Genomic DNA, 70,589 nt, shown 5'->3' with positions numbered 1-70,589 from the left:
CCCCTCGTTCATCCTGCGCTGATTGACATGTATCCCCTCACCCCTGGGGCCCTCAGTCATGCCCCCAGCCGGGCCTCTGGCTATGAAATGCCAGCAAAGCAGGAGGCCCTCTGTGGATCTCCCACTGGGGAACCTCGTGAGGTTCCTCCCAGCCAAGCCAGGCCTCGTGAGCAGCTGCCTCAGCGTGGACAGTCCCTCGCTGAGCGGGCTTTCCTGCAAAGTGGCCTTGTTGGCAGACGCTCCTCCTTAGGAGTCAGGTTCTGGCACCCAGACCCCTCAGGGCCCTTTCACTGCCCTCACTTATAAAGCTGAGGAGGGCTTGAGACCTCAAGGGGATTCCTCAGCCCAGCCTTCTGGCCCCACTCGCACCGAGCAGCCACAGAGCCCTGACCCTAGACTGCTCCAACCCCCTGGCCTGTACTCAAAGTGGTGCCCTGAGGTGCCCGCTGGGGTCCGAGCCTGTGGAAGGCAAGGAGGCCAACAGGCACGGCAGGTGTGGGGCCTCTGTGCCAGGGGCACGGAGCGTGAGATGTGTCCCTGCTGGAGGGTCTGTGGTGAAGGTTCCATCTGAGGCCTGAAGCCGCAAGCGCCCTGCTCTCCTGTGGATGAGGTTGACTAGCAGCAGAAGGAAAATGGACCTCGAGGGGGAAAAAAAGACTCACAGAAACCGACCACCAACATGTGGACATACGTAGCAGGAGACACACACCAGGGTTCACAGATGTGGAAGCCAACACTCTGAGGGCCACAGAGGGAAGCCCAGATGGACACCGAGACGCCTGGGGACACGCAGAGGGGCACCCCACCACCAAATGCACAAGCGTCCATCAGCCAGAGTCGTGCCCCATTTACTGAGCACCACTGCGCACCACATAGGGAAGTAACAGCACGAGTAACACAAGGTTCCTGTTCCAAGAAACTCAGCATCCACTTGAGAAGAAATAGCCCCCCAAAGGCACCAGGGAAAGGCAAGAGGAAGGAGGTTCTCTGCGTCGCTACTTGGCTGGATCTGCCAGTGTCCGTTTCTGTCTGCTGCAGTGAGGAGAGGGTCAGGCCTAAGGACCGAAAACAAGTCAGGTTCTGCGGCTGGCACTTTCCTCAGCTCCCTGCATTTTCCACAGCTCTGAGACCACGCTTGTGGTGGCCTCAAGCCAGACAAGGTTTGGGGGACACAAGAACCTCTGCTGCCTTCCCCTAGTCCCTGCCCATTTCCCATAGTCCTGGGCAGCCCGGACTGCCACAGAGACAGACAAAACTGGAAAAGGAGCCCAGTGTTTGCTGCTCTTTCTTCCGGAGCATCTTCAGAGCGCCATAGGCAGATGGGGTGCATGCATGGGCAGTGAGGTGACAGGCTGGGAAGGGGGGCTGTCACTCAAAAGGTCGCCCCTTCACATGTCTGAGGCTGACATAGGGTGTGCCTGGGGGCTGCAAGGCACAAGAGGAGTCCTTTCCTCAAGTGACACTTCAGCCAGGACCTGAAAGAGGTGTGTGGAAAAGAGCTGTGCCTCCAGCCAGGGAGCCTGGCCAGGGGCTCTGAGAACACACGTGGCTGGCTCATCAGAACCAACAGGGCTGCTCTTTAAGAGCAGACTTTGGGAACCTTTGTCTCCACACTGGGGAGGGATCTAGAAATCTACATGTTCACAAGCCCCTCAGGTGTTTCTGTTGCTGTCTGGTGTGGGAGCCACTGAACTGAACAAGAAACATTTTGTCCCTTCTTTCCAACACAGACACACTACTACTACTACTATAGAAAAGGAAGGTGAGTGACCTGACCTGCCTTTCCGGAAACCTCTAAGAGAAGGCAGCTAGAGCAGGAAGAAAGAGGCAGGTACAAAACATGAAGTGTATTCAGCAATATGCTGATTACGGTTTCCAGCTCTGCCCCGGAAATTCCAGTAATTCCCCAGAGGAAGCCACCCCACTCAGAGATGTTAGTTAGCAGGAGGGATCGGCTGAGAGCGCACTGAGGTCCCTGCCCCATGCTGACTGAGTTTACCCCAGATTCTGTTGGTAGGGATTTCTTTGCTCCGAGCCTGAAACCCTCCCACAGAGCTACGGCATGCTTCCCACCCCACAGAACCACCACAGTGGACTCCATCTAGTGAATCCTGTCCATTCTACAGGACCAAAGAGCCTCTCTTCCAGGAAGCCTTCCTACAAGCGTTGGTCAGACAAGTCCCACCTGGGAACCCATACGGCAGTCCATGCCAGGCTCCACTGCCGGGCTGGAATTGCTCAAGGCCTATGCTGCCACTTACGTCCACAAGAGCTCTGCACCCAGTAGGAGCTCTAGAAACATTCATTGAATAAACTGGCCTTTCGCATTTGTTCACCTTGAACTGGTAACTTACAGGCTAGAGTCTAGTACTAGCAGAACAGACCAAAAGTACAAAGAATCCCAGAGATCTATTAGCTTTACAGTGCGGGAAAATCCATTCTCCAGCTCCATACCCCACCACCACCAGAGCCGAGGGCCAGGCCAAGCCTGAGGGCATCCCCTCTCCATGTGCAAGCAGAACATTGGAGGAGGAGAGCCTCTCCATTCTTCCAAGACTCCCCTGCAGGTGTCCGCCTATTAATCTCACACCATGGAGCCCTATGCCTCAATGGGCACTGTCTTCCTACTGGGTGGAGGTAGGGGACAAGACCTGTGCCCCACTGTCTAGGGTTGAGCCCACAGTCCTGTCCCTGGGGAGTGGAAGCACTTCTCCCAACCACATGTCCTGGCTTAGACAACTGACTTTATGACCACCCTGCTCAAACCTCGCATTTGTCTGATGACACAGCAGGAGCCACAGAGGAATAAACTGCCTGGATAAATGAACAATGAAAGCCAGGGCCCCAGACATTTTAGAATGTTAGCTACTGCACTTTGGAAAGGGAACCCAAGCAGAGAGACCTTCTGAAGCCAAGTACTGCATCCAGTCTTTGATAACTGCTGGCTGAACAAATGAGTGAGCAGGAAGAGGCATCAGCTCTGGAAGAAAGCCAACCCTCTGTTTCTGCTGTGAAAACAAGAAAGTAATTAATTGTGCTTCATAATTAGTTCTGCCCGGCACCAAGTGAAGCCTTCTCTGGCTCTCTGAGGCCCAACCACATGTGAGGAACAACCCAACATCATGGATCCCCACGGAGGCCCCTCTGCCCAAGAAGACAAGAGAAATTCAAAGACTCATCATTTCTTCCTCCTCCTCCCAGTTCTGGTCTCCATGTCCTCTGGAGAAGGCTGGTGGTGGACCCATGAGGGATAGGGACCCTTTCCTTATTCCTCCAGCTTGGCCCAAATAGTTTATCCTTCTGGGGCTTTCCAAAGCGTGCACTATGGAGTCTGTACCTCTAGTCCCTAAGCTCATGGACTCCCCCAGCCCTGTGTCTCCACATCCATATCAGTCCTCGGTTTGAAAGATTCTGGGCTATCCCCACTCCACACCCTCAACACTCCACACCTACTAAACGTTAAAGTCTTTATGATGCGGGATCATCAAGCATGAAGCTCAACAAAGAATTCTTGAGACATTTCACAGTGCAAAAAGGTGCTTTTAGTAAAGCACAGGGACAGGACCCACGGGCAGAAAGAACTGCACTTGTGAGTGTAAGGAGTGTCTGATATATACTTTGTAGTTAGTGGGGGTTAGGGCCAAGTCTCTTTTGTGTATGTTGAAAGTAAGCTTTACAGAACCTTGGAGGTCTGGCTATTATCAAGATAATTTTAAACTTTCTTATCTAGTAAAACATGAATCATGAGACCCTTGAAGAAGGTCATGTTCTACGTGTCTCAGATGTGCATCAGTGGGTCCCATGTTGTATGTGATTCTTAGTCATCTTCTTCCTGCCTTTGTTTCCCTCAACATTTCCATCTGAAGGAATGAAAAGGCCCTTCCTTAGAAATGTGGATTCTTTCCCTACCTAGAAAAATATAAATATATGAAATGTGCAAATATTACACATTAAATAGTGCAGAAAATTTTTACAGACATCCTCAAAAGAACCACAGACCCAAGTTTAAAAGCCCATGACCTCAAGATGAAATAAAGACGCTCTCACGGAGCTAATTAAAGAGCTCCCACAGTTAAAACCTCTTCAGCTTGGTTGTGATCTCAGGGTCCTGGGATCAAGCCCCACGTCAGGCTCTCTGCTCAGCAGGGAGCCTGCTTCCCTCTCTCTCTCTGCCTGCCTCTCTGCCTACTTATGATCTGTCTGTCAAATAAAGAAATAAAATATTAAAAAAAAAAAAGAATAGAACCTTGCAGATCATGAGGTGCATGACTTCTTGTTGTTGTTGTTGTTGTTGTTTAAAAAAAAAAAAAAAGAGCTCCCACATGGGCAGAGCTCAAGCCTGCCTGTGTTAGAGGGAGTGGGCACTCTGTGTCACACATGGTTCTGAGCCCACTCCAGACCTCCTGAAATGCAGTCCCAGGGGGTGTGATTTCACACTTTTAACAGGCTCCAGGAGCGCTGCTCACCCGGGAGGGCCCTTCTCCCGCCTTCCTTCCTTCCTTCCCTGGCACACAAGGCCCTCAGCTCGCTGCATCTCCTGCTCTGCCCACCTCTCCCCTGCAGGACGCAGCTCTGCCTTTCCTGCACCACCTATTGTATGTAGGTTGGTCTCCGGCCAGAGCTTTGTCTGCCTCTGCCCTTAACTACCAGTACCCAGAAAATGTCAGGGTTCCAAGAGAGATTTCATTTGAACAAAGGGTCCCAAAGCATGAATCTGAAAACCACTGTGTTTATACAGTCTTAGTCCCTTGGGGGGACTCCTCTTGGTGCCAGGTAGGAAGGAGCTTTCTAAGTGATATTGCTAGAGGAAGCTTCTACCGAAGCACAATGGAATGAACCACAACAGTACACGAATTAGTGCACGTAGTAGCGCCAGATGTGTTACTGCACTGAACTTGGAGGGAGAAAGGAAAGAAGGGAACACCACACATCCCTCAGCATAGCACACTGGACTAAATGTTTTCCCATGTACTTTCTCACTTAAGCATCTTAAAAATCCAGCAATATAGAAAAACTCAGCTTATAAAGGAAAAAAGAAAAAAAAAAAAGGGCTGGCTACCTTGAGCTTCCAATTCCTCTCAGGGAGTCTAACCCAGACCCAGGAACTCTTGTCCCTAAAGGGCCTTGAAGTCTTAGAGTTTCTCTGCCTCGAACTTCTTCTCAGAGTCTACAGATTTTATAAGAATTTTTTAAATTTACTACTTTCATTTTAGTTTTAATCTTAAAAAGCTAGATTAAGTTATAATCTTAAAAAGCTAAGATCAAAAAATCTTAAAAAGACTTTAAAGACTTAGAAGTCTTAAAAATTTAGTAATCATCTTAAAAAATATTTGACCTTAAAACACCCTTTTCATAGTGTCAATGAAGGACAGTTTAATCATACAACACATGAGCTACAGTTCCTCAAACTGGGGATTCCCTGATGTATTCCACAGAGTTCTGAGAGTCGGTGTCCCCGATCAAGTTCACTACAATATACTGAATTTGTGAACCTGCCTCAGCACAAACAACTCGGTGACTGCCGGGCTTTTCCCGAGTGAGGACCTGCCTTTTGAGCCAAGAGTTGAGTTAGGTATATGCGTTAGGGAGTAGACATTCCAAAGTAAGTCAGTTTTTACACTCAAACACTGATTGTGGGAGCCACCCTTGAGAATATTCATTCTTACGTCAAATATTTATTGAGAATCTACTGAGTGCTCACACTCTTCTGGGCATCACAGGCATACAGCCATGGACAAAACAGACCCAAACCCCAAGCCTCATGGAACACATCCTGATGTGGAGAGTGAAAAACAAGATACAGAAGGAAAATATGCTATACAGCATTAACCGATAAAGGGGACAAAATAAACAAGGAATGGGATATAAATTGTGTATGTGTTTGAATATGAAGGGAGGAAGGTATGGCTCAAGGTTGAAACTTTAAGTGGAATCATTGGGGAGCCTTCATTCCTGAGAATGGAGGGAGTCCTTGTGAGCATCCAGTCCTGGCGGGAAGCACTGCAGACAGATGATAAAGTCAGTGCCGAGGCCTGGCGCGCGTGCGTGTGTGTGTGTGTGTGTGTGTGTGTGTGTGTGTGTAGGTTGGTGGAGAGGGAGATGGGGGAGACCACACGGCGGGAGGGGAGGTGTGGGGATGTGTGTGTGTGTGAGTAGGCTGGTGGGGAGGGAGATGGGGGAGACCACACAGGTTTGATTCTTGAATGAGAACAAAAGCCACTGAGTCTGAATTTGTAGGACCAATGGGATCACGTGGGCGGCTGTGTTGAAAACAGGTTGTGAAACAGAGTTCAGTAGGAGTCTTGAAATAAACCAGTGGGGAAATGGTGATGGCCGGACCAGGGTGGGGCCTGATTCTAAATACCCGGGGAGCATGGAGTTGATGGTCTGAATGAGGCATACAGGAGGAAAAGCAGTCAGGACAGGCACTGAGGAGCTGTTACTAACCGAGAGGTCAGGTATGTAAGCTTGCTCCAGAATTCTTTAGAGAAAAAAATGGAAGGTGTGGTCTCAATTTCTAAAGGAATGTTAATAAGGATTTTTTTTTTAAAGTTTTCCCTCCCTTTCCCAAAAGCTCACTGCACTTAATCTATCAATTAACTCACACTCAGATGCAGAACAGTGGGTTTTGATGAACTAAAAAAGTTTTTAATTAGGCTAAGTTGTTTCAGTTAGCATAACTGTTTTTGCGTTAATTGCTGGCGATTGAGTTTTAAGACATAACAAATGCAGACACTGTCTGGAAAAATACGCGGGCTCACTTCTGTACCAAGTCCAGAACATTACAAGAAGAGGCACAGAGCTTTGGCTCCCAAAGAGAGAAGGGCTCTCTCTTCCCAGCCTCATGCTCACAAAATTTCCATTAGGTTCAGGCTCAGGCTATGGCTTGGGACAGGGACATGGAAGGCTACACTAGGACCATCATAGCTAGATTCTGGAAGAGTTGGAAATAGAATGCACTTTATGTCCAGCACGGCCCCGCGGCCCCCCCAACCTGTAAGTTCGTGGCTCCGTGAAATCCCCCAAGGAAACTGAAATCCCACTGCACACTTGCCCCTCCACCCTGTCCCACTTATCTAATTGCCTCACTGGATACACGTCCTTATAAATTCACATTTCCAAGGGAAAGTCCTTTTGAGGGAGCAATGAGTCCAGCATTTCACATGGTAAGAAAGTTCCCAACAATAGAATAGTAGGGAAAACACCAAAAGGAACCACAACCCCGTGTGAGGGCTCCCCCACAGCTCGTCTTGACTACACTGTCCCTGCCCCGAACACACGCATTACAGAGTGCGGGCTCCCACAGAGTAGACGGACATTTGCTCACTCAAACGGACCCCTTTCTCTTTGAAATCCAATTGCACATGACGAGGACTGCGGCCTCTCAAGCCAGTGTCCAGGGCTGTAGTTCTGCAATCTCCTCTCTAGCCAGCGTGGAGTGGCCTCAGATTTAAAAATCAGGCCAGAACTGGCTCTCCCATTGGCCTTTTCCACTTAACACAAATGCCAGCCACCCCCCTGGGCCCAACACAGGTCCATCTATCGGCTTAAAGCTCTGCTGACAGAGGGCTGCTTCTTTCTTTTTAAATGAGGACATGAAGTTTCTCCAATGGTGAAGGCTTCTCAGCTTTGTTTATACAAATTGGCCAAGGTGACTGTACCCGTAGGTAGTGTCAGAGCCTGAACCACACATGGACATGAGAATTCAGGCCAAGGATAGTAACATTCCTCTCAAACAGCTCGAATGGCAAACTTCAAGGAGTGAGGGGGAAGACAAACACTCAGCTGTTTCATTGGTAGATGTACTGAACACTGAACCCATTCTGTTCAACCAGCTTCCAGAAAATGATATAACCCTCAAGGACAGTAGCAACAGGACTGAGTGACTTAAGTGACAACTCATCTCTCCCCTCTCCAAGCAAAGGCCCTCTCTTATGGCTCAGTCAGGAGGTACAGATTAATAGTTTTTGCTGGTGGGGCGCCTGGGTGGCTCAGTGGGTTAAAGCCTCTGCTTTCGGCTCAGATCGTGATCCCAGGGTCCTGGTATCGAGCCCCGCATCGGGCTCTCTGCTCGGCGGGGAGCCTGCTTCCTCCTCTCTCTCTGCCTGCCTCTCTGCCTACTTGTGATCTCTGTGTGTCAAATAAATAAATAAAAATCTTTAAAAAAAAATAGTTTTTGCTGGTGATAGAAGTTTAAGTGCAACTATATCCAGAGATAATTTGGATTTATTTCTAGGGCACTCAGCTCTCTCATGAATAGATTCCATTAGCTAAAACAATCACTACTGTTACCCTAAATTTATACTGTTTTAGGGAAAAGTAAATAAAGGTCTAAAAGTGATTTAAAGTATTTACTTAACAAAATCATTTTGCAAGTTGTTGTCACAAAGATCATTTGACATCTGACATCTCTAGTACCATCTCAGGCAATTCTCTATTTTTACGACTTGGCAATGAATTCCTTTTCTGGAGCTTCCAGCTACGTTCTGTATTTTACAATTATGAGTTGTTAAGCAATATTAAGGTCCTGGACTCCTGCACAAGTCAGGCGCAGATGACCTCTCTGGACATACCTCCTCATTGTATCTGAATGCCCTGAAGTCCAACCTAGGTTTTAAAGGAACTACGGTGTTCTTACACACATTCCATAGAAACCGGTTTGAATCTGACCCTTCCCCATCACTGATTTTGGAGAGAGTGATGAACAGGAGTAACTTCTCTGAGAGACAGCGCAATTCATCCAGCTCTCGTTGAACTAGCCCATAGCCCGATATACACAAATAAATAATTAAGAAAAAGGCCTCACAGAGCATCGAGCCAGAAAGACTCTGGCTTTAAATACATATTGAGCTTGAACAAAAGAAGGGTGTGTGTGTGTACGCAAAACTCATGTGTTGAGAACCTCTTCATTCAGGCGACAGTCCTTCACCTGCTTGTGCCCAGAATTGAGCACATATGGCACAAACAGAACCCGTGAGCCCTACTACCTGCCCACATTCCCCACTCAGGTAATCAACCCTTGATTACTATAAACTGAATAGTTTTCTCTCAGGAGAAACCACACACTGGCCCTAGGGGGGAACAGAGAAGAGAAAGGGAAGGCTCCCAGAAGTAATATCCAGGACTGAACTCACGACAGATTATTTGCCAATAAAAAGTGAAGACAGTTTTAGTTCTAATCCCTTTATGATCCAAAGCAGGCAGATCCCACTATGTATGAAATATTTATCTTTACTATTAATGAGCTCATAACAATGTCTGAGGTAGTAGTGACTGACTATGCGGGTACTCGCTGTAAAAGGAAGTAAATGAGAATAAGCCAAGACCACCCCCAGCCCCAGTGTGAGAATGCTAGACTATAGACCAGGTCAAGAGCTATAAGAAGTTTGAGGTGAAAGGAATCCCTACAAAATGAACACTCAGTTTATTCAAAATCTAGTTTCTTCTAGAATGAAGGCTTTAAAAGGCATCAGGCAGAAGAGAAATAAGCTTCAGTAAAAGGCTTTCTTCCCCCAAGAAGTTCATTCAAAAATTCAAGACTCATCCAAAGTCTATGTTGAATACCTACTACATGCAGTACTGTGGCAGGCATCATTGGGGAGGAGAGAAAAATGAAGGGAATCCCACGGAGATCCACTACTTCTACTGTTCCTCCTACCCAAGACAAAGGGAACGTTCTGGAGACCACCCCACCCCTACGCCACACTGTCTGAGAGGAAGCTGAGATACTAGACAAAGTCCTAACTCTGAAAACACAGTTGTTCAAATTCACAGATGCTTGAATATTTTCCCAACAAATAAATATATGTCTTCTGAATGTTCTGTACAAAAACATAACAGAAGTAAACTGCTAAGTCAGACGAGACAGGTGGAGCTCCTCCAGCATCAGGAGTTCAACGATCGTCAGGGCTACTTGCAAGGCCAAGTACAAGCACGCCTTAACATAGCAGGCTTCTGCCAACGCAACCCCTCCCAGAGGCTCAGAAAAGCAAGGTCTTCTGTCCTCAGAACATCGTGGCTGGCAGCCCTAAGAACCCACAGCAGCATGCTTCCGACCCCTCAGCAGCTCGTTTCCTCCTCCTCCACTGCTCCTGCCGCCCATCCCCCACCCCAGCTTTTCCTAGAAGTGGTTCCAGCGGCTGGGGGAATGCAGTCTCTTTAACACATTGCACCACTTTCTCAGAGAAAGAAAAAGAGCAGAAAAAGCAAATCTAGAGAGACAAAGTAGGTAAGTGGCTACTCGGGACTGGGGTTGGATTAGACAGTGATGCTAAATGTACATGTAACTTCTTTCCAGAGTGATGGAAACGGTCTAAAATTGGATTGCAGTGATGGCTGCACCATTCTGTAAATATATTAAGCATCACCGAATTGGACACTTAAAACTGGTGAGATTTATGAAATATAAATTTTACCCCGATACAGCTGTTAACTGAAAAAAAAAAAAAAAAGTATTAACCGCGTTTAACATTAAGTCATAAGCATATCGATTCAAAGGTGGGGGAAAAAAAGCTTTGCTGAAAATGCAGAAACATGAGCAAATGGATTCCAAGTTTGTTCAGAATTTCTTTAATTGTGGGGGTCAGATCAGGCAGCCACTGAGGATAAAATGCAGTCCCCAGGAGTAATTGCAATGCTGTTTGAAAAGTGGGCATGATAAGAGCTATTTTTTTATTAGGGCAAGTGGTCAAAAGTCACCAAAATTGTCATCATTCCTCGATTGTCTCTTTTTTACCAGTCTCTTGCCCTTCAAAGACAGGATACCTGGCCTCCACGTCAGCCCACGTGATGCTGCCGTTGGCCAGATCGCAGACTACACTGGGCAGTTCGGAGACCTGAGGAAATGAAAGAGAATTCCAAGAATCAACAAACTTGATTAGACTGTCAAAAAAAGATTAACCCTGAACTCAGGAGACCTTACAGAGAGCCAGATCGGTGTCTAATGACAAGATTCCTCTGCAAACTGTTTCCCACTCAGTGTTTCCCGTCACCCCTACTAAAGCCTCCTCACTTACTTCTACTCACTTCTCTCCCAGGCCTGGGTTCATGCTTTTCTTCCCACCCAGAATATCTACCAGCTCCCCTGGATCACTCAATTCTCCCACAAAGCCTTTCCTAATTATTCTAAGTAGCTGCCACCTGAAGCTACTTCGTGAGCATTAACTTTAAGAAGAGAAGCTAGTCAAGGAGCGAGTGAGGGAGAATGACAAACCGCAGCGCCCCGACCAAGAGGGCCAGCTGTTCCCACATCACAACTAAACATTGGCTCAGCAGCAGTTCCTAAACTTTAGCGTGCATCAGAATCATCCAGGAGTCATGTCATGCCCACTCTCTATCAGTTTCCAACATCCCACCCAACCTGTTTCTGATTCGGTAGGTCTGGGCTGAAGAGTTTGCTTATTTAACAAAATTCCAGGTGATGTGAATGCTGCTGGTCCAGGGACCATACTCTGAGAACCACTATCAGGTGAGAATGTAGTTCCAGAGTAGCTAGATCTGGCTTTGTAAAAAGACAAACCAGAAATCCTTAACTTCCAAATTAGACTATAAACACCTCTGGAAAAAATGCAGTCTTTTACTTCTGTTTTCCTATTATTAACTCTCTATAGCAAGCTAAGTACATAACAGGCACGCTAAATAAAACCTCTGCTCAAAATTAATTAGTCAGGCAGTTGTCAATTAGTGGGTGTTCTTTCCTTCCCCTTCTGAACTCTTCCCATCTCCATTATCCCTTCCCATTAAGTAAAATTACTGAAACATTATTGGCTATTTTGAATGGATTCACAGGAAAAGTTTATACATACATAGGTATCCTTACATATGTATACGTTTGTATAGAAATATAAAGGTAAAACTGTCAAAGCCCCCAAAGCCTGCCCATAAAACTATGGCAGCAACCACTTGGGATCACACTTCTCTTGCCCAAATAAACAACTACATAAAAGCAAACTGCTGGAGAATGAGCCCAGAGTGAGCCAAATGGTTATAAAACATTAGATAACTGTTAATGGGTATTTTCATAATTAAACCAAGGGGATCTGAGAATCTTTGCTCTGATAGAAGCCTATGATTAAAATTGAAAGGAAAAAAAAGGGGTGGGGAGCATAGACACAACAAAATCCAGGTTAAATCAGAAGGAACCAGGATACATTTCTAAGACTAAAAATGCCAAAGACAAGGCCAGCAACCTCTGCTCTAATCTGCCGCATGGAGTCTCGGTCCCGCAGAGTTGCCGTGTGGGGGGTCTTGTTCACTGTATCGAAGTCAATGGTGATGCCGAAAGCCACGCCAATCTCATCAGTCCTGGCGTAGCGTCTTCCAATCGACCCAGAGGAGTCGTCTACTTTGTGAGAGACGCCGTTTCTGGTCAGGGCTTCCGCTATCCAAAATAAATTAAGTAAATTAAAAAAAAAAAATGAACAAAGGCTCAATGTCATCTACATATTGTCATACAAGATCAGGAGCTTATAAAAGAGACTAAGACGAGAGAACAATAAGTAACAGTTGCAAAAGAAAGAAAAATCACCAAAATTTATACTAAGTGCCTCGTGATAGCTCCTACCTGTACCTCACACGGCTGCAGAACGAGTATCACAATAAGAGCCAAGGCCAGGAGGTCCTGTCCAGACTCCCCCACCTCTACGTGCATGACCCCAAGCAACTCAATGAACTCTTCCCACTTCCCAACTCTGAAGTCAGTGGGCCCCACCACAGGACCACTAGGTGCCCGTTCAGTGCCGTGGGTCCAGTGGGTGCAGATCCACTAGGATGGTTAACCCCCAACAAGGATTCCCCCAATGAAGGGAGCAGTGCCAGGGTCTAGAGCAGAAGCAAGGATATTTTAAATCTGACCCTTGGGTCCTACCCTAATTCAAATGCTAGGAGGAAACATTCTGAACAAGCACACACCCTCTTGTAGAGAAGTAAGGGCAGAAGCTAAAATCACTTAGATTTATTTACTCTTTATTCAGTACGTATTTTTATTGAAAAAAATATATATATTTTCTAAAATTCAGTCTACCTAATAATGTTCCCCTAGAGATTACCCAACTGGATTTGCTTACATAATTCCTTGACAAATGGCATGAACTCCTGGTTTTGGCTCAGTGGCAGGACCGAACATTTGAATGGAGCTACTACAGCAGGGAAACTGAAGAACTGCATGTTTTAAAAAAGAAAGAAATCCAAAGACATTAGTTTATAAACATCTAAACATTAATGTTCAAATTTCATTATCAAAATACCAGAAAACATGATTTGAAAAGCAGTGTGACAAAGACAAACCATGGTAATCGGACCCAGAAGGATCTGGTTTTCAGCTCTAAATCTGAACTGCCTTAGTGAACTCTGGATCTCAGTCTCTCCACCTAAACACGGGTACCTCCCATCCGCTCTTACCTCACATGTCTGTACAAAGCTGAATGACGTGAAAGCATTGAGAAAGCTACCATATGAGATGGTCATTTCTGGTATCACATAAAAGCCTTACTTCTTTCCGTGGAGACCCCTAGAGAAGCTCCTGCCAAATCATCAAATAGTAAGTGGCAATGCCGAAAACCAAAATCCAACCCTGTCCTTTAAGAAATTCAGCATCGCTGATGGGCCTATGAGCCTTAGTAACCAGGTAAGGCAGAAAAATTTAAGTAGTTTGCAAATGTATATCCAAGAGAAATAGGGTGAAACCAAAAGAGATGCTTTGTATACCTCTACTGAAAAGTACAAACCTCTTAAACTGCTCCTCAAGTAGGCTTCAGAGTTACTGAGAAATAAAGACAGCGAAGATATTCTGTGAAAAGCAAACTAGTCTACTGCTTTCAGTTGGAAATAAGAACTGAACCCAGTTTTTAAATAAAATTTGTATAAAAGGTCCACAGGAAAGCAAGAATATGGAACTTGGAATGAACAGGTCCCATAAAAATCACTGACATGGATTCCAACTGAGTCCCTCAAAAGCCTCATTAGCCTTAAATGCCAAGCAGTGGTGAGTATCCCCACTGTAACCCCGTAGACGCCGCGGCTACCCGAACCACAGAACACTCAGAATTCCACTCCTCTCTATCTGGTGAGAGAGAAGTGAGGAACTGCCTTTATAGAAAAATAATTTTTTCAATCTCACTGGCAATGTTTTTATACCAAATTCATAGGAAAACGGATTAAGGAGCTATGTGATAAAAATTTAGAAACATTTCTGGCTTCTCAGAGCCTAATCAAATTTCTATTCAGAAGGTAATCTCTATGTAATTCATAAAACACTGTCACTAATTTGTTCTTGCTTAGCCCTTATAAAATTTCGATTAAAGTTCTGGTTATATCAATATTGTTAGATTCAGGGGCGCCTGGGTGGCTCAGTGGGTTGGGCCGCTGCCTTCGGCTCGGGTCATGATCTCGGGGTCCTGGGATCGAGCCCCGCATCGGGCTCTCTGCTCAGCAGGGAGCCTGCTTCCTCCTCTCTCTCTGCCTGCCTCTCTGCCTGCTTGTGATCTCTCTCTGTCAAATAAATAAATAAAATCTTTAAAAAAAAAAATATTGTTAGATTCAGAGAAACAGCTAAAATATTTTTTAAAGACCTTTTTATTAGAAAAATAAATAGAAAAGGCTTGAAGCAAACTTGGTATCTAAAAAAACACTCTGAGTGTGCCACCAGTCCTCAAGAATAACCATTTATTTATTTACACTTCTGGTGTACAGACCAGCTTCTTACAATCCACTGAATGAATGAAAAGCTATTCCTTAAATGTCAGGAAATGAAGATGCAATTACGGCAGAGAATAAGACAGTAGGTTTATTAGCTACATTATGACATAAGAGTATGTCAGACTTTTTAAAACACTGGCACCAAGAACTCATGAGTCTATTTTCAAGATTAAATGTCCTACAAAGAACTACAGAGTTGATGTCTCACATCATGTACACACAGCCCAGAATGGTCATGCAGATAAGAATGTTTCATTCACTTTATTTGGCATATACAACCTCTCCAACTCTAGCCAGTCTTCAAACTGATTTTCCTGGAAATCTGTGCCCATAAATGACAAGAGTGTAATTTCTGCAGGCAGTGGCAAGGTGAGAAACGTGGAATAAGGCAGAACAAAGAGATAAAGTGGAAGGCATGGAGCAGTGATTCAGAAGCATCAGGGCCAAAGACAGTGTGTGGGAGTTAATGAAGACTTCTTAGAAATATTTACCTTTAACAGAACTTGAATGCTAGGAAAGGCTATCCCCCAAATACCACTGCCCAATTTACTATTTGTCGATCTCTCCACTGGCATCACTTGGGGTTCTTATAAGAAAATATAGATCCCTGGGTCTCAGACCTATGAATCAGTACCTCTGGACGAGAACCTTAACCCCCAAAGTCCCTGACTTTTGTGCAGTTTGAGAAAGTACCCTTTAACCCTTCACCCTTCTAATGCATAGATACAGTTATTTGGTTTGTCCAAATTCTCTTCACCCTTCTAACCTTTAACCCTTCTAATGCATAGATACAGTTATTTGGTTTGTCCAAATTCTCTGAGCCATCCCCTTCTTCCCAATTTTCTGAAAACATGAGTATATCCAGAAAGTGCCAGTATCTTCCATTGACACAATACAGATAGTTCCCCTATCATAATATGCTCTGTCTCAGAATAATGAGCTGCAGGCAATTGAAACAACTTCAATGACCTACATATTCCAAAGCTCAATGAGCTAACAGAAGAAAGTTTTCGCTTTGTAAACAGTTAAGCAAAGATGAATGAATGTTAATGCCGCTAGTACATTCGGTAACTAATCATTCATTCCAGAGTCATCTTAATAATGTACTTCAGTAAACTTCATGCCCTGACTCTGTGAGAGAATAGCATATTATCCAAGACAACTTACCGTCCTCTGCTCATCTCCCTCACGTACATGGAATGTATGTTCAAATACTGTATACATGATCCTGCCCAGGCCAAAGGAGGGTTCAATTACATTCGGAACAACTTCTTCCACTGCAAAAGAGACAGAAATCCAGTAACATTCTCTCCAACCCTGCATAATGCATTGCGGGTCCTCTCCCAACAATTCGTACCAGCACTAAGAAGCTCTCTTTTCTAGAGGGACTTGATTCATCCTATACATCAGGACAAATAAGTCAGAACATTCCTTAGAACTATTTGCTGATAGGAAATATGATGCCTTTAACATTTTTCACCAAATTCTTTGTTTATACAGCATAAAACTGAAATAAGGTACCAGAGTGTTCCTTCTGTAGTACGCCACAGCATACTATGTACACCAAGTACACCACACTTGCTAAGCTTTGAGCAACAGCAGCTACTCCATCATCTAGAAAGCATGAAAACTCTCCAGCTTTTGTAAGACTTTGCTAGAATGAGAAATCTACCACCACAGTTGGCAAAATTAACAGAAACAATTCCTACACACAATCACATGCTTTGTGGATTACTTTTTATCTTGCTATCTTGATGAGAACTCTTTAAGAAAGTCAAGTTATTGCCATCATACTCCCAAGGTTCTGGGGTCAGGAAGCCCTCAGAGAAGAGTTTGCTTGGTGATCTGCACTCAGTCAAAGACATTTACCAGAGGCCTCACATGGGGAGGCTATATCTGTGGTACACAGAGGAAATGGATTCATTAATACTTATTATTCAGAAAGGAAGGACTGCTAAGCACTGGGTCTAAGGTACCTGACCTTAACCTTGGATATTTTGTTTCAAGGGAAATGAGAGAAGTAGAACCAAAAATACACATATGTGGAAGAAAAGACAGGCTGTTTCTTTTGTCTGTGATAAAAAGTAAGAATAACATATGACCAAGGCATCTCCTGCCCATCCTTCTGGGTCACCCAAGCTATGATGAAGTACAGTTCTGAACCAGAGTAACTAAAAAGCCCCAGAGCAAGAAGGATCCCCTGTTTACTCTGATCACTGCTCAGACTGTTTTCACAGCTCACTGAAGCCTGGCCATAAGGCAGGCCAAAAACAAATGGAAAAGTAGGCATGCTGTCTCCAACAGCAGTAGCTTCTCAAATACCCACCTACTACTCTCAGTTTCCAGAAGCTTCCACTCAGCCACAGTTAACCATAAGCATCCTTTGTATATTCTCCAAAACACTCATATCCCAATTCATGTAATTTGTTCTATAAATAATAATTACCTCCTTATCTTTTAAAAAAGCATGAGAGATCAATTATCTAAATGACTTTTTAAAAGGTTAATTTGCCACAAAAGAGTGAAGCGGTGAGTTCTCTCCTTTGCTTAAAAAAACAAAAGGGTATTTCCTTAAAATGTGAGCAGATGAAAAGACGGTTTTAATTGAAGAGATATTCTTCATATGCACCTCAGTTCAAAGGAAATACAAAGGTGGCATTATATTTTTTAGTATTAACACAATTTACTAACACAATGCCTTTTTTAAAAAGGCAAAAGATAATGCCCTAAACATATTTAGGGTTGTGGCATTAAATACTTATTTTTCTTCTCCAAATTTTCTGTAAAATGGTTATGTCATAAAACTTAAACTTTAAGGAGTAATGATTTTTGTGTTTGTTTCTTAATTATTTTTTACAAACTTACCATGTAGTGTTTTCTGGAATCTCTTCACGCTGACCATGTCTTTTGTCAACTGAAATGTTTTCCCCTCAGTTTCAATAGTGAATTCCCTACAAAGAGAACACATCATTTATTAGGGAAAACATGCATTCCTATGCCTTAATTTAAAGGAGTCTTACCAATTGCTAAACTCTTTTCATTTTAAGTGTAATATAGGTTGGTCAACTTTCCAGATAAAATGGCTGAAGTCAAATTTAAATTATTTCATAAGGAACACCAAATTATTATTTTAACAATGGAACCAAATAGTATTCTGGGAAGCACCCAAAAACGTGACTAGTCTTATAAAATTCCACAAGTGCCTCAATGATTAATTCCTTTGCTTTTGAGATCAAAATAAAGCCAAAACCACTTTTTAAAAAAAATTAGAATAATTACAATAAATTTGTCAGAGATAGGCCTGCTGGCAAAAAGAACACTGTTCTCATTATTGTCCCAAGAAATGCAAAAATGACCAGCTTGTCATCTTATAGAAGGTAATTTTAAAACTCCCACGCTAATCCCAAAATAAACTTTGACACTTACGTTGAAGATCAGCTTAAAGAAGTTTTTTTTTTTTTAAGATTTTATTTATTTATTTGACAGAGATCACAAGCAGGCAGAGAGGCAGGTAGAGAGAGGGAGGGAAGCAGGCTCCCCGCTGCACAGGGAGCCCGATGTGGAGCTCGATCCCAGGACCCTGAGATCATGACCTGAGCCGAAGGCAGGGGCTTAACCCACTGAGCCACCCAGGCACTCCATAGCTTAAAGAAGTTTAATGATCCTGTCCAATACATCAATATAAAACATTATCCCTCCAGAAATCAGTGACTGCATTATGTTCGTATCCTGAGATATGCCCATTCCACTTCTGGTTAGAAGAATTCACCTTTATCAAGTGTTTCATGACGTATTTTAGTTTATTAGGTATTTCCTCCCATTATGATCAGTTTGGATTTGTCTAGGCTCTCAAGCAGCTCAGTGGCAGGAAAAGAGAGCCCTCATGTGGTTGTCTTTAAGCCGTGTAGTTGGCACACTTTGTACTGCATTTTGCTAGTTTCTAGCACTAATAATCTCATGCAGCATGAGTGGTTTTCATGAATTTCCTCCATTTTTACTGTTCTGTCTAAAGTTTGTAAGTGCATTAAAATTCCATTACATAAACATTATCAGATATATTCTGTGAGTACAGTCTAGGTGTAGAGTAGGTAACAGTCATTAAAAAAAGCTGAAATTAGCAAAAAGCCATTATTTGAGAATAATTAATAAAGGGAACTGTCATGTTTATGACAAATGATATCTAACTAGTGCTCTTACTTGTCCATTTTAATGGCATTTGATGTGTTTTAGCATAAATAGATGTTAATTCTGGGAAGCCAGTATGTTTTAAAATTTTCCTAATGAAATGGACGATCATATATCTTCAACTTGTTCATCTTACAAAACTTCCTTTGACAATGTTCTCATGCAACCACCATCTCCCCAACGCTCCATTTCAATCCCCTCCACTCCCAGTCAACCAGTGATGTGCTTTCTACCACTATAAACTCGAATCATCTTTCCAGTTTTACATATATATCTTTTGTGTCAGACTTCTTTCACTTTGCCTATTATCTAGGGCCGGATATGAACTATTTCATGGTTTGCATGCCATACGCAGTCTTTTGTATTCTTTGCTCTGTTACTTTTTTATTTTTTTAAAAGAGTTGATTTGCAAGAGAGAGAGAGAGCACAAGCAGAGGAAAGTGGCAGAGGGAGAGGAAGAAGCAGACTCCCTGCTGAGAAGGGAGCCTGATGTGGGTGGGGCTCAATCCCAGGACCCCTGGAATCATGACCTGAACCAAAAGCAGATGCTTAACTCACTGACCCACCCAGGCGCCCCTTCTTTGCCTTTTTAAACAACACTTAGAAAATAATGCAAAACTCAGTGGGAGAGCTGTACAAAAAAAAAATATATATATATATATGTATATGTATATATATATATATATATATATATATATATATATAAAAGATTTTACAAATTCACTTAAAAAACTGTACTCTTCAGTTATTAGGTATTCAATAAATGGCAATTAAACCATTTAATAATGTTTGTATCTTCAAACTCCCATTTTGTTTTTGCTTGTCTGCTTACTCTAACAATTACTGAGAGAAGGGTATAGAAATCTCTGACTGTAATTGTGGATTTGTCTATTTTTCCTTCCAGTTCCGTCAAGTTTGCTTTACATATTTTCAGGTTGTTTTTAGTTGCATACAGTTAGAATATGCCTTGATGAACTGATCCCTTTAACATTATGAAATGTAACTATCCCTGGCAATTTCTCTTGTTCTGAAGTTGACTTTGTCTGATACTAATACAGCCACTCCTGACTTAATGATTAATATTTGTACGGGAAATACCTTTTGATTCTTTTATGTTTAAGCTTAATTGTGTATTACAATTACAAGTTTCCTGTAATTAGCATTTAATTGGGTCTTGATTTTTTCTAACTAGTCTGACAATCAATGGCTATTGTTTAGATAATTACATTTAATATAATTATTGGTACTGCTGAGTTTAAATCTAACATCTCAAGAGTTACTTTCTATTTGTCCCATCTTTTCTTTGTTCATTTTTCCCCTTCTCCTGCCTTCTTCTGGAGTATTTTTTATTATTCTATTTTATCTCCCATAAAAATTGGTTCATTATTTATATCCATTTGGTTTTTGCGTGTTTTTCCAGGTAATTGCTCTAGAGTTTACCATATGCACTTTTTCAAATTTATCAGTCTACCCTCAAAGAGTATTATGCCACTTCACATATAATGTATGCACCTTACAACAGTATATTCCCAATTCTTTGTTCTCATCCTTTGAGCTGCTGATGGCATACATTTTACTTCTATGTTATAAATTTCACAACATATTGTTATTGTTTTTGCTTAATTTTTTTAAAAGATTTTATTTATTTATTTGACAGAGAGAGAGACACAAGTAGGCAGAGAGTTAGGCAAAGAGAGAGGGGGAAGCAGGCTCCCCGCCAAGTAGAAAGCCTGATGCAGGGCTCGATCCTAGGACCCTGAGATCATGACCTGAGCCAAAGGCAGATGCTTAACCCACTGAATCACCAGCACCCATGCTTAATTTTTTAAATATTTTTTAAGACTTTATTCATTTCAGAGAGAGAGTGTGTGCATGCACAAGTCGGGGGAGGGACTGAGGGCGAGGGAAAAGCAGGTTCCCCACTGAGCAGAGAGCCCAACCCCAGGACCCTGAGATTATGACCTGAGCCGAAGGCAGACGCTTAACCAACTGGGCCACCCATATGCCTCTGTTTTTGCTTTAAACAGTTCATTACGTTTTAAAGAAATTAAGAGATGTCATTTTAAAGAAATTAAAGAAAATGTCATTTATATTCACCTACATACTTAACATTTATAGACCTCCTCAATACAGGTCATGTGTTCATGCTTTTTCATGTCGAGAACTTTTTTTTTTAAGTAGGCTCCACACCCAGCATGGAATGCAATGTGGGGCTTGAACTCACGACCCTGAGATCGTGACCTGAGCTGAGATCAGGAGTCAGACACTTAACTGACGGAGCTACTCAGGCACCCCATTTAGAAATTTTTCATTGTTTGTCAGACACAGTAAATTTTACGTTGTTTAGTATTGGATTTTGTCGTATTCCTTTACAGATCTGTCTCTATTGTTTTTATATTTATGCTTAAAACAATTATAGAGACCTTTCCAAAGTTCAAAAAAAGAAGGACTGAGAGAATGTCATTTCTAATTTTTCCTCAGTCACTTCCTTAGACAAATCTCCCCCTCTGAGAAAGTTACGGGGTGGGGGGGAGAGATCATTTCAAATCTATTTCCAGGCTATAATGCCAAAATCTCAGCAAACACAGTTCTTGAAATACTAGAGATAATACTTACCTGCAGAAAATTTCTAGAGAAACTGATCTCACCCTTTCAGAACCTGCAGAGAGGACATAGCTAAGTAACACCCACATAAAAGTACACATCTTGGGGCGCCAGGCTGGTTCAGTGGTTGAGCCTCTGCCTTCAGCTCAGGTCATGATCTCAGAGTCCTGGTATCAAACCCTGCATCCAGCTCTCTGCTCAACAGGAAGCCCGCTTCTCCCTTTCTCTCTGCCTTTCTGCCTACTTGTGATCTCTGTCAAATAAATAAATAAATAAAATCTTTAAAAAAAAAAAAAGTACACATCTTAAATCTCACCCTTTTTCATTCAGTAGTTTCTCCATTTCTGTAATGTAACACTCATCACAAACAGCCAGGTACTCCAGCACTAGCTTTGCGTCCTTCTTATATGCCTTGCCAATTGCTCCCTTATTGGGTTCAAACTGAACAACACTGACTGTTTTGTAGGAAGTAGTCAAGGAACCAAAAAGCACAGTGAACTGCCATAGTATTTTGGAAAACGATCTTGAGGACAATCCATCATCGAATTGAAACAACTAGTTCTCTATTGGCATCCTAGATCCCGTTTATAAGGACTTCAAGTGTAAGATGAAATAACTACTCACAGAACCATTCAGACAAACCTCACTAAAAGTAAGTAAACACTGTCAACAGAGACTTCTGCAAAGTTACAGTGAGATGAAAGGGATATTATCTAAACAGCAACATAACATAACACAGCATAATTACCTCTGCTGACCGTTTACTGATTTCTGAAATGTCCCAAACACAACAGGATCTACCTGCTGTCACTGGCCTAGCCCTAAGATGAGTTCACGACCTCAAATGCCTGGTAAAGAATGGAAATTTCTTTGCTGATTCACAGACTAAGTGAGCTAAATTATTATTTCATCTACCATAAAATGGCACTCATCTTTTAGTAGAAAAAGTATTCCCTAGGTGCCCTTTATTTAAAGGTGCAGGTGTAGAGAAACGCATTGTGGAGATAGCTGGGAATAACTGGCCCACACCCGGGAAGACACTCAGAGCACTCTTCTGAATATGCTTCTTTCAAAGCATCAATCACACCAAAGTGGGTGTGTCAGATTACAAAAAAGAGACTAGGAAAGGAGCAACGACATGGGTAGAATAGTAGGTTTAAATAAGTGCTACCACAATATCCAAAGCATCTCAGTTTATCCGCAGAATGTGCAGACTTGGATTTATCCATTTTCAGTAAGTTTACACTTTAGACCTGAGTTGCTGAAGCAACCAGCAAGGATATGGGCTCTTTCAGAGGTTTCTCAGCTACAAGTGGGACTTTGGTGGCTCGAGCATGACAAGAAAGGTCATAACAGGAACGATCTGCACATCCGACAATCTCAATCCAGCCCTAAGAAGACATAATAAATAAAAACATTTATTACGCTGGGTTCATTCACAGATGCATGCAGATTGTAAGTAACTTTCACTTACCCAAAGATAATTTATTATAGCATCTCCACTCAACTTTTATAAATGTTTGAAATGGGAATAGTTCTATACATCAGGCAGCTAACAACGCTCTAAAATATAATTCACACATGTACGCAAAGTGGTCTTCTTATTTTCTGGACAGATTTATTTTGCCATATTGTGAATGTGGGATAAACTAATATATTCTAGGATTTAACTACGAAAATAAAATGTGAACCTAGACAAAGTCAGTAGACATGTTTCAAATTTGAGACCATGATTCAAAATGAATCTAGCAGAAACCTCTACTGTCTTTGGATGAAGTGTCTATTGATCTCACAACCTGACATCAAATGGCTGTGCTAAACACACAGCTCAGCTGGCCATGAATGTGGCCATTTGTGTTCAATTCAGTTTCTTACACAACAAAAGAAATCTCAGTAAAGAGCAGGTAGCATTTAAGTCACAGAATAAAACTTAACAGCAACGCCACCACAGAGATGTTAAAGGCTTATTTTAGTAGATATCTAGTTAGTCCTCATGAATATTTATATTCTGCCTTTGATCCAAAGAGTATGAAAAATTGCAACCATCACAACTACTAAGCTTTCCAAGCATGTGACCACATGGGGGTGCATGGACTAAAGACAGCAAAGATAAACCTCACAAGCTCAGAAACCCCAACACATAACAACAAAACAGAAATTAAAAGAATGAAACCTAAAATCATGTAACTTGATCATCTGACATTCAATGAAGATGTCAACATATTCATGTATTAAAAGGTAAAATCACTGAAACACATCTGAGGACAGCAAGCAATAAGCCTGGGATAGTGGTTACCTCTGAGAAAAGAAAAGAAAGGGACGGAGCATTAGCTGTCTCAGTTAACATTTCTTTCATTAAAAATATAAAATATGAAGCACATAAAAAGGAAGTGTTCAAGTCTCTTCTTGAATGCAGGGACTGTCTTATTTCTATTTATCAGACTGTTCTACTGATGGAGTACTTCAGATGAGGGAAGGAAGCTCTTTACCTGTTTTATTTCCCTGATTTAAGTGAGTGAGAAACAATTTTCCTTTGCTCTCTCAGGCTGCAATGGAACAACTTGAATAGGGTTTTGGCATTTCCTTTGCTTTATAAAACATGCTCAGCAAACGGCACCAGTTGTCTACAATTTGATAGAACTGTTAACAATTACAACACTTTATAAAGCAACTAGTTTAACAAAAATCACTACTGTGAAGACTTAAAACAATAAAAGGTCTTTAAAGGAGTTCTCCCCTCTCCTTGAAAGTTCCTATTACCTTCAAGCTTCTGGTTTTGTTTAGTTTCCCAATGACCTTATGTAAAATGTTGTAGCCTAATTCCATGCTGGGCCCACATTTTTCTTTTTTCAATTTTCTTCTTTAATTAAAAAAAAGAAATGTAGGTACAATTGACATGAAACATTATGTTAGTTCCAGGTATGCAATACGATGACTCAGTATTTGTAGATAATGTAAAATGAGCACCATAATAAGTCCGGTTAACATCCGGCAACCACACATGGTTCCAGAACCTATAGGACCTACTCTCTTAGCAGCTTTTAAATACCCAATGTAGCATGATTAACTACTATCACCATGATGTTCATCACATCTGGAAGACTGAGGTCCACATTTCTGATTCTCAATACTTAACTACAGCTCACAGTGGCACTCAAAAAAGCATGAGCAAAAGTGTCGTAAGGTCTATTAAAGCAATGTAGCACAATGGTTAAGAGCACGGGCCCAGAGTGAGACGGCCCTAGTTCATACCGCACCTCTACCACTCGCTGTGAGACTCAAATTGCTTAACCTCTCAGCACTTCGGTCTCCTCAGAAACGGGACCTACGATGAGGATTACACAAGATACTACATATGAAGCATTCAGACTGGAAAGCACAGCCCTTACCAATTAAACATGCCGAATGAACAAATGAAAGAAATAAAATGTAATCCAGGCCACATTCAGAATCTCAAGTGAGATAGCAAGAATCTGTGTCTACTTTAACAAAATTAGAGTCAGAGAAAACTAAGAAAGGGAACTGGTATGGAACAAAGAGAAAAGAAATAATCTTTTCTCACACAACACAGGAACTATTTTCTTTATTTATCTATTTATCTGATGTGCAAATAGGAAGAAATTCCAGAAAATTTAAAACATGTAAAGAAATTTATATTCATCTATAACCCAAAAATAACTACTCCCATCATTTTGGCATACATATGTCCAACAAGTCTGTGAGGAAAATCTAGTAACAAGAAAAACCTAACAGATTACAGAAATTTTTTCCTAAATCCACAAAGGAAAATGAATATATTTAAAACAACATCAGTAATAGCCACTACAAATATCTGCATACCACTATGAACATATACATGCGTGTATGTTTGTAATGCATGTAATATCATTTAGAACAGTGGCTAAAAAACCCATGGGACTAAGAATGGTTTTTACATTTTTAAAGGGATGTAAAAAAGAAAGAGACGACAAGAAGAAATAAAAGTCTGCAATGCCTAAAGTATTTTTACTACATTTACTATGGAAAACATTTGCTGATCCCTGATGCAGACACATGAACAACTTTTGAGGACGTGTATATAGCTGAAGTTTCACTTTCTACATAATATTCTTCAGAATTACTTTTTGCTTTTTATTTTACAGAAATGAGTCATTTTTTAAAGTGACTAATTTTTATTTCTAATTTTTAAAAATGAATCTATTAAAGTCATTTTGAAAACTAAAGAGTGAAACCAAGGGCACATGGGAACAAATGACAAGTCTCTCTAGCACCAACAAGAAAGGCCAGGAGGCTCTCAGGCCCCTTGTTCTGGATGCCACCTTGTTCCCACAGCCACCAGGGCAGAAAGCATCTTCTATATCCAATGGCTTTTTTTTTTTTTAAACTTTTTTTTAAATGTTTATTTATGTTTAGTCATCTCTACACCCACTGTGGGGCTCAAACTCACGACCCTGAGATCAAGAGTCACATGCTCCTCTGAGCCAGCCAGGCATCCCTCCTAAACCCAAATGTCTGTCAATCCTAAGCTCCAGTAAGAATGTTCATGTTCGGGAGCTGCAGGTGGTAAGGTACAGTGAAGCGGTAGCCAGGATGTCTCTGAATTATTATTAAATACATAGAATTTGAGAAAAGGTAGTTCCTAAACAAGAGATCCTAACTACTAGTCTATCACCAAAACCTAACAAATAGCTCTCTAAACAAAGAGCACCATGTCTTTCTTTACTCCGCCCTCTCACCATTTCCAACGTTTGCTAGGGTCCTTCCTTGTCAAGGAGGAGGCCACCCCATCTTAGCTGCACCTGGGGATACTACCCATAACACTACCCATCCCAGGAATGTACACACCAGCACTGCTCCATCACTGACCTTCCCTGTCTCTCTCACTCTCAGTCTCTGGAAAAGCCATCTAAGTCTACAAAGGGCTCTTGGGACACAAAAGTAACCCCTTCCTTATAAGAGGACAGAGCACAACTGCTTTTTTCCATTTTGCTTTGGAAAAGACCTCTTTTCTCTTTGTTCCACTCTGATATAGAACACACAAAATGCAATTTTGAAATCCATGCCTCCTATGTTAACAGTGTGAAGATCACATGCTAACGACCCTTCCACATCCTTACATAGGATGTTTTAGACTCGGCATCCCAACAGTCACAGGCATAGTGGGCCATCTCGTTCTCCATGTGCTGGCGGAAGCGGAGTTTATCTGGAGATACTCCAACCTTCGTGAGGTAGAGGTAGATGCGGCCAATGAAGTAGCCTAATACTGAGTTGTTAATCACACCCTAAAAATCAATGAATAAACAAGTAAGTGAATAAATAAGCAAGCAAACATGCAAACAAGCACAGAGGAAGGCAAAAAACACACATCCTTTTGAAGGCCAATGTACCACTTTCGATTTATTCATACTCTACTGAAAAATATTTGACACACAGGGTAAGCTAATTTATCTAGCTCTCAGAACAATCTCAAAGAATCTAATTGTGGCTATTTTTAAAGGGGTTAATGTCAAGTTAACAAGCTGATTATAACAGAGTTATTCAAAATCTTTCTGCCATACTCACTGGATCAGCAAAATTTCAGCCCAATACTTCAGTACTACAGTACTAGAAATGCCATTCATAATAATGACCCTACAGAGGGGCAGATATACTTCCTCTGAATTAACAAAAGTAATAAGACATGTTGAAGGGATTTTAATGTATCCTTATCCACTGAAGTGTGTGCACCCCAGAGCACACACCAGTACCAGAAGGATCTTAGAAATCATCTAGCCCCATCTACTACCCACTGCAGAGCCCTTCTCTGCCAAATGGCTGGCAAGTTATCACCCAGCCTCAACTGAAATATTTTCAGGGGCAGGAAGTTCATTGTTCCCTGGAGCAATTCATTTCACTATCAGGCAGCAGAGACTATTAGATAAAGTTTCCACTCACTCACTTTTCTAGACAAATGATTAGAGAAATTCTATTCTATGCAAGACTTTAGCCCAACTGTTATGTGTAAGATTAAAATCCAGAGGACTAGCTTTCCGTGAGTCAAAATGTCTCCCCCAAATGGTACATATTGATAAAAGTTGGGACTGACAGGGCACAGTTCAGACCAGGATCTTTTTTCCAAGTGCTCTGCTAAATTTTTTTGATGTTAGCCCCCTGGCCTACAAATTGGCATGTTCAGGTAATTTCCTCCCACTATAATAATAGTTATATTAATATAATAATAATAATAATAATAATAATGGGATAAATACTGTATAAAAAGCAAATACTATATAAAAAACAAAATGACTGCTAAAATAAATATTTTGTCATCCAGTACACAGAATTTCCTAAGTGCTGCAGACCCTAAGCTGGAATAACCTAAATGAAGTTACCTATGGAATCTTACCTGTTCAACAGCATCTCCTAGGCGCATTTTTCGAGCAGACTGTCCGCTGACTTGGGCTTTTGCTGAATATAAATAAAGGTGGAGGTCTGCCACATTCTGAAACTTGGGATGGTCCTTTTCACTGGGATCTACAAAGTGTTCAATTTCTGCCATTGTGAATTCTCTGGAAGAAAAAATGTAAGGGATAAAAGTTGCATACTTAACTATAAAAATTAACGAGGCCCTTATTTTCAACTTTACTCTGCAATGATACAGGCCCTCAGGCGACAGGAATCTCTTATCAGTAAACCAGAAAACTGTTTCCTAAGAGAATGGCAAGGAAAAAAAAAAGAGGTTGGATTAAGTTTATCTGGGTGGCTATTATTCTTAAACATATTAATGAAAACTTTACAACTCACCTGAATAGTAATTTAAATAAATAAATACAATCAAACTTCTCTCAAATATTAACTTCTGTCTAATGACAAAGATTCTTTGCTTGCCCTAATTTTAGTCAGTTTTCTGAACCTCTTCGTAGGCCCATCTGTATACTTCTTTGTAAAATCCAGTTTTAGCAAGAACCCTGATAAGTCAGTTTAACTAGAACCCTCCACCCCAACCCTTGCTATGTGATCACCTCTGCTCTCTTTTTTGGGTTTGTCATCCACTACCATCCCCCAGTTGGTGTCTGTTTACCCTGGCCTATCTCCAGCAAGATCCCATTAGGTTGGCTTACCCAGAATCCCCCTTGCCTTGCCCCTGATGGTTCCTTTTAGTGGTTTTCTAGCCACTGATGCCCTTCACCCCACGCCTTGGCTATAAATCCTCTCTTGCCCCTGCTCTATTCAAAACTGAGCCCTATTCTATACTGAGGTCTCTTTTCCCCTACTGCAACAGTCTTGAATAAAATCTGTTTCTATTACCTTAACTACTATCCGTGTTTCCTTCCATAGTAGCCATAACAACAAGATTATTTTCATTGGAAAATAAATTTTAAAGAACAGACTGATAGTTTTTAAAATTAGGAAAACTTAAGGGAATGTCAGACAGAAAAAAGAAATGAGATACTGAATAGCGACTTCCAAATAAAGTGGTTTTCCTTAGACCACTAGCAAGTCTTTATAAATATATACTAAATGAAGTTCCCAGTATTTCCTTTTCAAAGCACGGGAAATTTAAAGTGAAGTGAAATTATTCTTCAGCTTTTATAGTAGTTTGGTTTCTTTCTTTTTATTGCTCTGAGCAAGTAAATGACTGATAATGGCACCATACAGCTGGCTTCTTCAGAGTAACAGCTTCTTGAATAAAGTGTTATTCAAGGCAGAGGACATAAGACACGAACTGAACAGGCTAGCATCAAGCTAACTGCATAATGATGAAATAAATATGCATTTAGTAATGGTTTCCCAAAGAGACCTCACTGAATGGCAATTAAGTAGCTATTGGGGGAAAAGTGTTTTAAGTTAATTTTATGAGTCAAAATCAAGTCTCTCTTCTTTAAACACCTCCCACACACACATTTACTAGTGCACTTCCATGATTATCTCAGATGTTTCAGAAGTAATGAAAAATTGCTTAAATGGGCCCTAAAAATACATGAAATACACTGCAAAAGAGCTCGGACTTTGAACTTTATTTTTTAATAGTATTTCTTCCTTGGTCCTAAGGTACCTGTATCTTTTCTTTCAACCACTATCAAACATCCTCCATGTGCACAGAAATAGGACAGAGACAAGAAGCACAATGTCTGTCCTCACATACCTTACAGCTTGGCAGACAACAAGAGAACATCTAAGATGCAGAGCGTGTCAAAATGTCCTGCCCAAAACCCCAAATAAGCTGCTGCCCAAGTCTTTCCGTCTGTTCTGTCAAATAACCCCGGCCCACAGACGGGAGACGGAAATCAACTCTAACAGTGATCCCACCAATGGTCTCTTGTCTTTGAGTTCAGAGACCGTACCTGGACCGTGGAGAACTCTAATAACCTACAGTCTAGGAGACAGAACCAGCCGATCACAATAAAAATATTTTTTTTAAAAACTACAGATGAGGGGCGCCTGGGTGGCTCAGTGGATTAAGCCACTGCCTTCGGCTCAGGTCATGATCTCAGAGTCCTGGGATCGAGCCCCGCATCGGGCTCTCTGCTCCGCAGGGAGCCTGCTTCCCCCTCTCTCTCTGCCTGCTGCTCTGCCTACTTGTGATCTCTCTCTCTCTCTCTCTGTGTCAAATAAATAAATAAAATATTTAAAAAATAATAATAATAAAAAAAAATAAAAACTACAGATGAACCGTCTAATACTCTCAACCTAAACAGAAGAAATCACAGCCATGCAAAGACTGATTACCTGATAACCCCATGCCATCAAGAAGACATCACAGCACTAAACAAATCCTAGCCCATTCCAAGGAACAAAAGCCATGCGGATACTGGCTTATGGAAGAATGAGTGGACTTCTAGTCGGGACCTTACAGATGCATATAACAAAAACCAGCCAGAATCCAGACAGGGTGCTTTAAAGTGAAAGTGACCAAAATAAAAATGGCCAAGGAACCCCCACGGACCTTTCACCAGCTCACTCCTAATCACTCCTCAGCTCTGAGCTACTTTTTCGATTTACCACTCTCCATTCCACAGGCCCCAGGTTTTGCCTTACTTTGTGGTCCTTTTATAACTTCCAAGAGCTACTCGACATTATATAAATCCTCTCCAAAACACTGACTTTACACAAAGTCAGTCTTACCGGGCTTCCTCAGTATTTTGAAACCATGCTTGAAGACACTACTGGAACAGATGGAAAGCCAAAAAACAAAAGGAAAAAGAGAGACAGAAAAACCAAGACGCCAGGAAGTAAAACAGACTCAAGCCTACAAGTTTTCACTGTTACTATATCTGGCTAAAGTTTCTGACCACCTCTTCTTTCCGCATGGAGGCCCAAAGGGAAATTGTTTTGTGCAAGCCCCTTCCTCGCGCGCAGTCCCCACTTTCTCGACAAGAAGGCTGAGCCAATCATAGGCCTGAAGAAACAGTTCGGTCAGTATATGGGGCGTTTCCACAGTGAGTGTCAGGGGGACTGACAAGATTAGGCAGGTGCTTTGGGTGCTTTGATGTAGAGTCAGTGGCTGGGATATGCTATGACTGAAGTCTGTAATTATAGTGAGTAAGAAAAGAGAGGAGATGGGTGGGGTGGTGGAGCTGTGGAAAATCCTTCTGGAGTCTAAGATAGTTAAGTTTACCTACGTATCTTATTTTTTTTTTTTTCTTTTTTTATGAAGACAAAACTTCGTCAGGAAGGTGCACTGACTTTTTTTTTTAAAGATTTTTTTTATTTGACAGAGAGAGATCACAAGCAGACAGAGAGGCAGGCAGAGAGAGAGAGAGAGAGAGAGGGAAGCAGGCTCCCTGCTGAGCAGAGAGTCCAATGCGGGACTCGATCCCAGGACCCTGAGATCATGACCTGAGCCAAAGGCAGCGGCCTAACCCACTGAGCCACCCAGGCGCCCCGTATCTTATTTTTTATATGCAATTTATAATGCCAAGAGATGATATCAGTAAGAAAACACAGAAATCACAAAAAGCTTAAAATCTCAGTAAGTTTCTAAAGAAAACTTAGGTGCCAATATGCACTCCCACGTACGCCTGTATATATCTGGCAAAAGGAGATTATTAGAATAGAGACAAGTGAGCAGACTAGAGTAGACAGAAGCAAGCCTGCTAGCTGGCCTGTCACAGAGGCACACCAAGTATCTGGAGGAATGTCAACTGGTTACAGAAACACCCTCGGCCCAACTCCAGTGCTGCTCTTTGCCCTGGACACCCCGGATAACACTCTCCTCCTAACCGTCACCTCATCCCCACCTCACCCTACACTTACATACATCACCACTGCCAGAAAAATGCCTTGGTTTAGACAATCAAGATCCTGCCATCCTCTAAATATATGACAAACAAGGGGGAAAGATCATTTTGGAGCAGGTGAGAAACATGATCTATTCTTCACCCTCCTTCCTTTCAAGTTCCCATTAGTTACTCACAACTACCTGATGTCCCAGAGATTACAAACAAACATCATCTTTTGGAGGACAAAACTAAAGACATGGTCATGTAAGAACAAAGCAGAACTGTTTCAACATAACAAGCTTCCCTTTCCTATTTAATGCTTAGCTCATTCACAAATTTTACTGGAAGAATAATACGGGCAGTACCTGACTCTGATCAGTCCAGATCGAGGGGAGATCTCATTTCTAAAAGAATTTCCGATCTGGGCAGCAGCAAAAGGCAACCTTCCTTGGTTGAACTCCAAAAGTCTCTTGAAATTCAGGAAAATACCCTGTGCAGTTTCTGGTCTCAAGTACCTATAAATTTAAATAAATTGGTCTGTTAGAAGGAAGGAAATTAAATTTTCCAAAAATCTGAAATTCTAGATACAAATCCTGAAAGTCCTAAGTATACTATTTTCATACAAAGCAGGGCATATATGCTCTAAAGCAAAGGAGTAAGAAGAGTAGACATTTTCCTTGGTACCAAACATACTCAAGCAAGTGTTAGAGAATGTATCAAGCAACTGGTATGGCAACACTACTATCAGAAATGTCATTCTATTTTATCAGTCCAGTGAGTCAATGCCACCTCTCTCTTATTGTCCCTAAAACCTGATAAATCATTAACGTGCAGGCAGACAACAATTCAGAGCCTTCTGAAAAGAAGACTCTGCCTAAGTATGTGCCTGTTAACGCACCTATTAGAGTGTAACTGTGTGGCTACAAAGAAGCCAGTATGGCCTTACACTCAGCATTAGAGCTCATTCATCAGAGTCATCACATCAGGCCAGGCAAATGGCAGGTTTTTCCTATCATTTTCTCCTCTGTGGTATTCCACATTTCCAGCCACAGGTTTCTTCTCTTTTTCTCCATGTTTTAAAGATACAGCTAAGCAAATACACCATGATAGCCATTTTCCTCTTCTCAATTTTACAGAAAATATTCTCTGCAAAAACATCAGTTAAGAAAGCTTTTCCAAGGGCCTACCTCAAATAAATATTTTGTGAAAAGAACTTTAAATCAAGGAAAAGATAAAATATAATTGTACCCTCTTCTCACTCTAATATACCAACACCTCATTCTGGAGGTCCTTTCCAGATTTCATCCAAAAGAAGTATAACTACAGTTTATACACATTTTTTTAAAAAGCTGTAAGACTTTTTTAAATTTCATTTATTTATTTTTAAGTAGACTCTATGCCCAACATGGGGCCTGAACTCATGAGCCCAAGATCAAGAGTTACATGCTCCACCATCTGAGCCAGCCAGGCACTTCTATGTGCATGATTTAGAAGTAGAATGTGTAAAATTATGTATTCTTTATTTTTTCCATTTTCTAAATAATCATAAAAATATTTCATATTTAATAGTTGCAGTGTATCCTACTAAAACGATCTACTTTAATTAACTTAACCATCTCAAATTTTTGGATAAATAGGTTATTTCTATTTTTAATTTATATGCTCTTGATAAATACACCTTCATAGCTTCCTTTCCTTTTGAATTATCTGCTCAGATAAATTCCCAAGAGTAAGTCAGAGGGCTTGGCCCATTTAATGACTTTCTGTATGTACTGCCAAAATGAAAGGCTCACCCTTGGCCTCGTTCCATAAAATATCCCAAGTCAACACAGTGTGTGACTAAAATAATTCTAGTCATACATTCTGTCACAATTAATTTTTATTATTCTACTTTAGGAAACATAATCTATCTCGCTTCATCTAACAAAAGCCTACCCTCGATTACTTACAATGAGACCATAAGAAAAACATCTGAAGTTATGAAGTGGACTACTTTGGCTAAGTTTGTTAACACTGAGAAGGAATCTATATCTACAAATTCTAGTTCTGGGTCATATTGTAAATTGTTCAGCTTTTTTTACTGTGAAAACCACATCTTTTAAATAACACCAAACCTATGTTGTTCTGTATGGTAGGCCACTAGTCAAATGCCTAAATTTAAATTAATTAAAATTAAATACATTTTAAAGTTCAGTTCCTCAGAAGCACTAATGCCATTTCAAGTGCTCAGTAGCCACATGTGGCTAGTGGCTACTATACTGGACAACACAGATTACCGAACATTTATACCATTGCAGAAAGTTCTATTGGATAGTACTGATCTAGACTAAATGGTTTGTAAGTCTCCTTCGGCAATAAGTTCAATGACTTTCAAAACCATTCCTCAACTATCTCTCCTACCCTGTACAGCTATCACCACAAGATATGATGATCACAGACTTCTATTTATTTTATGGCAAAAAAATGATCACATACACTAAAAATATATACATATACATATATATATATATATATATATATTCAGAAAGATTAGAAGGAATAAATTTAAGAATATGTTTGTTATTATTTCTCCTTAAAATGTTTATCTGTACTTTCTACATACCATTTTTCAAAAATTTTTTTTCATGGCTGATTTGATGTTTACTTTTTATTACAACAATTTTAGTAACTTCATTACATAAAGAGTAAGTGATACATACCCAGGCATGTTTCCTCCAGGCCCAATGAAGGTTTTGAACATTAAGTTAAAAGATACTGGAGGGGAGAGATCATTTCCAGTAATGGGGGATTTTACATTATAGTTCACAAAAAGATCCCCAAGTTCCTGCTGGCCATAGTTATCAAGCTAAAGGATACATAAAGAAAACAATTAACATAAAAGATTGAGGAAAAAAACACAGCATAAAAGTATTACATACATAAAACCCATCTACCATTAAAAGTCACCCAAAATAAGAACATCAAAGTTAATCTAACTTTCAAAAAACCCAAATTAAAATCATAACCAGTTCACTTTCCGTTTATCAATTTATCATTTACCATTCTAGAAAAATGGAGTACTTGTCTGGAACTGACCTAAACTGACAAATTCACCATTTCACAAGGAAAGATAAAGAAAAATATCTCTGGTTCAATTATAATAGTTACAGATTGGTAAGAATCTGAAATCATATAAATTACATTGGTTTTTATAGATTTTATTTATTTGTCAGAGAGAGAGAGAGATACAGACCACAAGCAGGGGGAGTGGGAGGCAAACGGAGAAGCAGACTCCCCTCTGAGCAGGAAGCCCAATGTGGGACTCGATCCCAGGATCTGGAATCATGCCCTGAGCCAAAGGCAGACGCTTAACCAACTGAGCCACCTAGGTGCCCCATAAATAAGTTTTCAAGTTGCATTTTACCACTTCGCATATTTAAGAGTCAGGTACACTTCCCTATTAAATTGTGCATATAACTTTCCTTTGCCGCTAGATATTAAGCTCTTGAAGGTAGAAACTGTTTCTTATTCATCTCTGCTTGTTCTAGTGTACTGCACATTTTATATATTGATAACCAACGTGAAACCCTCTAACATGATGTGACTTCCAATTCAAAAATTTCAAATGACTATGACAAACCATCTAATACTGAAGAATGTTCAAAACTTAAAAAAAGAAATCTCCTAGTAGAATTAATTAGATAAATCAACTCAGGACCATAAGAACTGAGGCTCTGGAGTCAGAAAAACCTGGGTAAACTGCCCAATTCTACCACTTATGGATTGTGTGACTCAAGAGTAAGTTCTTATCTAATGTCTCTGAGCCTCAATTTGCTCATCTGTGAAATAGGGAAGCAGCATCTACTTCACTATGAAGAGGTACTATGAAGATTAATTATGTAAAGTACTTAACACAGGGCCTGGCACATAGCATACACGACACCACTAAGTGTCTTGCCAAAATATCCAACTGGGCCTCTAGGTCGGACTACCAAATTATAAGTAATATAGAAACAGAGGGACATGTGAAGTATCACCAAAATAATATAATGAGCCAAATCCAGGGAGTAGAAAATACTAAGAAACAAATATTTCAATTTTTTAAAAATATTTTTAAATGAAAATATAAGGCAAATTAGAGATAAAGAACCTAAAGACTGGAAGAGATTTAAGAAATATATCAACCACTCACAAAGTATGGACTTTATCTGGAGCCCAATTCAAACAAACAAAAAAAGTGGTTAACATTTAAGATAATGTAATTAAAATGATGTTTTAGATGTACTTCAAAATAATTCTGGAGAAGGTAGGAAAGCAGGGAATGGATTCAACGAAATTTGATAACATTTTAACAGGTTCATGGGTACATTAGTACTCATTATACTATCTTCTATTTGTATATGTTTTGAATTCTTCCTAACAAAAAACTTAAAATTGACTTAAAAGCTGGTCCATGCACAGGTGGGTCAGCAAAAATGGACAGAGAAGAAAAACAGTTCTGAGCTACTGAATCCACATAACAGGAATAAAGCTCTTCCTATCACAGAGGGTGAATCAGTTCCTTTTAAAGGAACTATCACGCTGCATAAAGCTGAAAAGGAGTCACAGATGCTAACAGGTAGAGAAAGCGATTATCTGCTCAAGCGAACAGATGGGCCTTTGGCCATGAATCCACCGGGGCCATTTCTGAGTACTAAACCACAGTTCCCAACTTTTCACTGAACGTTACACGGACAGCAGCTTCTATGTATATCTAACATAGCAAACCAAAAAACAGACTGCTCTCTGGGGTGCCTGGGTGGTTCAGCTCATTAAGCATCCAACTCTTGATTTTGGCTCAGGTCATGATCTCAGGGTTGTGAGACTAAACCTTGTTCTGGGATCCTGCACTGGGCTCCACACTGGGAGTGGAGTGTGCTTAAGATTCTCTTTCTCCCTCTCCTTCTGCCCTCCCCTCACCAGCACACTCACCCATTTTCTCTTAAAACAAAATAAAAACAAAGCAAAACAAAACAAAAAAAGCCAAAAACGAAAAAAACAGACTGCTCTTCTAAGACCATGAATATCAGACAGAAAGTCAGGGTTCAAACTATAAATGACTTAATGAATCAACTAATTACTTCCTGCTCTGACAACTGACTTGGAAATGAATGAAACTGTTAAGATTAAAGACACATACAAAAGCTTTGTAAGTCTAACATTCAAAATGGGAAACAGTAACCTGGGGGGTAATTAGAAGTGCTTTTCATTTCTTCTTTCTAATAAAGGTCATGCCTTTGGGAAAGAAAGGAAATGAGAAATGAATGTTTGGCTATAATGGTGTCAAAATCCAAAAACTGATTTACTAAATCATGAACAACAATACTAAAGCAATGAGCTTCAAGCGAAGGATAAAATATACCTCACAAGGACTAAAATAAATTGGCAGATGAGTCAACAGCCAAATTAAGATTTTCTTTTAATTTAAATGAGGAAGGAGAAAATTTCTGAGCTACCGTTAGAAAGCTAGATACCACAGAGAAAAATCAGCATATTTTTAGAAAACAAGGCAGCACTGCAAAAGTATCCAGTAAATGCTCATGAGAAAATGCAAAGAGGTAGGGATTCCTACATTCAGCCTCACATATTTATATACTAATATAAAGAAAATATGTATAAATGCACTGGTTTCTGTGTATGTCTGTATAGTTTTGCCCAAGAAAGTAAATAAAATTTAAGAGGTGAGCCTTGGTGGACCTCATGATCAAGCGCGGTGTTGGAGAAAGGTATTTTGCTTAAATGGATACGTAAGGTGAGAGATCAGCAACATACACACGTGGACATGTGCATCTTCCTGAGCAAAAGAGGTACCGTTTTCGTAGTATTTTTAAAGTGATCTGTGACCTAGAAAAGGGATAAGAACAACTTCTGATATAGAAGGTATTCCTGTACTTGGTAAAAGGCAGAACAGATTATCTCCATGGTCTTTCTTAAGTCTTCCCTAAACTTTGCCAACTTAAATAGAAATTATAAAACACTGAGTCTATAGGAAAGGCAGGGCCCTGCTCATCAGGTTCTAAGAATAACAGCATGTAGTCAGGGACAGTACAACCAGAAGCAGATCAAGTGGCTGATGAGACAGTATTCACAAGGATAGCTGCCCCCAAATCTCCATTATCAAAACTGAACACTATTCATCCTTAGCCACTTCTCTGGTTTTTGCTATTAAATCCAGAAAACTGGTTTCCAAGGAGATAGAACCCATTCCATGCCTATTTACACTGAATTGCTAATCTGGGCTAAAATAAAGTGTTAGCCACAAAAGGTAGAAAGAGAAGAAAATAAAAATACAAAGAGAAACATAAGGGAAACTCCACCTCCTTATAATCGTGGCCTGGGTCAGCACAATGTGGAATTCAACAGTCATCAAACACTGTAAGAAAGACAGTACCTACCTGAGTTGCTGTGATAACATCTCTAAAGTACTCACCTGAGCCAAGACACTTTCCATCTCTGACTTCTTCTCAGCAGAACACTTCTTATCAGACATCAATTTCTGTAAGTGAGCTACAAGAACAGTGTTGATACATGTCAATTTCAATCAAAGGGTAAAAGGACAACGCACTTTGAGTTTCGGTGCTGGAGAGGTAAAAAAAAATGAATCCAAGGATAGTGTTCTCACTTAATACAAATCCCATGGCTAATTTTACAGGGAAAATAATGATAATGTCTTGATCCTTTTGCTGACTTAGAATTTCTAATTATCATATAGAACTTCTTTTTGTTAAATAAGGGACTCAAGCTGTACAGGTATACCTTCAGTTCCAAACCACCACAATATAGCAAATATTGCACTAAAGCAAGTCAAATGAATGTTTTGGTTTCCCAGTGCATATAAAAGTTATTTGCCCCATATTGTATTCTATTATATCTTTTTTTTAAGAAAGCATACCTTAATTAAAATATTTTTAAAATTGGGGCACCTGGGTGGCTCAGTTGTTAAACCTCTGCCTTCAGTTCAGGTCATGATCCCAGGGTTCTGAGATCAAGCCCTGCATCGGGCTCCCTGCACAGCAGAAAGCCTGCTTCTTTCTCTCCCACTTCCCATCCTTGTGTTCCCTCTCTCACTGTGTGTCTCTCTGTCAAGTAAATAAATAAAATCTTCAAGAAAATAGAATATTTTAAAAATTAAGTTAAAATTTTATTGCTAAAAAATGCTAACCATCACCTGAGCTCTCAGAGTCCTAATTACTGATTACTATAAAAAATAAAATAACAAAAAAGTTTGAAATACTGCAAGAATTACCAAAATGTAAGAGAGACAAAGCGAAAAAAGCTGTTGGAAAAACAGCACTGTCTTTCCACTGCCTGACCTGGGGTTGGCCAATATCTGCACAGCACAGGAAGGTGGAGTGCAATAAAATGAGGTCTGCCTATGTGGCAAGATCTGTGCACCCTCCTCTTTAGATGTTATGCCCCCCAAAAAAGACATGAGAAAAATTTAATCTAAACCCTCTGTTTTGATCAATTTTACTTAGAAGAATATTTATCCAAGATGAAAAACCATACCTTTTAATAGATGGTCAGCACGAAAACACTCTCCATTTTTTACATCTTTCACCATGAAGTCAGCAAATTTGTCTACGTGGCCAGAGGTCCTAGTTTAACAAATGCCAAGCCAGGTTGTCATTTTCATACAAATTAATACATAAACCTTATGCTCTAAGATGTTCCCCCTCTATATATAATTTATCAAGCTTATATCTGTGTATTTGAAAGATGGAAGTTCCCATATATATAATGATGTATCCACAGTGGATAATAATGTAGGCCAGAGAAAATCCTTCCTCAAATCTATCCCCACCTTCCCCACCCCCACTCCAAGCTCTACCTTCCCACAGGAAAAAGACATCAACCAGATTATACTCTTACAAGTTGTCATAAAGTATGTGCTACCTTGCAGAATCAATTAATCCATGCTTATCTAATTATTAATGATTTATGCAAAGGCCAAAACCAGGGGGAATTTGACTAGACAAGAATTCATGGTAACTCAGTACAGAACCTGCATCTTTTTTTTTTTTTTTAAGATTTTATTTATTTATTTGTCAGAGAGAGAGAGAGTACAGGCAGGCAGAGTGGCAGGCAGAGGCAGAGGAGAAGCAGGCTCCCTGTAGAGCAAGGAGCCCGATGTGGGACTCGATCCCAGGACGCTGGGATCATAGCCTGAGCCAAAGGCAGCCGCTTGACCGACTGGGCCACCCAGGCATCCCCAGAACCTGCATCTTAAGAAAAGAGTTTTCTGCCACTGAAAACTGTATGGACACTGGTATTATCTCTTACACAATTCTTACTAGTGGAGGAAGTAGCTAAAGAATAGGTTCTCTTAGGGGTGCCCGGGTGGCTCAGTCGTTAAGCGTCTGCCTTTGGCTCAGGTCATGATCCCAGTGTCCTGGGGATCGAGCCCCGCATTGGGCTCCCTGCTCAGCGGGAAGCCTGCTTCTCCCTCTCCCACTCCCCCTGCTTGTATTCCCTCTCTCACTGTCTCTATCTCTGTCAATAGCCAAATTAAGTTTAAATTATTAAACAATAAATAAATAAAATCTTTACAAAAAAAAAAAAAGTAGGTTGTCTTGATCTTTTAGATCCATCATCAGGAATTCATCTTGTTTTTCTTGGCTGAAATCACTGAGAGCCCAAAAGATGTAAACAGTGAAAATTAGCTCTTTACTAGGCAACATTAAATGAACATTAAATATACAGATTCTTCTTTCTTTCTTTCTTCTTTCTATATTCTAGCAATCCTGCCCTGCTTTCAACAATGTTAGTAGGAATAAAATAAATTTCTGCACTAACACTTCAACACAAATAGTAGTTATTTGGTTTTAAATGTATCAACACCTTTGCCCAGAACTTCTAAAAACTTAAAGTAAGGAAATAATCATAAATATATAAAATCTATCTATCAGGATGCTCAGTGGACTCAAAAATCAAGAACAATTTTTTTTTAAAGATTTATTTATTTGAGAGTGCACACGCAGGAGAGTGGGGGAGACAGTGCGAAACCTCACACAGACTCGCTGCTGAGCACAAAGCCTGACTCATGGTTCGATCCCAGGACTCTGAGATCATGACCTGAGCCAAAACAAAGAGTCTGCTGCTCAATCAACTGAGCCACCCAGGTGCCCCAGGAACAATTTAAATGCCTATGATAAGGCACTAGCTGAATAAATTATGGTATATCCACAAGAGAATACTATGCTGTCATTAAAAATGCTTTAGAAGATTATTTAACGACGTAAGTAAATGTTCACCTATATTACATGAAAAAACGCAGTGTGCTGCTAACGTTGATACATGTGCAAGGACTTATAGAGAAAAAAGACAGTAAGGATTAACACAAAAATTTTGACATGGCTGTCTATGGACATTAGGTGTATGTTTTCTTTGTTGTTTTTTTTTTTATTTTCCGCATATTTACAATGACTATGGATAGATTCTATAATCATGAGAAGTTATTTAAATACGCATATTAATGAATTTCAGCTTCCAAAGTAGAAATCTTACTTTAAAACTGGCTCAGGGGTGAGCATGGTACAATCAATCTCCAGGATCTGTTCCTCTTGAATAAAGTGCTGCCTCCAGGTCTGAATAATATTGTTCTTCAAAGCACACCCAACTGGCCCAAAATCATACAGACCACTAACACCTATAAAATATGAACAAGGAAAACCTGTGCTTTAGCTTGTCACTCTGAGCAAATTAAAGTGAGGAGATGTAAGAAACTGTCAGACTTCACATAGTCCCTAAAAAGGGATTAAAGTCAACAATTCAAACCCCTCAATTCTGAAAGGGTTACTGTAAGTAACCCCTCACTTCCAGCTAGCTGACCAAAGTAAGCTCTTACTCCATTTACTACTTCAATATTAAGAATTCCAAGCAGGATTAGCAAAAAACTAAAAACAAAAGATGTTCCTCCATATATGAGAAACAATGAAAAACAGGTAACAGTGTCTGCCATAGATCTAACTGGGTGCATCAGCTGGTAACAATGATGAATTTTAGCACCCAATTCTCTAATTTGTTCTTGGATATATAAGCCACTATATTTAATTTTGGGTATACGAGCCACTATATTTAAACCTCAAGTTAAACATTTAGAGATTTGCTTAGCCAAACTTGAATCAGGTTTCAGTGGCAAAGTACTAAAAGTCTAATACTGTTGCAGTGATCTCCACTGACTATGAAAAATACCACTGTACATTTAATCGGTGAATTATATTTGCCTATGTACCTTCACAAAGCATTCAAAAAGATGTAGAGATTTATCTACTTACCTAGGAAGAATGTTTTCTCCTGGCAGTTGTCATAAAGAACAATCTAGGGACCCTGGCTTCTCACTGCCCTTGTGTGAAGGTGCACAATACAGTTGGCCAGTGATACAATGGCCCTCGACTGCTCCAAAGAAGAGTCTATCTGATAGACTTGGACATATTAAGTGCTTCATACCTGGGCCCCTAACTTGGACATATTAAGTGCTTCATACCTGGGCCCCTAACAATTCCCTACATCTCAATGGAAAAAAGCAGTTTTCAAGAAAAAGTAGGGTGGAAAGGAACAAACAGATTTCACACCAATGGCCAATTTTAAACAAACAAAAGCAAAATATTCTGTTTTATGTAACCTGATACAATTAGTTACCAACTGAAAAGCCATGTTTTTGATTTAAGAACAACAGTAAAGCCACCAACAACATAACTGGTCTTTCTGACATTAATCCCCTACCTCCATAAATAGCAAAAGCTTGATCGTAGAAAAACCTCCTCTTCAGGGTATCTTCCATTTTTGCTCTGTCTACAATGTCATCTTTGGGTTGTAATGCTAGCTCCTGTAAGGGATTTTCAAATAGAAAATGTGTGATTAGGGGTGAGAGGAAATATGAATTTATATATGTGAATTTGGTTTATTTCTCAGCAAAATTCAATATACAATTTATCAGGCAAGATTTTGATGCCTTTAAAAATTGGAAAGCTTAGGGTTTTTTCCCTTTTTAGTTACAGAAAAGATGCCTTTAACTTAATTATTTAGGAATACCAAGCTAACTTAGATGCAGATACTGATAAACAACGTCTGAAATTTTAGTGGATCACTGTAGTGAGACAGTGACTTAGAATTCCAAACTATTTCAGTTTGGGGATGGAAGATTCACTATTTGAAAGATTTGGGAGCAGGTATTAGATGGATACACCTTTTCCTTAAAAGTAAAAAGTTTAACACAAAACCATTGATTCCTGGGATGGAAGAATTCATAAAGAACAAGCCAAAAAATAAATAATAAAAAAGAGCAAACACAAAGCCTTCCAGGGAAATTCATGGGGTGTATTAAATCTAGGATTTAGAGGAGGGGTGGGTCAGAAGTCAGGGAGGCTTCACAGAAAAAGGTGACATTTTGAGATGCAGTGTGAAAGAATGAGAAGTCAGCCAGGTAGGGGAAGAGAAGGTATGCTAGATATACAGAGATAAGGCAAATTATACTCCTTCAGAAACTTTTCTAGGTCCTTCCCACCCAAAGAGATTAATAAAGATGATATTTCAATTTTAGGATTCCAAGACTCACCTTTGCTTCCAGAACCCTCTTCCGGGCTTTGAGCTCAGCTACAGCTTTGTCTACATCTACCTGGGGTGCTTTATCTTCTTTCAGTTTTCGAACAAGATCTCCCTAGACAACAAAGAGAGTTGATATTCAGGATTGGTTTCAGAAGTCAAGAAAAATTATGAAATTGTCTTTAAGCATACCTTTTAAGTCCTGTGGAAGAATGAGGCCATTCAAATGTTTATTATACGAAATGTCATTATAAATAACTGAAGGTCTTTGCCCTCAGCATTTATAACCCAGCAAAATATACAACAAGTATACAAATAATTATGTTCTAAGGGTAATTAGTACCACTGTTGTTGTTGCTGTTGTTGTTGTTTTCCCCTTTGGGAAGAGGAGGCAGGTGGAAAAGGAGGAGAGGAAAGAATTGATAGAAACTATGAAAGAATAAGGTTAGTACTGAGAACACAAAGAACCAATATATAAACCACCCTCCCCTTGAATCTTTCTCCTACTTACAAAAACGACTGTCCTAGTTTTCCACCTACTTTGACCATTTCTTCTTAGTCATAACTAACTCATATCCCTTTACCCTTTTCTTAATTAGAATTTTTCCTTAATAATTTCTCTAGAATACCTTGTTCACTTCCAACAACCTACTACCTGTACACTGATTCCCACACTTATGGCAATGTGGTGGAATAAGTAATCTGAAAAAGCAAACAACATTATCTACATGGTCTAGGAAACTTCAAGCTGAGAAATTAAAGTTGTCAAAGTGAGAGAGCCTTTGGGTTCCCAACAGAAGTAACTGCTCCCTAGAGGAGCAGACCATCCACACAGGCTTTTAGGATTTTCACAGATCAAGGTCACCAAAATAATAAGCATTCAACTCAAAATTTAAAAACCCATTGAGGAAACAAGCCACCATAAGCAAGATTCAGAAGAAATCACAACAGAATTAGAGCCTCCAAAGTACTAGAATGATCAAATATACCTTTTAAATGCTTAAGATGTTTAAAAAAAAAAAAAAGAGTCAAAAACATGGGCAAAGAACTAGAGACTATCAAAAACAATCATGAAACCTGACAAATAACCACACAGGTTCAGGTCCAAGAAAGACAACAAAGGAATGGGGGAGGGGCAAAATGGGTGAAGGGGAGTGGGAGATAAAGGCTTCTAGTTCTGGAATGAAGAAGTCACAGTAATAAAAGATATGCATAGTGATTACGGTCAATGGTATTGTAATAGCACTGTATGGTGACAGATGGGAGCTACATTTATGGTGAGCATAGTATAACATATAAACTTGCCAAATCACTATGTTATTCACCTATATAACATTGTGTGTCAACTACACTTCAATATAAATAAATAAAAAAGAAATAAAGGGGAAAAGAACCACATACATCATCTAGAAATGAATCACTGAAATTAAAAACTCACTGGACAGGTTAAATAGCAGATCAAAGAGAATTAGTGACTTAGCGTACAGACCTGAAGAAATGATCCATGCGTAATCCATGGAATGGAACAGGGAGACGAAGATTTAAAAATATAAACAGGGTAATGAGACACAGAAAAAGAGAGCCTGACATTTATCCAACCAGAATTCTCAAAGAAAATAAAGAAAATCTGTAAGAGGTTCTATTTGAAAAGATAATGACTTTAAGTTTTTCTGTAATTGTTCAAAGACATGAATTCTCAGATTTAGGAAGCACCATGAAATCCAAACAACACACAAAACAAAACCTACATCTAGATAAGTCTGTAAAACATGGTACTTATGAGAGATTAGAGACTGGGTTTTAATTGCTCATCAGCTAATCGTGAAACCTTAAATAAGCTGACACCTCTTTGAGCTTGTTCCCTCAACTACAATCAGGATGACAATACCTCACTGACGTGCTATAAAGGGTAAATGAAATAATTTAAATAGAATATTTTCAATAGTACCTAACAAACAGTAGACACATTAAAAAAAATAGTTAACATGCTAAAAAAAGCACCCCAACTTGATTGTGGCTGAGTTATTTTTCAAACACTTCAAACCCAAGTTGTTCATAACTGAATTATTTTTCTCTGCCCTAAACTTATTCCTTCTCCTATCTATTGCTTTCCATGTGTTAACAACAAAAAAATCTACCCAAACAAGAAACATCAAGCTATCCTTCTTTACCGCCAATATCTGTCAATTTCAAATTTCAATCTACTCTCTCCCTTTCACACCCCATAGACTAGACTACTAAAAGAGATTACCAATTTGGTTGTCATCCAAAGGTGTCTACACTGTGTTTTGCTCACCCCAAACTATCCCAATGCATGTCATTCCTCTCTGACCTTCGTATATCTTTTCATGAGCACACAGCATTCGGTGACTGTTCCTATTCTCATGCTTTCAATAATATTTATCCTCGGGGCACCTGGATGGCTCAGTCAGTTAAGCATCTGACTCTTGATTTCAGCTCAGGTCACGATCTCAGGCTCATGAGATAGAGCCCCATGTCGGGCTGTCCACAGAGCATGGAGCCTGCTTAAGTTTCTCTCCCTCTGCCTCCACCCCTCCCCAAATGCAAACGTGGGTGCATTCTCTTTTTCTCTCTCTCTAAAAAAAAAAATAATGATAATAATGTTTATCCTTTTATCCAAAAGCACTTCCCTTCACTTAATGAAATTCATTTCCTGAATATCCCAACCTTACAATAGCTTCCCTTAAAGCTATTTTAACTAAAGGCTGAGTTTTCTCCCATAGCCCTTGATCCTCAGAGGCTAGGAATGGAACAGATGTCCTCCTTATTCCTCTCTACACCTACAAACTCATTCCTCTTTGCTCCTTCTAAAACCTAAGCTCCTTCGAAAGGCCTGTCATTATTACCCTTTCCCCTTGTTGCTGATATTTTCTAAGCTCCCACTCACTTCCCCTCACTCAGTAACAGTTTTCCTCTCCGCAATCCACTCTACTCTACAATGTCCTGGTCAGGAGGTGAGAAAAATGTTTTTAATTACCTAACCTAGAACCTAACTCTGCTTAAATGTAATCAGAAGTGGGGCACCTGGGTTGCTGAGTCAGTTAAGCCTTTGCCTTCAGCTCAGGCCATGATCCTGGGGTCCTGGGATTGAGCCCCACATCAGGATTCCTGCTTGGTGGAGAACCTGCTTCTCCCTCTCCCTGCTGCTCTGCCTACTTATGCTCTCTCTCAGTCAAATAAATAAATAATCTTAAAAAAAAAAAAGGTAATCAGAAGTAATCTCCCAGTTTTAACATACACTGCATTTTCAAGGAATGCACCCAAGAACATGTAATTTAAAGGAAGACTATATACTACTTTGTTCACAGTTTTACAGAAAGTTGTTATTATCTGAAGCAAAAGGGTGCCTGGGTGGCTCGGCTGATTGGGCAACTGCCTTTGGCTCAGGTCATGATCCTGGAGTCCCAGGACTGAGTTCCACATAGGGCTCTCTGCTCAGCAGGAGTCTGCTTCTCCCTCTGACTTGCGCTCCCGTCTTGTGCTCTCTCATTCTCTCTCTCTCAAATAAATAAATAAAACCTTTAAAAACAAAAACAAAAAATAACATGTGACCAATATCAATATTGTTTGGCATCTAAGCAACCAACAGGATATACCTTTATCAATGCGCATCCATCACCGCTACAGTAACTCTCAATCTATGTATTGGTAGACGCATCTGCTTACTTCTGTATAACTTCCAGTGGATTCATAACCAAGAATTTACATATTCAAATATACATCGTTTTATTATAAATTGCTTCATTATAAATTACTATAAGGTAATGTATTACATAATACAAAACATTATATGTACACACATTTTCCTTTAATTAGATTTTCTAGATTATTTTGTATGAATTTCATTATTGGATAGTAATGGGGAATTCCAAGATATCTGCTGTAAAAGGGGACACTGGGTCTGAAAGTTCAGAGCCATTGAATTAGTTATTCTTTTTATTCTCTTATCATATGCAAGTAAGTCTGGTCTGTTATTACATTAGCAGTTTTCATTCTATTATCCTGACCTCTCTAGCTAAAGCCACATCCTCAGTCATCTTCAAATGTTATTTTGGCTTCTTCATTACACTTACAATAACTGAAGTCACCCAATCAATGCAGTGGCTTATTTATTTACATGCATTTTATTTGTCCCTGTGAGAATAAAGTAGGCTCTTTTAGGATGAGAATTCTGGCATGTCCTGGTCCTTAAATACTTGATTGATATCACAACCTAAACCTAGCAAAGTACAGAGCACTTAGTATACAGTAAATAACTACTGACTTTTTCTTTTCTCAGTCTTTCTTTTCCTTTCATCTACCTATCAGAACACCTATCTTATAATGTTCACCAACAGTGCTTTTTGATGAGGATAAGAACTCTGTGAGAGCCTCTGTTCTGAAAAGACCGTTGGCAAAATGGTAGTTCTTTTTGAATGTCTGAAAGAAGTAAGTAGTTCTTTTGAATATCTAACCACTCTATGTCAGGGGTTAGCACTCCCACCTACTTCATCTACCTTTTCTTTTGAAGCTTCTCAGAGAACATTAGCAAGCAAGGCCACAAGTAAAGTCAGGAAGAATTTAAAGTAAATTCCCCTGAAACACTTTTTTTTTTTTTTGCTTTTCAGGTTCAGGCACAGAACACCTACATCAAGGAAAATGCAGCTATTAAAAGGAAATAGTGTGGGGCAACTGGGCAGCTCAGGCCATTAAGCATAAGCAAGCATCTGCCTTTGGCTCAGGTCATGGTGCTGGGGTCCTGGGATCCAACCCCCCCCCCACTCAGCAGGGGGCCTGCTTCTCCCTCTCCCTCTGCCTGCTGCTCCCCTACTTGTGCCCTCTCTCTCTCTGTCAGATAAATAAATAAGATCTTCATAAATAAATAAATACATAAATAAACAAATAGAAACTGTGAGAATAAGGATTCCTACACTGAGTTAATCATCTGTAAAATGCAGTGAAGAAAGGAAATAATGTTTATTCCAAGTAACAGAATAATTAAACCATGATTAATAATGATCCAATCCTAAAAACAAATGAGTTGGAGGTGATCTAAACATGGAATGAAAGTACCTAAAAAGTTCTAATATCTAATTACTTTTCTTCCTTCTTTGTTCACTGCTCAACTATACTGGGTTGAGCTTGCATGCATAAGTGTGGGTACTGAAAAAAAGTGTTGTGAAATATCATCACTATCTCTAAATTATCCTTAAGAAGCTTAGTTTCTGGATAAATTCTTACTATAAAGACATATATTAGAACTAAGAGCCTGTGATTATAAAGTAGAGCAGCTATTAGATGAGAAATCATTCCAAGGGATCTTCTTCATGGATCCTTCATATGTATCATGGTGCATATTCAGCCAGCCAAGAAAAACCAACAAGAAGACATTTCCTCACCTAGCTTTACACATATGTAGGTAGAAGAATCCTGTTAAGATTGAACTCATCTTGGGGCATCTGGGTGGCTCAGTGGATTAAGCCTCTGCCTTTGGCTCAGGTCATGATCTCAGGGTCTTGGGATTGAGCCCCACATAGGGCTCTCTGCTCAGCAGGGAGCCTGCTTCCCCCTCTCTCTCTGCCTGCCTCTCTGCCTACTTGTGATCTCTGTCTGTTAAATAAATAAATAAAATCTTAAAAAAAAAAAAGATTGAATTCATCTCAGATTCCCAAATATTTTATAATTACTGACAAAAATTTCACAAACTTTTCATTGCCCTTTATGAACTAAGCAAGAGCTTTAAAGGATACTCTTAGTCCAGAAAATCAAAGCAGAGAAAAATTCAGGGCTCTTCACGGCAAGTCTTCTTACTATTACCAAGATATGAGTTTCATCTGTGTCTTCCCAATTAGAGCAAAAGAAAATTTGAAACACAAGTAATATTATTCATACATCATACATTCATACATTCATACACCTACCATTAGCATTCCAGATGGTAAATCATTATTAAAAAATTCCAAGAAACCACTAAAAAGGGTTTTTTTGGCACCCCATCTCACCAAATTCAGAAGACCTCAATCCTCTCCTAAAGGTGCAAAATGTTTTCAAACCGGCAATCACAAGAAAATGTGAGCTCTATGCCAGCAATGGTTTGGTAAAACTAGAACCCCCAGTAAGGGGTTCAATCATCTCAGAACACTATCTAACACTTTAGCAGGAGTTTACTACACACGCTGTGGGCACCCTTCTCAGCACTTCACAGGAACTATCTCATTTTAATGTTTATGACTCCATTCCCATATACAGATGAAGTCTGGCTACAGAGAGGTTAAATAACTTGCTAAACATCACCAGCTAGTAAACAGTGGAGTCAGATCCAAACTCTGGAAATACAACTACAGAGTCTACAATTTTTTTTAAGAAAAATATTTATTTATTTGAGAGAGAGGAATAGAGAGCTGGGAGGAGGGGAGGGGCAGAGAGAGAGGGAGGGAAAGAATCTCAAGCAGACTCCCCACTGAGCATGGAGCCTGGCTCCAACCTGAGATCATGACCTGACCTGACATCAATAGTCAGACGCTTAACTGACTGAGCCATCCCGGGGCCCTAGAGCCTACACTTTTATTACTAGACACATCAACACAAAAATATGCAAGGGTATAAAGAAAGCCCATTTAGCAACTGCTGCAAAACCTCTCCTATCTTGACAATTACTAAATTTTACTACAGGTTTAAAAAAAAAAAAAAGTCCTTCTTGGTTATTTTTTTCCATACAACTTTGTTAGAGCATCAAGCTACATCCACCAAAATCATTTCAGAGTGACCTCTTAATTCCAAGCAATGACACTGAACACATATAATCAGATCTCTACACCAGTTCCTCCCTAAACCTCCACATCAGGTGAAAGTCATCTCAACAGATCCTGTCTGCACTGACACCTTGAGATATATATTCCTTCAGCTACAGAATCTCACCTTGTGTTTAGACAAAGCTGTGGGGAGGGGAAGCATTCTTGACAGGAGAGTGTGATCAACACAATTAAATGCTGAAAATAGGTAAAATCCTTTAGGGTACCATGAAAGGACAATAGTAGAGGCCAAGGGCAGAGAGCAGTGGATAAAGGAATGAATGAGAAATATGAAAGTGGAGACAATGACAGGATAGGAGAAAACACTGAGCTATAAAGGGAAAAACAGGCTGGGGAAATGGAAGCTTTTGGGGTACATTCCAGGTAAATGCCCAAATATGTCTTCATATAAATCAGATACTTCCATTGCACTAAAACATCAGTTCTACAACTTCTTGGTCTTAGCACTTCTTTACACTGTTAAAAATTACTAAGGACCCCAAAAAGTTTTTTGTTATTGTAGGTTAGTTCTACCAATTTTTACCATAGTAGAAATTAAAATGCAAACTTAAAAATATTAATTCATTTAAGTAACAATAAAAGCTCAATATGTGCCAACATGCATAAAAATAACATTTCTGTGAAAATAGTTGTATTTTCCAAAACAAAAAGTAGTGAGAATAAGTTTTATAATTTTGCAAATCCCTTTATTTCTAGCTCAATAAAAGATAGCTAGATTTGCATATCTGCCTCTCTTGCAATATAGCATTTTAATGGTGAAGTATACAAAGAATATCATAAGTTAGAAAAGGGAGAAATTTAAAAGCTTTTCAAATAATTGTAAATATTATTCTTTTAGACTATACCAAAATTCTGACAAGTGATAGTTTCTTAAACGTTATTTCATAAAGGTTACTAGCAATGTGGAATTGGAAACTATGCCAATGAACTTTTTATACCTTGTTACATTAAATTCATTAATGTATCTTAGACTCTGAATAAATCTTTTACCAATATTTGATTCCATAACATCATACACTATCATTTGAAAAATATTAGTTAACTGTGTTATGTAGATCTTCTACATACACTTATTACACTGTATCCAAAAAAAGTACATTTGTTAATATCACCAGTCATTCCCACCAGAAAAATGGGTAAGTACTGTGAGGCTGCCAAGTTCATGCAGCAGATAAGGTTTCCAAAACTCTAAAATTAACCAAAAACCTGATTCTATTATTTGCTACAGATACTATCAGTTGTTTTCCTGAAATGACAGGCATACTTCACGCATTTTTCAGAAAACGAATGTCCAGTACCCAAAACTGAATTTTACAAATAGTGTTCCATGAAACTAAGCTGATAGTTCAGCTTGCAACTCAAACAATCATAGAAGTGTTTTTTCCTGAGACAGTCATATTTCCATATGCTTTATGCATATTTCCCATTCTGTCACATAGAACATTAAAAAGGTGTACAAAGGTCTAGATTTAATAAAATTAATCATTTTTGTTGCTCCATCAAGGATACTCTAAAGCAAAACTTTTTTTTTTTTTTTTTTTTAACTGCTAGGATATGACAGTATGATTTCGGTGTCCTCATATGTTTAGTTCTAAGGGCACACGGCTTTATCCACCACTACTTTCACATCTTCCGTGCAAATAACATAGTAAAAAACGAAAATAACGGGCACCTGGGTGGCTCAGTGGGTTAAAGCCTCTGCCTTCGGCTCAGGTCATGATCCCAGGGTCCTGGGATCGAGCCCCACATCGGGCTCTCTGCTTTCTCTTCTCTCTCTCTGCCTGCCTCTCTGCCTACTTGTGATCTCTATCTGTCAAGTAACTGAATAAAATCTTAAAAAAAAAAAAAAAACGAAAATAACATCTCAATCTCACTATGAAAATGGCTTTGACTTTGAGGACCTCCAAGAGTTTGAAGACCAGAGAACCACTGCCCTACAGCAATTGTTCCCAAAGAAGACACTCCAAGACAGGTTTTTCCAACACATGGTAAAAGAAGAAAAAAAAAAAAAAAGACAATATATTAGATCTTTTTTTAAACCTAGACCTACAAATATTGAATAAAAAATGAATATTTTAAATTTAAATTTTTTAATTAAAAATAAAATTATAAAAAATAATAAAAGCTAACATAAAAGACTGCTCTTAAAAAAATAAGTCGGGGCACTTGGCTGGCTCAGTTGGTACAGCATGCAACTCCTGATCTCAGGGTTGTACATTCAAGTCCCACCTACGGTGTAGAGATTACTTAAAAATAAAATCTTGGGGCACCTTGGTGGCTCAGTCAGCTAAGCATTTGCCTTCAGCTCAGGTTGTGATCCTAGGGTCCTGGGAAATCTTTACTCAGCAGGGAGCCTGCTTCTCCCTCTCAGCCTGCAGTTCCCCCAGCTTACTCTTTCTGTCAAATGAGGGATAAATAAATAAATAAATAAAATCTTATTTAAAAAAAAAAAACTGCTCTTTCTTTTGAGCTATAATCTCCTTTCTTTTATAAAATAAAAGGGGACAGTAGATGGTAGTCTGAGGATTATACTAGGTTTCTAATTACTCTTATTTAGCAAAATGAAAGCAGGTGACACTGTGCTCACTCCCAGCATTTTTTTTAATGACATTTTATTTTATTTTTTAAAAATTTTATTTATTTATTTTAGAGTGAGAATGAGAGCACAAGCAGAAAGGCACAGATGGACAGGAAGAGAATCTCAAGCAGACTCCTCACTGAGCATGAGCCCAATACAAGGCTTGATTCCACGATCCTGAGATCATGACGCCAAGCAGAAAGAGTCAGATGCTTAACCAACTGAGCCACCCAGGTGCCCCAATTCCCAACTTTAAAAAAAAAAAAACTCCATTTCCGTAGGGTGCAACTGAGGGTCCCGATTTTGAGCCCTAAGGTGGGGGTGGAGACTGCTTATAAATACATACATGCATACATACATACATAACATACCTCAAGTGCCCCAGGGTACCCTTGATCAAACAACTACTGTGTTTTCTAGATGCTCCGAGGCCCTCCCAAAGTTCCATAACTAGTTTTTCAGGAAATAACTAAGAATATGCCATGGGAAAATACATTTCAGTCAATCAATGAGCCAAACCTTTAAAAGCAACAGCATCGGAGCACCTGGGTGGCTCAGTGGGTTAAAGCCTCTGCCTTGGGCTCAGGTCATGATCCCAGGGTCATGGGATCGAGCCCCACATTGGGCTCTCTGCTCATCGGGGAGCCTGCTTCCCATCTCTCTCTCTCTCTCTCTCTGCCTGCCTGCCTCTCTGCCTATTTGTGATCTCTGTCTGTCAAATAAATAAATAAAATCTTTTTAAAAAGTTAAAAAAAAAAATAAAAGCAACAGCATCCACGTAGTCAAGTGATTTAGAAATTTATATATAACACATGCCACTAACAAGACCAGTTGTTAAGTGGTCTTAAAAATCCCACTCCAAGAATGTCTTCAATTTCACAAACTTCACAATGGAAATATGTCAAATGGATAGATGTGACGAAGTGTCTTATTTCCTCACAAGCCAAAAAAAAAAAAAAAAAAAATAGCTTTAATTAGATGATCTTTAAATTCCCTTCCAGCTGACCCTGGACTCTGTGTGATTAAAAATTCCAGGTAGCTAAATGATACATGTGTGGTCCCAGAGAAATAGAAAAAGAACTCGAACTAACTTACATCTTTAGAAAAAAAAATCTTAAAAGTACCAAAAACAAAACAAAACAAAACACTCGAGCCAACATAAACAATACACTAAATAGTAATCACATCAGGAGGCTGTTTCAGGATCAAACTTTACTTCAGTTAACTAGTTCCACAGTCTTACTACACATGGATAATTTGCACTGCAGTTTCAGGCTAACGTGGCAGAGGGAGGGGTTTGTGTGTGTTTTTCCAAATTAGATGTATTCTCCTTCAAGTAAAGGATTTGGGGGGAAAAAATCGAGAGTTAACAGAAAGGACAAAGGAACCACACCTAATTTTATTTGGGTTGAGTGGGTAGAGGGAGACAGAGAATACTACCAATAATACCAATAATAAATGGGAAAAAATTAAGCCTACAGTGAAATTTCAAAACGAAACACTACTGAATCAGGCTCAAACTGGAGGAAGTGGACATTACAAAGTGGCAGAATTTGGTTAATTTTTGGCAACTCTGCCCCAGTGATTTATTTCCGAGGCAGGGTTCCACCCTCCGTAGCTAAGGCAAGTTATTGCATCAGGCACCGGTGCGGAAGAAACCCATTTGGTCTTTACTACTAGGTCACAGACACCCAGGTCCTATTCCAAGCTTTTGGCTTTGCCTGACTGGATGTGAGAATCCACTTGAGCGAATCTTTTCCCTTGTCCTCTCTAAATCCTAATATTCATACAGTGCCCTAAGAAAAGGGAGGCCTGAATTAAATCACCAAGCCCTCCAGCCCATGAAACTTCCCTCCCTACCTCAAAATCAAATTTCAAAATGTTCCACACAGAGATGGCTGACTTCACCCAGTAACTCAGCAACATTTAGCTCACTCACTCCAAACAGTCTTTTGGGAACCCAGAGAAGATGACAGGAGCGAGCCAAGGACGATGAGCGAAGGACAATGAACTCACACCATGATTAGAAAAAGTTCAACACCTCGTCACATCCACGTTTCAACTTTTATTCTCTGAGCCATCATTTGGCTAACGAAGCACTGAATGAAAGAAGGTGTCAAGGAGGAAACACTATGCAAAGCATCCTGAAGACTTTAAAAAAGAGGCCAGCCCTAGTAAGACAGAACGGACAGCTTCGCCTCCGGCCGGGGAAGAATTAGGAACCTGGCCACCCGCGAGGGGGCACAAAGAACACCGCAGAGACTGGAAAACTGGACTTGAGGATTACTGAGCTGCGCCAGGAGTAACCAAAGGTCACCACCCATCGCAGCCCCATCGGAGAGGGGAGAGGCGCAGACATTAACAAGGACTGGGAAAGAGCAGAGCAGAACGCGAGAGGGAGGACGCAGGATGTCGGAGGGGATCCGAGGGAGTCACCCAAGGAGAGTCTAGGGCGCGGGTCCACGGCGAGGAAGGTGGCCAACGCACGCGGGGACCGGAGTCCAAAGTGGGGGAGGAGAGAAAGACACCAGGAAACCAAGGGCTTCCAGCGGATGAAGGAGAGAGTGGGGTAACCGGCGCGGGGGACGGGTGGCCGAGAAGGAGAGAGGATGACAGAGAGCAGACCAGGGAGAGGAGAGCCCGGGGCCCCGGGGAGGCGCAGGATGCCAGTACCTGCTGGCGCACGGCAAGCCTGAGAGGGGCTAGCACCTCCTCAGCCCCGGCGCCGTCCATGCTGCTCCGGGAGGCGGCGGCAGGGAATGAGGTCGGGACGTGGGCGCGCGCGCTGCGAGGTCGGCAGGGCGGGAGCGGAGGCCGGGCCGGGAGCCGGGAAGGCAGAGACAGCAGCAGCGCGGCGCGGGCGGCTCTAAGCAGCGCCGAGCGCAGAGGGGGCATGAGCCGGCGGGCCTGGGCGGTCCGGAGCGGGCGGCGGCGGAAGCGGCGCGCGCGGCCCGGCCGGGAGCATGATGAAATCGCCGCGTAAACGCTGCGGCGCGCGCGCAGCCGCACATTCCCCACCCCGCGACGCGGCCACCGGCAGATTCGACACAGAACGCGCGCTCCTTCAGAGACTCCAGAGGGCTCGCCCCACCTTGGGCGCTTGGGAGGGCTGCGGGATCTCAGGTAACACCCCGCCGACAGACTTGCACAAAGATAAGCCAGGCCAGCCCAGTAGGGTGCACATTCCGGCACGCAGCCCCGTTCCGAGACCTGCAGACTGAGACGCACGAGGACCTTCAAAGCGTAGGCTCTGGGCACTGACACTCGGGCTCACCCACGGAAATGCACGCTTCTTTTGTGCTCGTGCGCTCCTGGGGCTTTAAAGGCCCATATCACAGCAACTCAGGGACGTAGACTCAATGTTGCTCAAGCTCTCGTGCTCCTCGTATGAAGAAACAAAAGAATTTATTGATTTGCACATCATATCACACCCATGCTTTACCCACTTCAAGAAAATAGTTGGAGAAAGGCGGAGGAGAGGTGAGGGGTTCTTCGAAGAAGGTCAGTTCTGAGCAGCCTTTGTAGGGCGAGCAGGATTTGAACCAGCAGAGATGAGGAAAGGCAAGAGGCAAAGAGGGGAGGAAAGACTAGGAAACAAGATAATGGGGGGGAGTGGAACTGAGAATCCAGGCGCCTGCGATTCCCTCCCAATGGCTTTGCCTCAGCAGACCTGCTCTCTTGTGCTTGGGGCCCCAGCTGACGACCTTCCGGAGATGGGCTTCCTCCCTCCTGCCCCAAAGGTGGGTCGGCAGGCAAAGCTGGATTCCCTTTCCAGAGAGAGAGTAGAAAAATAAAGTGTTGGTTATAGACATAGCATGGCGCACATCCACCAGAATGTCTAAAATGAAAGTGATGGAAAATGCCAAGTGAAGCTCTGGGGACTGTCCCACACTGCTGAGTAGAGAGTCAACGGGTACAGCCGCTTTAAAAGAACTGTTTGATGGCATCTGTTGGAGCCAACCATACACACCTTCCCTGTGACCCCCCCAGGAGCTTACAGGCTCACCAGAATGAAGTTGTCTTTCTCAGTACTATGGAAGTCCATATTCTTCCTGTTCCAAATTGTGGTTCTGGAGAAGTACTGACAGTTGAGCATAAGCAGGGCAGCTGCAGAAGAACCTTCCCCAGTATTAAACCATTTGTGTTTTTTAGAACTTTTATTTCAAGATTTGACATTAATCACAATTTTTATTTGGCTTCATTTTAATGCCTAATTTTGATTTTAATATTTTGAAGATAAAAACAATTTTAACTTTTACATATACTCTTATTTACAGTGTTATTAAAACATTCAAATTCTGTATATTTTAAATAAAATTCTATATATTTTTTTAATTCTTTAGATCAATAATGTCTCATTGATGTTCACGTGAGGACAGTCCCAGCTGTTGTCTCCAAATCTGTTTTCCCCCCTCTGCTTCCTCTGTGATTATTTCTAAAAGGCAAAGCTGTGCATCTTGCTTCTTTGCTCAGGATTTCAGTACTTCAACACTTCAATAGGTCCACATGGCCCTTAGCAGAATTTCCTAAGTGGTTTCCCGTGGGAAACTACATCTATAAGACAATAATAATAGATTATATTCGTTGAGGGCATACTATGTACAAGTTAGCATTCTAAAATATGAGTAAGATCATGGATTTGTCTCTCTCTGACTGACTTATTTTACTTACCATTATGCTCTCTAGCTCCATCCATGTTGTTGCAAATAGCAAGATTTCATTTTTTTTTACAGCTGAATAATATTCCATTGTATATATAACCTCCACATCTTCTTTATTCATTCATCTATTGATGGATCCTTGGGCTGCTTCCATAATTTGGCTATTGTAAATAATGCTGCAATAAACATAGGGGTGGGGAACCTGGGTGGCTTAGTCAGTTAAGCACCCTGGACTCAGATCATGATCCCAATTCCACATTAGGCTCCCTGCTCAGCAGGGATCCTGCTTCTCCTTCTGCCTCTGCCCCTCCTCCCTCCTCTCTCTCTCAAATAAATAAATCTTAAAAAAATAAACATGGGGGTACACGTATCCCTTTGTAGTAGTGTTTTTGTATTTGGGGGATAAATACCCAATAGTGTGATTACTGGATGCTACAGTAGTTCTATTTTTAATTTTGTGAGGAAACTCCATACTGTTTTCTACAGTGGCTACACCACTTTGCATTCCCACCAATGTGCAAGAGTGTTCCTTTTTCTCCACAACCTCACCAATACTTGTTGTTTCCTATATTTTTTTATTTTAGCCATTCTGTCAGGTGTGAGGTGAACATTGTGGTTTTGATTGACATTTCTCTGATGATGAGTGACGTTGAGCATCTTTCCATGTGTCTGTTGGCCATCTGTATGTCTTCTTTGGAGAAATACCTATTCATATCTTCTGCCCATTTTTTAATTGGATTATCTGGGTTTTGGATATTGAGTTGTATCAGTTCTTTATTTTTTTTTTAGTATTTTATTTATTTTTTTGATAGAGACAGTGAAACAGCGAGAGAGAGGGAACACGAGCAGGGAGAGTGGGAGAGGGAGAAGCAGGCCTCCTGCTGAGCAGGGAGCCCGATGTGGGACTCTGTCCCAGGACCCTGGGATCATGACCTGAGCCGAAGGCAGATGCTTAACGACTGAGCACCCAGGCGCCTGTATCAGTTCTTTATATATTTTGGATACTAACCCTTTATCAGATATGTCATTTACAAATATCTTCTCCCATTCAGTGGGTTGCCTTTGAGTTTTGTTGATTGTTTCCTTTGCTGTGCAGAAACTTTTTATTTTGATGTAGTCTCGGTAGTTTATTTTTGCATTTACTTCCTTTGCCTCAGGAGACACACCTAGAAAAATGTTGCTACAGATGATATCAGAAAGATTACTCCCTGTGCTCTTCTAGGATTTTTATGGTTTTAGATCTCATATTTAGGCATTTAATCCATTTCGAGTTTATTTTTGTGCATGGTGAAAGAAAGTGGCCTAGTTTCATTCTTTTGCATCTAGTTGTCCAGTTTTCCCAACACCATTTGTTGAAGAGACTGTCTTTTTTCCCTTTGGATATTCATTCCTTCTCTGTCGAAGATTAATTGACTATATCATTGTGGGTTTATTTCTGGATTTTTTTGTTCTACTTTATTGATCTATGTGTTTATTTTTATGCCAGTATCATACTGTTTTGATTACTACCACTTTGTAATATAACTTAAAGTCTAGAATTCTGATGCCTCCAGCTTTGCTTTTCTTTTTCCAGATTGCTTTGGCTATTCAGGGTCTTTTGTGGTTCCATACAAATTTTAGGAATGCTTATTCCATAATGTGAAAAACATTGTTGATATTTTAATAGGGATTGCATTAAATGTGTATATTTCTCTGGGTAGTATGGACATTTTAACAACATTTGTTCTTCCAACCCATGAGCATGGAATGTCATTCCATTTCTTTGCATTGTCTTGAATTTCTTCCATCATTGTTTTATAGTTTTCAGTCTTTCACCTCTGGGATTTTTGTTTTGTTGTTTTGTTTTGTTTAGGTCTCTCATCTCTTTGGTTAAGTTTATTCCTAGACATTTGGTTGTTTTAGTACAGTTGTAAATGAGATTTTTTTTTTTTTTGAGATTTTCCTCATTGAGAGAGACAGTGAGAGAGGGAGAGTAAGCAGAGGGGGAAGGGCAGAAGGAGAAGCAGGCTCCCTGCTGAGCAGGAAGCCTGATGCAGGGGCTCAATCCCAGGACCCTAGGATCATGACCTGAGCCGAAGGCAGATGCTTAACCGACTGAGCCACCCAGGTACCCTATTTTTTTTTTAGTTTCTATATCATTTATTTTTGTTTTAATCTCTATTATTTCTTCCTTTTGCTGGGTTTGGGTTCTGTTTGTTGTTGTTCCCTAAGACTATTCTCAATTTGCATGATTTTCTTTCCTCCCCTTTGCTCAGCTTGGTTACTTTCCATTTCTCTGTCTTCCAGTTCATTAATTCATTCCTCTTCTTCTAGCTTGCTACTTATTCCCTCAAGTGTATTTCTTATTTCATTTATTGTGTTCTTGATCTCTGATTGGTTCTTTTTCTTTATCTCTGTGTTAAGGGTCTCACTGATGTTTCCCAGTCTTTTCTTAGGTCCAATATCTTTATGACCATTACTTTAAATTTCTGTTAGGCGTATTACTTACATTCATTTCACTTTGTGTCTCTTACTGTGGTTTGGTCCTGTTCTTTTATTTGAGAGATATTTCTCTGTCTCTTCATTTTGTCTGACTTTTTCTGTGTGTTTCTGTGTGTTAGTAAAGTCAGCTACTTTTTTTTTTTTCTCTTAACCATAACAGCCTTATGAACAAGAGGTCCTGAAGTGTGTCCTGCAGTGTAATGTCCCCTGTTCCTCAGGGCCTGACACTTCAGGGAGTATCTACTATGTGTGTCGCCTGCATTCTGCTGTTGAGTCTTGGCCTGTTTCTCCTTCAGTCCAGTTGTTTGCAGAGACTCTCTTTGCCTATTGAGAGCAGTGTTTAGTCCCCAGGATGGGTGGGGTACATTTTAACAAGGTGTGGGTGGTCTGCTTGTGAAACTAAGTATACCCCCACTGCCACTGCAACTGTGGTCCTGCAAAATGCACAAGTCCTAGAGATGTGGTGTTGGCAGGATTTGCACAGTTCTTCTGTGGGAGAGTCCCGCAGTGCCTAGACCGAAGTGAGCATGACTGGAAAGGATGGATCCCTGATGCATGGGGGGCAGGGTTTGGGGCAGTGTAAAGAGTTTTGTTGAGGTGCTGCTTTCTGCATGTGGCCATTGTTTATGCTGAGGTGCATGGGAGGGAAATAATGCCTGCCAGCTCATTTGTTCCTAGAGGGGTCTCCCAGTGGTGATCCCTGTCTCTCAGGGCCACACTCTGAGATAAGCAAATCACTCTCCCTCTCATCTGGTCTGCACCCAGCATTTGTCAGACTGCTGTGTCTGTGCTGTATCTGCATAGACTGTCAAGGAATCTCTTTAAGGATAAGGATTCTACTTCCTAACCCCTCCAGGCTCTCCCAGAGCTGAGCCTGCAGATTTTTAGTATTCTAGGCTTTAAATCCTGCTGGTTGAAAGAACTCATGAAACTGTCCCCTCTGGCTATAACATCAAAGGCAGATGTTATAGGGATTCATTCTCCCTGTTTATGGGCTCTCTGGTGTGATAGATAGTCTGTTTTCTACCCTTCTCCATGCCACTAGCTTCCTCCCCACCACAGATGGCTATGGTCCATTTTGCTCCCAGACTGCATCTTTACCCTTCCTACCTTCTTTGATGTGGCCTCTTCTCAACCTTTAGTTGTGAAGTTTGTTCTGCCAGTCTTCAGATTATTTGGGGGGGTCATTTAGGCTGCTGTGAGTGTTATCTAGTTGTAGGCATGGGACAGGCCAAGCTTAAGGTCCTCCTCCACCACCTTCCCCAACAACAATTGTTAAAAGGAAAAAAGCTCACAATATTTATTTCACCTTTGATCAGGTATGGTGCCTTTGTTGAAAATAAATTGACTATATAACGTGAGGCTATTTCTGTGATCTCTATTCTGTTCAAGTAATGCATCTATCGACCTTTATGCCAATATCACACTTTCTTGATTACTATTGCTTTAGAGTAAGTCTTGAAGTCAGATAACATACATTTTCCACCTTTCCTTCTTTTTCAGAATTGTTTTTAACTATTCCAGGTCCTTTCCATTTCTGTGTAAATTTTAAAATTGACTTCTCAGTTAAAAAAAATACCTGCTGAGGGGCGCCTGGGTGGGTCAGTGGGTTAAGCCTCTGCCTTTGGCTCAGGTCATGATCCCAGAGTCCTGGGATCGAGCCCGGCATTGGGCTCTCTGCTCAGCAGGGAACCTGCTTCCCTTCCTCTCTCTGCCTGCCTCTCTGCCTACTTGTGATCTCTGTCTGTCAAATAAATAAATAAAATCTTAAAAAAAAAATACCTGCTGAGATTGTGATTCCATAGGTCAATTTCAGGGAAATTGATGGCTTAACAATATAGGCTTTGAATGTCTTTTGTTAAATTTTTTTTTTTAAGATTTTTATTTCTTCATTTAACAGAGAGAGATCACAAGTATGCAGAGAGGCAGGCAGAGAGAGAGGGGGAATCAGGCTTCCTGCTGAGCAGAGAGCCCAATGTGGGGCTCGATGCCAGGACCCTGAGATTATAACCTGAGCCAAAGGCAGAGGCCTAACCCGCTGAGCCACCCAGACACGCCTCTTTTGTTAAATTTATTTTTAAGTATTTTGCTTGTTAACTCTGAGTGTTATTTTGTTTTCCGGTGGTTTGTTGCTAGTGATCTTTCATTTACTAATTTTAGTAGTTGGGTTTTTAGGTGTCTTTTCTTTTTTTTTTTTTTTTTTTTTTTTGTAGATTCCTTGGGATTTTCTACATTAACAATCATGTGATTTGTATATAGAATCAGTTTTACTTATTCCTTTCCAATCTTTATGCTTTTTTTTTTTTTACTTGCCTAGCTGTATAATCTACGTCATCTTGTATAACCTTGCTCATAACATTCCAATATTCTTCTCTAAATACATGCAAGGTCTGGAGTAAAATCCTATATTTCACTCCTGATATCAGTAATTAGGTTTTTTTTTTCTCTTGCTGTCTTTTTTTCCTTGATCAGTCTTGCTAAATGTTTACCAATTTATCAATTTTTCAAACATCTAACTTTTGACTTTGTTAATGTTCTCTGTTGTTTTGTCCATGCTCTATTCCATTGATTTCTACTTTATAGTTTTTTCCTTTTACTTAATTTGGGTTTAAATTGCTCTTCTTTTTCTAGCTTCTCAAGGTAGAAACTTAGATAATTTCTTGTAAACCTTTTTCTTTTCTTAAAAAAACCTTTAAAATTATAGATTTGCCCTTTAGTTGAATCCCAAAATTTTGGATACATTGTGTTTTCATTTTCATGTAGTTTAAAATGCTTTCTAATTCCCTGTGTGATTTCTTCTTTGACCCATTAGTTATCAAGAAGAGTGTTGTTTATGGCACATAGATGGCTCAGTTGGTTAAGCACCTGTCTTCAGCTCAGGTCATGATCCCAGGGTCCTGGGACAGAGCCCCACAGCACGCTCCCTGCTCAATGGGGAGCCTGCTTCTCCCTCTCCCTCCACACCTCCCCCTCCTCCTACTCATACTCTCTCTCTCTCTCTTCACTAACTCTCTCTCTCTCTCTCTCTCAAATAAATAAAATCTTTAAAGAAAAAAAGAATGGAATTCATTCCTAAATATTTGAAACCAAATAAGTTATTTCCAAATATTCAAAAACTTTAAGCATATACTGTTATTTTTATTGTTGCTTTCTAGCTTAATTCCCATGTAGTCAGAGAAAAGCATTTGAAATTTATTGACTTCAGTAAATTTTGTGACCCAGCATATGGCAGTACCTTGGTGAATGCTCCATGAATACTTAAAAAAAATATTTACTATGCAGTTGTTGTGCCTAGTGTTTTATAAGGGTCAGTTAGAAAGGTGGTTGATAGATTACTACTTTTTTGTCTAGTTCTATCAATAACTGAGAGAGGATGTTAAAATCTCTGATAGTGAATTTGTCTCTTTCTACCTTTCATTCTGTCATGTTTGCTTCATGTATTTTGACTTTATTAGGTATATACACATTTAAAATTGTTACATCTTTTTGCCGAATGACACTTTTGTTATTATGAAATGTTCATCTTCATCTCTAAATATACATCTTATCTTTAAAACTAAGTGGTCTCATATTAGTATAGCCATTCAAGCTTTTTTATGATCAGTGCCAAGGGCTTTTGGGTGCTGAGTCCTCCTGCCATAAGCCATGTGAGTGGACCACCTAGGAGTCATGCCTTCCAGCCCCAGTCCAGCCTTCAGATGACTGCAGCCCCAGTCAAGGTCTTGCACCTAACCTTATGGACAGCCCTGATCCAGAACCATCTAGCTGGACTGCTTCCAATTTTCTGACATATAGAAACTGTGAGATAATGTTTTTGGCTTTTTAAGCTGCCAGGTTTGGGGGTAATATGTTACACAGCAACGGATAACTAATACAGGGTTCTTCCCTGAACTGGTTGTACAGTCCCTTCTCTTGAGAAATGAGTGACCAGACTGCTGACCTTCAAGGGACCTTTTGAGGCTTTGACAGTGATTGCCACTACAGTGAGAATAATATCCTCCCTGAATCTCCTTACAACAGAAAAGCTAGGCACCTGTCATATTCAATAAACATTTACCCCTTTACCTAAGAAGCAGAAAACTCCATAGCTTGATTTTCTGGGTCTTTTTCCCTTAGGTCCAGGCTGCTACAGCAGAGGCTAAACACAGAGGTGCCCTGAGGAAGATTCTAAATCCAGAGTAACTGAACCTGGCCTGTGACCCACATGGTCTGGCTTCCAGAATTCTCTGGCACTGACTCTCCTTTCTGGACCCTGAACCATTAACAAAGTTTTGCCTCGACTTCTAGCCTCCCTTAGCAAAGATTTGTTTCAGCTTCTATTCTCCAACAACAAGGAGGTAATTTCCCTTGAAACCTTAGTGATACCAGTGGCTAAGGCAGGATAATTTATTGTAAGTTTAATTTCTGTTTTGATTTCACTGACATGGAAGCATTGGGAGGAAAGAGAACGGTTTCTCTTCCCTTCCCTCTTTGACCCCCAAGGCATAGGTAAGGGAAGATTAAACCTTCTAAAACCGTTAAATTAGGAGTCAGGGGAAGATACCCACTTAGGGGCTTGGACAGTGAGAAGCAGAAGCAACTGGAGTAGCAAGATGGATCCAGAAGAAATGTTCCCAAATACCATGTGGTCATAGTGCCAGAGTCTCAGTGAGTGGTGGTTACTCTGGCACCCCTAGGAGGGCTGGACCCAAGTGCTGGCAGTCGTCACCTTTGAAAGAATTCCTTTGCTCCAGCTTGGCACAAAAGTGACCATACTGTTGGCCTTCAAGGTACATCCGAGGATTTGGACAGGGAATGTCACAGTGGTAAGATTGTGTCCCCCTGAAACTTTTGTAATGCTTAAGAGCCCTGGCACCCATCACATAGTTATTCAGTAAACATTTACCAAGCACCTACTATGTGCCAGCCATTGTTCTAGGCACTGGAGGAACAGCAATGTACAAAACCTCCTATTCACAAGGAGCTTATATTCTTTGGGACCAAGCAGGCGATATAAAAATAAGCTGTTACGGGCCACCTGGGTGGCTCAATCAGTTAAGCATCCAATTCTTGATTTCAGCTCAGGTCATGATCTCAGGGTTGTGAGGTTGGGCTCTGTGTTGAGCCCGGAGTCGTCTTGAGATTCTCTGCCTTTTCCTCTCCATCTGCCCCTACCCCTCCTCATTCTCTCTCTCCCTCTCCCTCTCTCTAAAATAAAATAAGTAAAATGTTTGAAGAAAATAAGCTGGTTAATAAATAGTTTCAGATAGCGGTAAGGACTCTAAAAATAATAAAGCAGGGAGGGGTGCCTAGGTAGCTCAGTCAGTAAAGTGTCCAACTCTTAATTTCAACTCAGGTCATGATCTCAGAGTTGTGAGATCAAGCCCCACATCAGGCTCCATGCTGGGTGTGGAGCCTGCTTGAGATTCTGTCTCTCTCTCTCTCTCCTTCCCTCTCTAAAAAGAAAATAATAATAACAACAATAACAACAATAACAATAATAATAAAGTGAGAAATTTGGTAAAGCATGACATGAGATGGGGCTAGTCTTTAGATAGGTGGTCAGGCCTCTTCAAGGAGGCAACTTTTGATCTAGGATATAGAGATAACAAGATATCAAGAAGATTTGCAGTTATGCCATGTGCAAAGGCCCCGAGGTAGGAACCTACTTGGCTTGCATAAAGAATAGTAGAAAAACCCATGTGTCTGGAATGTTGTTAATGACAAGGAGAAAGATATGAAATAAGATCAGAGAAGTCTGCGAAGTCCAAATCGTATAGATCTTGTAGATCATGATAAAAAAATGTTAATTATTTTCATCTGCAGTGGGGAGTTGCTGAAGCATTTTAAGCAGGGGAGTAAATGGTCTGACACCTGTTTTAAGATGGTCATTCTGGCTATTTGTGGACATTGGGCTGGAATGAGACAAGAATGGGGACAGGGAAAGCAGTTAAGAGGTTTTTCTAACTCCCAGTTAAACTTCTGGGTCAGAGGAACAACAGTGGACATGCTGAGATGGGCTGGTTTCAGAAAGTACCTGGAAGGTAAAGCAAATCAGACATGCTGATGGATTTGTTGTGTTAGAGGAAGAAGGAGCGTCAGAAAAGAAAATCACAAAGATGGACTTGTGGATATTGGGAGCCTGAGCAAATGGCTAGATTGTGGTGTCATTTCCTGGTATGGAGAAAAGTGGGGAGAATCAGCCTCCTTGCCTCAGAGGAAAGGGGTTCGTAAAACAGTATATGAATTAGACCTAACAAAGAATATGGTGAGGGAAGGCAGGAGAAGAAGATGGATAAAGTAGAGACAGACGCTGCATGCAGTTAAGGGACTTGCCTTCTGTTAGTGTTTGGCTTTCTGGGAAGGAGGAGGCAAAGTCATTTGTTGCCTGCAAGGGGAATTATTCCTTGGCTATGATGTTGGGGAGGGTGGGGACAGTCTGGAAAAGCCCTCGTGAAGAACTGAAGAGCAACCTGCTGGGGAGGAGTCACCCAACTGAGCGTGGAGACAATTCTGAGTCAAATTTTGTCCCCTGAAAAAGCGTGCTGTAGCTTAACCTCTGGTACCTCTATATGACACGAGCAAGTTCTGGGTGGACCCAGAACATCTTTTGTTCAACAAGTCTTATCTATCTTCACCACCTGCACTAAATGCCCCCAGTGGAGTTGTAGTCAGTATCGGAGAGCGGACTCCTATGTTAGACTCCAAGATGCAGACACCATTCAGGATTAAGTGCACCAGGATTTTAGTAGGGAAAATGAAGTAGGGAGGAATCAGGGAGGCCAGGAGAACCACCAGATCATGGTGCCAGTCCAACACGAGTGAAGGCGATGGAGTAACAGCAGAGTGTAGCATCCTAGCCTGCCACGTAGTCTCAGGAAGCTTCAGCAAAGCCGTAGGGGAGTTCTGGAACCCAGTTGACAACACGAGAGCCCCCTGTACTCATAGGAACCATCTGCCGTGGTGTGGGGGCTGCACTCGGTCACTGGCAGGGAGCAGCCTACCGAGGGCCTGCCTCCGCACCAGCACTAGCATAGGTTTCCAAGGACGACAGTTGGGGTCACTCAGTCAGTGACACTCCCCGAAGTAAAGAGTTCTAGGAGTCATATTCTCATGATGCTCCCCGCTCATCAGATCAACATTTAACCCAGGTTTAGGTTTATTTTTGTCTTGTCCCTTCTGGATCCTTTGAGTTCCAGCCAGTGCAACATGATTAAATTTGCCACACGCTACTTCCCAGTCCAGCCTAGAAGAACTCCCATGTGCTGTCCTCCATGCCCTTTCCTGTCTGTTGGCTGGATGTTTGTGTCCACATGTTAAAGATGGCAGACCCTGGTCCCTGAGTGACTATGTGACCAGAGCCCATTGCTGCCCCCGCCTTTTCCTGTTAAGCTGTTTGAACCATTGACATGAGTGAAAAGTAAATTTCTATTGAACTTGAGGTATGATATGTTCTGGTCTATTTGTTAGAGCAGTAAGCTTGCCTGAGCTGCTCTACTGCCATAGGCCAGCTATGAGAAAGGTGGTAAAGATACCCAGGACACAGGAGAAGGAGGGAGAGAGTGAAGACAGCATTTGATTTACAGAAGTTCTGTTAATACATGACTTTTTAGGACTGTGAAGTTGGGCTGTGCTGGGATCACTCACACAGGCTGATGGGGAATTATCCCAAGTGAATGGACTGACAGGTGATCTGGGTACACTTCTCTGGGCCAGTATCTCTCCAGCTTTCTCATGTGCCTACTTGGAGTGAGGTACATATCTCTCTCTTTTGACTTCTTCTCCTGCCATTTGTTCTCCAAGCTAAGGTTTGTGTAGGAGTCCCAGGAGCCCCACTCCACTTTTCTTCCAGTCCATGCCTCTAGAATTCTAAGAATTCTAGAATTCCAGACCTTGGTGTGGGAGGGAGGAGGCTCGTGTCTAATCCCATCTTCTCCCCTAACTCTCTCTGTGGCCTTCAATAAGGCCTTTTCCCTCTCTGGCTTCAGCCTTCCTTTCTGAACAACAAAGGGGACTGGACCCGCTGACGTCTGGCCCCTTCCCGCTCTTATTATGGGTTTATGAAATTGTGACTTCAGGGAACAAATCCCTAAGAAGTGGAAGGAGAGCTGGTTTGCTTCTGTCCAGCAGAGGGGAGCAGTTCCCCACAAACCAGCACTCAGGCAGGGAGTCATCTGTGTCCACCCTGTAGGCCCAGCCTTCAGAGGCTTTCAGAGCACAAAGGAGCCAGAGTTCTGGGCATGAGAGACCCTACCCCAAGATGGTAAGCACAGGGAAGGTCTTCTCAGCCCTATGAGAAGTCATTCGGGCTGTGCCTCTCCTGCAGAGAGAGGTGGGTCAGTCAGTAAATATTAGTGGGGCTCTGGCTTTGCCAGTTTGATGGGAAGGAGGAAGCTTATGTAAACTAGAAAGACAAGACAGGCAAAAACAGACAAACAAAAGGCTCCCCAAAGCTAGGTGTTACTCCTAGATTGACAAGTCCCAGCAGAATGGGATTTCACACTTCGGGTTGTGGTTTGAACTATGCCCCTCCAAAAGACCAGGCCACCTCAGAATGTGACCTTATTTGGAACAAGGGGGTCAGTGCAAATATAATGACTTGAGTTTATATGGGAGTAGGGTGGACCCTTATTCCAATATGACCAGTGTCCTTATAAAATGAAGGGAATTTGGACACAGACATAGACACAAAGGGAAGACGGAGGCAGAGGTTGGAATCATGCTGCCAGAAGCCAGGTGACACCCGCAGCTGCCAGAAGCTGGAAGACACTCCCCTGGAACCTTCTGGAGGAGCAGGGCCCTGCCAACACTTCAGCTCCAGACCCGGGAGACGATACATTTGTGTTAAGTCACCCAGCTTGGGGAACTTTGTTACAGCAGTCCCAGCAAACCCCCGTGTTCTCAGGATAAAGCCCAGTGTCCCTGTGGCGTGCCTCCCAGCCTCACTGCCCACGCACCGTATGATCCAGCCTTACTAACTCACAAGAGGGATGGCCATCCACCTTTGGCCTCTTCACATATTCATACCTGGAATGTTTTCTTTCATCTCCATTTCCCCGTTATACCTAGCATATGCCTTCTACTGGGAAGGGTTCTTGAATACAAACAAGATCCCATTCAGGCTGGCCTGAGTGACAGCACATGTGTTAGGGGGACAGCAGGAGCCTGGAGGCCAGGCTCAAGAATGAAACACCTCTGGATGGCCAAGAAGCAGAGGCTGGGATATCAGTTAGGACTTGCAGTTGTCTGTAAGTCACAGAGACATGAAAAACAGACACAGAACAACACAGCGCTCTTTTTCAGCCATCTACAAAGAAGCTCAAAGATGAGAAATCCAGGGCAGACTCAAGACTTGAGGATGTTGGGGCTGACTTCTCTGATGGTTGATGAAGGACTAAGTGATATAGGAAAGAGAGGAGGTTTTGAGGCCAATGGCTAAGAGGAATTCCTGAGACATCTTTGGTGCGAAAAGGTGATTTTATTAAAGCACAGGGATAGGAGCTGTGGGCAGAAAGAGCTGCGCTGGGGTCATGAGGAGTGGCCCATTCATTATATACTTTCAAATTGGGAGGGGGTTAGGGATAGCCTAAGTCTCTAAGGAATTTTGGAAGCAAGGTTTCCAGGACCTTGAGGTGGCTAGCTATTGTTGGGAAAAGGTCATTTATTACCCTCTCATAAAACCTTAGGGGAACCTGGGTGGCTCACCTGGTTAGGCAACTGCCTTCGTTTCGGGTCATGATTCCGATATTCTGGGATCAAGCCCCATATCGGGCTCCCTGCTCTGTGGGGGAGCCTGCTTCTCCCTCTCCCCCTGCCTACCGCTCCCGCTGGTTGTGCTCTCTCTCTCTCTGTCAGATAAATAAAATCCTTTTTTAAAAAAATCCTTAGTCATGAGACCCTTCAGTTGTCTATCAGTGGGCCATATACTTGGGGGATGATTGCTAACATGTATCTCGAGGGTTTAGAGATAAAGGAAATTTCTAAAAGAGTTTTTATATGTTAAAGTAGACTTACAGGATTCTGGGGGGTCAGGCTAAGATTGCTTTTGCCCTTAACAAAGTATTAACATAAAGGCAGCTGTGTTGCTAGAGGAAGGTCACTCTGCCTATTTCAAGGACTTGTCAGTGGGCAAGTAAGGAAAGTTAATACTTTTTCTTCAGCCTTTGTTTCCCACATCACCAAGCTTTAGGCCCATGTCTTAGGCGGAAAGGATAAGGAAGCAGGACCAGAACATGGGCTAGCACAGCTGCCTCCCTCCTCAGGGGCCCTCGCAGAAGCCACATGCAACAGCCTCTGACATCTCACTGACAAGGCAGAAGGGGAGGGGAGGAATCCGGCATGAGAGCAGAGGGGGATGCTGGCTAAAGAGAAGCACTTTAAATCACCCAGGGGCAGATGAAAGGAAATTCTTTGATGTTACTCCATAGTTTACCTGCCTGGAAGAAAAGGGTGAAAAGATCTGTTTAGCTGGAAAGGTATCTCTGCCATCTCAAGATCAGCCTGGCTGGCCAGATGCCAAAGTGCATTTAGCTCACTGTGATTTGTTCCTCCTGAAGACAGCAGGAGGAGAAATCACTCTCTCAGCCCCATGGCAACCAGACCGCCCTCTCCTGTAACAGGAGAAGTGGCGAGTGCACCCCTGCAGGCGCTGATCCATTAGCGCCAGGCCGTGTGCTGAGTGGTTGGAATGCAGAGATGCATCCGCTGAAGCTTCCTCACTCCGTGGGAGCCCACAGGCTGGCAGAGGAGACAGTTGTGCACAGCCAGCAGCATATACCAAGTAATCCGTAAAGGGGGCGGACGCAGTGCTGCCTGATCAGCTCCCTGGGAT

General features: G+C 41.1%; 1 protein-coding gene across 1 annotated transcript; it reads right to left on the bottom strand.

Annotated features, from left to right (window-relative positions):
* Positions 1-10,546: 10,546 nt before the first annotated feature.
* Positions 10,547-55,556, bottom strand: LOC111147251 (glycyl-tRNA synthetase). The gene is made up of 17 exons (XM_022503173.1): positions 55,311-55,556; positions 43,261-43,362; positions 42,429-42,531; positions 41,211-41,352; positions 39,213-39,301; positions 38,134-38,210; positions 34,385-34,530; positions 32,051-32,200; positions 27,869-28,031; positions 26,601-26,765; positions 22,767-22,874; positions 21,800-21,945; positions 17,560-17,645; positions 15,862-15,971; positions 13,065-13,158; positions 12,189-12,379; positions 10,547-10,835 (listed from the first exon to the last, which is right to left on the bottom strand). The coding sequence occupies exons 1-17, from the start codon at positions 55,530-55,532 to the stop codon at positions 10,710-10,712; spliced, it is 2,220 nt and encodes a 739-aa protein (XP_022358881.1). The 5' UTR covers positions 55,533-55,556; the 3' UTR covers positions 10,547-10,709.
* Positions 55,557-70,589: the final 15,033 nt, after the last annotated feature.

Source organism: Enhydra lutris, unplaced genomic scaffold, assembly GCF_002288905.1.
Source record: "Enhydra lutris kenyoni isolate GAN:26980312 unplaced genomic scaffold, ASM228890v2 scaffoldscaffold16, whole genome shotgun sequence".
NCBI classification, from domain to species: domain Eukaryota; kingdom Metazoa; phylum Chordata; class Mammalia; order Carnivora; family Mustelidae; genus Enhydra; species Enhydra lutris.
This window is presented reverse-complemented; position numbering and strand designations above follow the sequence as displayed.

What these genes read in the sequence shown, in the direction of transcription:
- LOC111147251 (XM_022503173.1), bottom strand. Translation starts at nt 55,532, where the DNA reads ATGCCCCCTCTGCGCTCGGCGCTGCTTAGAGCCGCCCGCGCCGCGCTG. An exon ending in AGCTTTTGCTATTTATGGAG is followed by an intron (nt 41,353 to 42,428) that starts GTAGGGGATTAA and finishes CATATTTTATAG; the next exon opens with GTGTTAGTGGTCTGTATGAT. An exon ending in AGAAACCTCTGAAAGAGCCC is followed by an intron (nt 21,946 to 22,766) that starts ATATCCTTGCTG and finishes ACTACTTCCTAC; the next exon opens with AAAACAGTCAGTGTTGTTCA.